Source organism: Molossus molossus, unplaced genomic scaffold (assembly GCF_014108415.1).
Source record: "Molossus molossus isolate mMolMol1 unplaced genomic scaffold, mMolMol1.p scaffold_m16_p_4, whole genome shotgun sequence".
NCBI lineage: Eukaryota > Metazoa > Chordata > Mammalia > Chiroptera > Molossidae > Molossus > Molossus molossus.
Genome location: NW_023425377.1, coordinates 74,351,584 through 74,411,350, shown reverse-complemented (window position 1 = coordinate 74,411,350; position 59,767 = coordinate 74,351,584). Strand labels below are relative to the sequence as shown.

Sequence of the window (59,767 nt, the reverse complement as noted above, 5' to 3'; positions counted from 1 at the left end):
CAACCCCTGTGCTGGGGCTGGACACATAGCAATAAGACAGACCATTACCTCCCATACTGCCTCGAGAATAAGGCAAGTAGGCAAGCTCCACAACAAATGAGGTGATTTTTAAGAGTGAAAAATGCTACAAATAATTAAAACAGAGAATTGGGATAAGTGACTGAACCTTGCTTTGTTCCTGTCCATATTTTATGTTTATTTATTTATTTATTTTAATCCTCATCCGAGGACACTTTTCCATTTTTTGTACAGACAGAGTGGGAGGGAGAGAGAGGAAGAGAGAGAAACATCGACGTGAAAGGGACACATCGAGTGGCTGCCACCCGCACGACCAATCAGGGCCGGGGACAAACTGCAACCGAGGTACATGCCCTCAGCGGGAACCGAACCCGGGCCTCTCCGGACCGCAGGCAGACGCTCTAACCGCTGAGCCAAACTGGCCAGGGCCATATTTTATGTTTAAAGTGCACAGATCTTGTATGTGCAGCTGGATTCTTTTTACATGTATATTTGCCTATGTCACCAACCATCAAAATCAAGATGTAGCAAATTCCTGTCACCCTGGAAGGATGCCTAGTGCCCTTCCCAAACCCATGCTATCCCCACTAAGAGATCATCACAATTCTGATTTCTGTTACTATAGATTAGTTTTGCTTGTTTGAGAATTTCACACAAATGAAACCTATGGCATCTAGCCTTTTGTGTCTGTGACATTCATCTATGTCATTGTGTGTATCAGTTATTTTCCCTTCTTTATTGCTATATAATACTCCACCACACAGATGGACCAAAGTTTATTTTTGTTTGTCGCTTCATCTGTTGATGGACTATTGAGTTCTGTTATGGGCTGATTGTGTCCCCTCAAAATTCATATGTTAAAGAACTAACCCCAGTACCTTAAAATGTGAGTATATTTGAAGAAAGGGTCTTTAAAGAACTGATTGAGGCCCGGCCGGTGTGGTTCAGTGATTGAGCATGGACCCACACATTAAGAGGTCGATTCTCGGTCAGGGCACATGCCCAGGTTGTGGGCCCAATCCCCAGTTTGGGGGCATGCAGGATGCAGCTAATCGATGTTCTCTCTCATTGATGTTTCTTTCTTTCTTTCTTTCTTTTTTATCCTCACCCGAGGACATTTTTGCATTTATCTGGAGATAGAGCAGGAGGGAGAGAGGGAGGAAGAGAGAGAGAGAAACATTAATGTGAGAAAGACACACTGAGTGGTTGCCACCCACATGACCCCAACTGGGGCCGGAGACAAACTGCAACCGAGGTATGCGCCCTTAGAAGAAACCAAACCCAGGCCTCTCTAGTTCGCGGGCCAATGCTCTAACTGCTGAGCCAAACAGGCCAGATTTTGCTCAGTGGTTAGAGCTTCAGCCCACAGACCAGAGAGGCCCGGGTTCAGTTCCCACTAAGGACACGTACCTCAGTTGCAGTTTGTCCCCAGCCCCAGCTGGGGTTGTATGGGTGGCAACCACTTGATGTGTTTCTCTCTCTCTCTCTCTTCCTCCTGCTGTATCTGAAGATAAATGCAAAAATGTCCTTGGTGAGGATAAAAAAACAACAGAGCCTAGCTCTGGCCAGGTGGCTCAACTGGTTGGAGTGTCATCCTGTATACCAAAAGATTCCCAGTCAGGGCACATACCTAGGTTGTGGGTTCAATGCCTAGTCAGGTGTGTATGGGAGGCGACTAATCAATATTTCATATTGATGTTTCTCTCTTTCTCTCTCCCTCTCGTCCCTTCTCTTTCTAAAAATCAATAGAAACATATCATCTGCTGAGGATTAAAAAAAACACAGAGTCTAGCAGTCATTTCTACGTGGGCCTCTCATGCAAACTGCACTTCAGGGAGAAGCCTACACTGAATTCCCTGCCTCTACACTGACTTGCCTGCTTGCACTGTGTTCCTGCCACCTGAACCTACTCTTACAAAGCAGTTCCTGGAATTCTATTTCAACCAACAGGACTGAGGCTTTCCCCATCCAGTTGGAGCTATGCAGCTATATTCCCCATCATCATCTTCACCAATTAATCAGAGCAGTTCATTTCTGAGTCATTTGGACCAATCAAACTTTGAGGATTTGGAGTCCTCATTTGCATGAGGATGGACCAATCAAGGACCAGGAGCAGGGGACTTCTGTTTTATAAGCCACTTCCCCTCTGGCTCTGGGAGCACACTTCTCCCTTTTTTCTCAATCCTCACCCAAGGATACCTTTTCCATTCATTTTTAGAGAGAGTGGAAAGGAGGGGGAGGGGGAGAGAAACATCAATGTGAGAGACCCACACTGACTGATAGCTTCCTGTATGTGCCCCAACTGGGGCCGGGGATCAAACTTGCAACCCAGGAATGTGCCCTTGACCGGGAATCCAACCTGAGATCCCTGTTTGATGGTTGATGCTCTCATTACTGAGCCACACTGGCTCTGCTCCCCGCCGGTCTACTTTGCGCTGCACTGGTCTGCTCTGCTCGTTAGTGTTTCAGCTCAGCCAGGGAAACTCAGTCTTCAGTCTTAGGTTAAAAAGGGAAAGTTCGGTTCCCACTATGGGCAGTTTGTCCCCAGCCCTGGTTGGTCGTGTGGGTGGCAGCCACTCGATGTGTCCCTTTCATGTCGATGTTTCTCTCTGTCTCTCTCCCTCCCACTCTGTCTGAACAAAATATGGAAAAGTGTCCTCAGGTGAGGATAAAAAAAAAGAGAGAAAGAACAATATCCTCAGGTGAGGATTAAAAATAATAATAATAAAGTACAATTGTTTAAAAAAAACAACCTGCTTAATACGTGCATTACCAATGGACACAGACAATAATGTGGGGAAGGCAGGAGAGTGGTGGGGGTAGGGAGGAGGGGGTTAAGGGGGGAAAAAAGGAATGACATCTGTAATACATTCAACAATGAAGATAAGTTTAAAAAGGAAAAAAAAACCTGTTTAAAAAACAAAACAAAAAAAACAACTGCTGCTGCCTTGGACGGTGTGGTTTAGTGGTTAGAGTGTCAGTCCCCACGCTAATGGGTTGCAGGTTCAATTCCGAGTCAAGGGGGCATGTACCTGGGTTGCAGGTTCGATCCCTGGCCCTCGTCAGGGTCATGTGGGAGGCAACCGATCGATGTGTTTCTCATATCAGTTTCTTTCTCTCTTCCTCCCTCTCTCTCCCTCTCTCCCTCGCTTCCACTCTCTAAAATTCAATGGAAAATATATCCTCAGGTGAGGATTAAAAAAAAAAAGAACTGAAAGCAGGGACATGAACAGGTATCTGTACCAGTGTTCATAGCAGCATGCTTCACAAGAGCCAAAAGGTGAAGCAACTCGTGTCTACTGAAGAATGACAGAATAGGCAAAATTGCAGTCCATTCATATGATGGAATCTTCCTTAGCTTAAAAAGAAAATTCTGACACATGTACAAAATAGATGACCCTTGAGGTCATTATGCTCATGAAATAAGCCAGTCACAAAAGGATAAATACTACATGACTCCAGTTGCATGAGGTTCCTAGAGGAGTCAGATTCATAGAGACAAAGTAGAATGGTGGCTGCCAGGGGCGAGGGAGAGGAATGGAGAGTTAGTGTTTAGTGGGAACAGAGTTTCAGTTTTATAAGATGAAAAGAGTTCTGGAAATGGATGGTGGAGACAGTTCCACAACAATGTGAATGTACTTAATTCCACTGAATTGTACACTTACAAATGGTTAAGATGGTATATTTTGTTATGCGTAATTATACTACAATTTTCAAAAATAAAAAATAGGCTCTGAAAAACAAAAGCAGACAAATACAAATCCAACCCCTAAAAATAAAATTTCAATATGGCAAAGATATGACTCAAGATGAAAGGAACACAAGAAGAGGTAAAAAAATCTAATGTCAGAATAGCTCATGTGTCACCAGAGAGAAGGAATTCCAGTGGTCACCAGACACATGGAAGTATTGAATCACTCCCAAAAAAAAGGCTAACAAGACTTTCACTACTCCCCTGACAAGGACTAAAGGGGTAAGAGTCAGGACGGGCTAAAGGAAAGTTTGCATTGTTGGAGAGGCAGCTCTTAAAGTCTCTCCAGAGGGGTAGGTCAGCCACATGTTCTGAAATGGAAATAAAAAAAAGTTATACTCCATCTCAGAACCTCTTGAGACATTTCCCTAAAATGATGGAAGAGAATATACAGGATGTTCAGCGCAGTGCTGTTTGCAGCAAAAAGAAGCAAACAACTCATTACTTACTATAAGGAACCTAGTAAATTTTGCATTTCAATTACATTTAGTCCTTTAGTCTTTTTCCTTTATTGATTTTTAGAGAGAGAAATAGAAACATCGATTGGCCGCCTCCCGCATGCCCCACGCTGGGGATTTGGCCCACAACCTGGGCATCTGCCCTGACCAGGAACCAAACCGGCGACCACTTGGTGCATGGGTCCACGCTCAACCACTGAGCCACACCGCCGGGCTAGTCCTTTAGTCTTATGACTAAAATATCTGGGACTCAGTGGAAAGTTACAGTTGAAGTGCCTCCAAGGACACCATTTATGAAAGTACATGTACAGGTGGTGGAGCAGGTGCCACTTAACATACTAAAGTGGCCCTCTGGGTCGTGAGGGCTGGTGGCTGATGCTTCTTTGTCTGCTTCTGCTTTGTTGGCATTTCATAGCAAGTCTTTTCCTAAAGACAAACCAAGAAATTTCGTTTGCCTTAGAATTCAGGATTGAGTTAGGCTGACGGCACAAAAAGCCCACCTAGTTGATTCTTAAGCAAATAAGGGGTTTATCTGGAAGTGGCAGGCCAGGGTTCCACTAACTCCTCTCTTCTTGCTCCACCATTCACTGCAAGGGGCTTCTGTCCTCATGGTTACAAGATGGCTGCTGCACTGCCAGGCATCACAGCCCACTCCAAAAGAGGCCTGCAAGGCCATGGGTTAGGCCAACTAAGACTATTCCTTTGAAAGGCCCTCCTGGAAGCCACACTAGCAAGCTCCACTTGCATCTCATTGGCCAAAGGTAAGTCTCACAAGTTCAATCCCCACCCCAAATATACACATGGGAAACAAGAATTGATCTAACTTCATAGAAACGTCTCTGTGGGATCCCCTTCAGCACTAAGGAGCCCATTCTCGTCCAGCCTCAGCTGAGAGACAGCCAAACGCCCCTTGTAAATCATGAGTCATTACCCAAGGTGATTTATAGAGAGAAATTTATTTGAAGAAATATTACAACATATAAAAACTACATAAAGTCTTAATTTCCACTCATACAGTGGTAGATTTGATATAATGCATAATAAAAAACTTTTTAAAATTCAGAATGCACAAAGTACTGCACAATTTGATCACTAAGTCATTAGTTGATAAGCAAACCTTACAGAACAGCTTCATGTCAGCCAAGGCCACAAACACCGTGTACAACACATTTGAACTGACAGATTTCAACATGTTAAAAATACAACATCAGTGCACAATGGGGATCCCTGGTGCCAGAAACAAGGGCGACGGGAGGGTGAAACTAGTCCTTGGTAGTTTTCTCCTCCTTTATTTTAACTGAAGAGAAAGAAAAAGGCAAGTCACTGCAGGGAATATATACATCATACTACAATAAGCAAGTACCACAAACACATGAAGTCAGGAACTACCTTAATGCCCGAGCATCGGTGTTAATGGCTGACTGTAAAAACCTGTAGCAGCTCTGAATGAACATTTGGGGAGACTGAGTGCTGCTCAAAGGTGTTCCCTAGAAGTTTCCAGACTGCCTGGATTAGAGACTGAGGCAAGCCCCCCACCCTGACCCAGGCTCACCAGGCAGGACAGGGGAAAGGGCCCTGAGACCCAACTGCTCATTATGTGCCAGGTACTGATCTGAGCAGTTAACATATGTGAATCATTCCATCTCATGGCAGCCCAGAGAAATGAGGCCACTAGGAAGGGTGTGTGAGTCTCCCAAGTCCCAGAGTTATACCCTGGCTGTCTCAGCCCACTCATCCCCATCATACCTGAGGCACTCTCTCGAGCTTTGGCCAACATACAGCACTTGATCTCTAAGCCAATGGCTTTGGCCAGGGGCGGTGGCACGGCATTACCCACCTGCAGGAGGGAAGAGGGCGATGTCTAGTTTGGCAAGGCTAGGGTCAGCTCCAGGCTCCACTCAACACAATGAGGAGGATGCTGGGCCCCTGGTCTCATGCTCACATGGGTCCCCAAAGCCCTTGCACCATGATGACCCTTCAGACCTGCCAATCAGTTCATCCTCCCACCCCAAACACCAACTTGTCTAGAACCACCCACAGAGAAGAAGGCCTTTAGAAAAACACAAAGAACCAAACACGGAAGCCACCATGTTTTAATTCTAGCTGAGTGGCTGCTTTCAGAGAACAGAACTGGGGATAACGCGGGTGGGGGGGGAGGGGTAAAAATGGGAGTTTCCTACTATAACTCCCAGGCACTGTTGGCTTTTTTTATTTATCCTCACCCAAGGACATTTTTGCATTTATCTTCAGATAGAGCAGAAGGGTGGGAAGGAGGGAGGGAGAGGGAGAGAGAAATATCGATGTGAGAGAGACATCGAGTGGCTGCCACCCACACAACCCCAACCAAGGCCTGGGACAAACCACAACCAAGGTACCTGCCCTTAGTGGGAACCAAACCCGGGACTCTCTGGTCTGCGGGCTGACACTCTAACCACTGAGCCAAACCGGCCAGGGCACCGTTGGCTTTTTTTAAAATTAATTTATTTTTGTTACAGATGTCCCCCCCGCCCCCCACTGATCCTCCCCACCCTGTCCCCGGTTTTGTTGTCCATGTCCATTGTTCATGCACACATGCATATAAGTTCTGTGGTTTATCTCTCCCCGACCACCCCCTCTTCTGGGGATTGTCAGTCTGTACCCCACTTCCACGTCTTTGGGACTACCCCATTCCTCAGACTGTTATGTTCATTATATTCCACAAATAAGTGAGATCATATGATACTTGTCTTTCTCTGTTTGGCTTGTTTCACTTAGGATGATACTTTCAAGGTCCCTCCATGTAGTTTCAAAGGATAAGAGATCTTTCTTTTTTACAGCTGCGTAGTACTCCATTGTGTATATGTACCACTGCTTTTTTATCCATTCGTCTACTGATGGACATTTGGGCTGTTTCCAGATCTTAGCTATTGTAAATAATGCTGCTACGAACATGGGGGTACATATATTCTTTCTGATTGGTATTTCAGGCTTCTTAGGGTATATGCCTAGAAATGGGCATTGTTGGCTTTTTAAGCCACGTATGTGCATTATTTGGATGGAAATTTATCCAAGAAGTCAACCTAACACCTAAAAATCACTGAGGAATTGTTGGTTCATTTCAACCCTTAGCAATAGTGAATTTTCACCACCATGCATTTAGTCTGCTCCACCTCTAAGTTCATTGCACCAAAACTTCCATTCAGGGTCAGTCTGCCACAGAGCTGTGACCAGCAACCAATATGCTTAGTGACTCAACCTGACCCGTGAGCACTCTGGACCCAGGGACAGGAATCCCCCTGCTGGGAGTGCTGAGGCCAATCAGCATCCCTGAGTTGTGCTCCCCCCTATACCTCTCTCTACCCTGTGCAAGGGCAAAAGGGGCCCCCTCCCATCAGCCCTTCCTCAAGACTACTCCACTGACCTGACGGTGCTTGTCCAGGATATTGCCGAACAGCCTGTAGGTGTCCGGGAAACCCTGGGAACGGGCACACTCCCGTACGCTCACAACACGGTGCTGTTCAGGGTGAAGCACGCGACCCTGGGGGCAAGAGGCATAGTGGGACAAGGGAACAAGATCCGCCATCGCAGGCAGGGTAGAAAACTCTACCATGGAGAAATCCAGCCAAGGTAGGAGGTGAGGAGTGCTGACTCCTGACAGGCCACACTCCCATTTGCTAAACCTGTGACTTTGTCCCCTCCCCAGGCCTGACCAGAGTCCTCCATCCTACCTGCTTGCCCATGGGCTCGGGGTTGGTGACAGTTGTGCTGAAGAAGCCATCCCACTCTAGCCGTCCGTAGAGGCCAGCCCAGTGGTTGTGCCTGTTCCCGGTGTGGGGCAAACACCAGGGGATGAGGGTGTTGAACTGTCTGGCTGTGGTGTCACAGGCTTTGCCCGCTGGAAGAGAGAGGGCTGCAATGAGGCTAAGGTTCTAGAACTGGAGAAAGGCCCAGGAAAGTATCTACAGTGTTCCCAGCGCATCCAGGGAGACAGCAGCCAATAGTCTCCGTTCCCAGAGCACAGCTTTTACCATGGGGACACCCAGGCTTGGCATGTGTGCCCTGCCCAGGGCCACTGGGTAGTAAGCAGCAGTACCCAGTATCTCTTGCTGGGAAACCCCATATAACACTGCTCCTTCTCCACACTAACTGGCTGCTGTTGGGAGGATCAGAACCTGAGGGGCTGGGGCTTCACAATAAACTCGAGGGAAGCCACACCCAGGGCACAAACAGGGGTCCCACCTTCCACACAGGAGCAGACCCCTCGGAGGGCCCCAGTGCTGCTGCAGCCATTCTTCTTGTCATGGTAGGTATATCGCAGCTTCCTGGCCATGGTGCCATCAGAGAGCCGCACCTCTATGTTCGGCAGGTCACGCCAGTCTGAGCCCGGTGCCAGAGGGATATGCCGCATGCGGGCAGCCACCAACGCGCTCATGTCCTAAAAGAATGTGGCAAAGCCCAGCTCTCACCCAGCTCAGGGAGAATCTGAGCATCTGGCTGGCAGTACTGCTCTAGGCACTGGGATCACCACTGTAACCTGGAACCCTAAGGGGCTTATATTCCACGAGGGCAGACAGTTACCCAGAGACAGCTTGGGGATCACACATCTGCCATGAGTCAGAGGAGGGGTGTGGAACAAAGTGGGGGAACAGGTGAAGGGATAGCTTAGGGCAAGTGTGGAGAAGATGCCTGAGCTGAGCCCTGCAGTATGACAAAGAGCCAGCAGCTAGGGACACAAAAGGCCAAGTTTGGCATATTTGGGACAACATGCTGAGAACAAGAGTGGCGGCAGAGGTCAGTCAGACAGAGGCAGTGACCAGACACACCATTCTGGGTCTATTCCTGGAAAAGCAAAAGCTCTGATTGATGCTTTACATGACTATGAGCTGCTGTAGGAGGCACTGGCGGTGTGGCAAGAGGAGCAGCAGAAGGAAGGCTGGGAGCCAGTCAAGATGACAGTGATTTAGGTTAGGGGCCAAGAGCAGAGAACAAACTGGACGGAGGGCTGGGTTCCCCACGGGTCTGTGAGGCAGCTGGAAGGAGGACCCCTTTGTTGGGCTATGTTACCTTACAGATGTGGTCCCTGAGGATGGGCTGGTACTGTGAGCCCCGGAGCTGTCTCTGGAACCAGGACTGAGGCTCCCCGTTGTAGGAGATCTCTAGTGCTGAAGCTCCATTCCGGATCTCAGGAAGGTCAGACATCGTGTCACGCACAGTGATGGTTCGGAATGGCCCTGAGCTCAGCCTGAAACACAGCATGGCACTTCTGGGGAAACATACTGCTGCTAATCCTCGAAACATAGTTGCCATTCCCTGACTGCTGGCACTGCCCTCTCTAGAGAGGACAACCCAGCTCAGAGGTCAAATGGCTGCCTGAAGTCACACAGGCAACATTCTTCTTAGATTCTGCTTGGGAAGGAGACAGCCTAATGTTGGGCTTTGCTAATGACTGCAGTCAGGTACCTGGCCACTGCTCTGTATGTAATGCTTACTCAGAGGCCAGCACTTGAGACTGGAGGTGGCAGAGTGCCAATGCCAAACTTCCCCAGGTAATGTCCACAAACACAGTGACACAGCAGGGTGAGCAGGGGCTCCTACCTGGTTATGTTGCTGACAAACTTCTTATCATCCACCACGACACTAAGCTGGCAGGCCCGGGGCGCAAACACGTGCAATGGCTCCGGGAATAGGGGGAGCTTCTCTCCAGGGGCCGCAGCCAGGATAATGGCTCGCCTTCGTGTCTGGGCCACACCATACTGACCAGCCTGTGCACAGGAGAGCCACACAGACAGAGTCAATTGGTACCTCCAACTGGCTGAACCAAGGTCTGGGGTCAGCGACAACCCTTTCTGGAGTGACTGGCTGGTACACAGCTCACCAGAAAAATCCCTAATTAACCCAGCAGGGTTACTCACGGCAAGAAGAAATGAGACCAGTCCTGGCTAGGTAGCTCAGTTGGTTAGAGTGTCATCCCAATACCCCAAGGTTGCAGGTTTGATCCCCAGTCAGGACACATAAGAAATCAACCAATGAGTGCATAAATAAGTGGAAAAACTAATCGATGTTTCTCTTTCTCTCCCTAAAATTAATAAAAGAAAAAAAAAAAAAAAAGAAGTGAGACTAGATGCAAGGACCTAAGATTCCAAGTGGTGGCCACTGGAGAAGATGGAGTGAACCCCACTGGGGATCCAGCCAGGTCTTTATAGAGGACTGCAAGGAACCCCATGGTCTCAGCACTGGTGAAGAAAGGCCAGAAGAGACTGCACAAAGCCCAGCCATCTACCTGGCAGCCCATGGTCACAGGGACAGAGAACACGACTGCTAACCAGTGAGCCTGGAGACCACAGAGGCTGAACTGGGGGGAGTCGTGCAGCCCTGGCACTTGCTTCCTCATGGCTTTTCAACCAACCTTCCCTGCCATTTTGATACTCGTCCCAGTGTTAGCTATGCCAACAATAACGGAATGGATATATACAGAGTGGCTGCTTCCAAATCGCTATCCCTGCAGACACAGCCACTGGTAGCCACCTGGCCTGTGACCCTTTGCCCTCTCTAGGTGTTTGTACCCACATGTGTTCACTCAGAGGAAAAACCCATTTTTTTTTACCCTGTGACAGTTTGGTCTATGTGTGGGTCTGCCAACCTGGCCTCACCCACACCTCTGTGGAGATCTAAGTGCTGCCTGGAGCATGATATGTGGCCACCCCCATTCCCTATCAAGGAAAAGGAGCTGGAAACAAAGCACCCGAGAGCCCCCTTGCATGCAGTCCCTACTCAGGCACATGAGAGGGTGCAGCTCTCCAGAAGACTCTAAGAGGTGGACTTGCTGGGACACCAGCTCCGAGCTTCCAGATCTGAATGCCATGGGCTTCAGTGGTGGGTACGGGCCTCAGCAGCTGTCTCCTTGCTCTTGCTAGCACAGCAGGTTACCACTCTAAAGCCTGACCCTTTGAGTCTTATTATCAGTTGAAGATACTTTGCTGCAACCTAGGGACCGCTGACTCTCCTGCTGTCTACATTCATCCGCCCATCTTCACCCCATTCCCTGGGAGCCCCACCTGCAACACGCCAAAGGTGCACTGATAGCCCATGCGGACCAGGCAGCGGAGAGTGAGCTTTAAAACCATGGAGCGCTTGAAGGAGACAAAGTTCCTGACGTTCTCCAGGAGGAAGTACCGTGGCCGGTAGTAGTCACAGTAGCTGTGGGACACAGGAGAGACCATGAATCACCATTCAGATCAATTTAAAAAAGACCTGCTCTACCAAAAGCTGTTCCTGAAAGGTCAATGTTTGGCTGTCGAGAAACTAAACCTCCCAACTTTTGAGGTCTCTCCCCAGCCAGAGCGAGCTGTGAATTTCCTGAAGGCAAAGGCCAGCCTGTTTCACCTCAGCACATGGCCTTTAGCAACTGCAAAAGCTGCAGCAGTTACTATTCACCTGGCACTCCCAGCATCGCAGCCCCAGGGCAGGCTGTCTAGTTACCTATAGGCAGCATTGAATACAAAGGGGCCTCTGCTCCATTTACCTGAGGAAAGAGACCACCAGAGAGTTCTTGAACTTGGAGTAGGTACGAGAATTGAAGCGGTTCATGCCACTGAAGCCTTGGCAGGGTGGCCCGCCACACAGCATCTCCACGTCTCCCTTCTGAGGCAGCTTCTGGCCGCGGGAGTTGGTCACCTCCCCAGCCATGACCAGCTTTAACAGGACATTGCAGTCCTCCGTGAACACTGTGGACCCAGGGTTGTTTAGCCGGAATGCTTGGGCCGCAGGGTCCCACATCTCAATGGCCCACAGTGTTTCTGAGATGCCTGGCAAATAAAGGGACAAAGATAGGCTCTGAACTCCCTGGAATGAGACTCTTGAGTCAGAAAAGTGACCAGAGACAGAAAGCTTTTCCAGGTAGAATGTGCTTGGTCCAATTTTACTAGTTGTGCAGAGAAAGAACCTCCTTGGCCTGTACCTGCTTGGTGGAATCCTTCTGACAATCCCCCACAGCCAGAAAACACATCCAGGGTCCGCAGTTTTGGCAGCTGAATCTCCGTCTTGGGTTCGCTTGGCTCACATGTCTGAGATTTTGCCTTGCCTTTCCCTGGAGGAGACAGGCCACAATTAAATCATAGCCTTGATTTGCTCTCTTCAAACACCTTATTGATTCTGAGACAACCTCATTTTGAGTTGTTACCAGAGAATGAGGTAACATCAGAGGCTGTTCTTTTACACTGATCTTAAGTATCTGAGTTATAGAAGATAGACTTAAGAATCCTATGGAATAATGACATACCTTTTCCCTTCCCTTTCCCTTTGTTTCCAGGGCTACGGGCATGGTTGGGAGGATCTTCAAAGCTTTTGCTCTTGGCATTATAGGCCTAGGAAGGGAAGAACCACAATAGTCTGGCAGAGAAACACATTGGTGCTCTCTCTAACAAGTTAATTAGATAAAGATCTACTTAATTTCTCCCTGAATATAGCCATAAGCAATTAGCCACTAATAACAGTAATTTGATTGTACTATAATGGAAATAAATTGTACTAATACAAATTTTTTATGTGGTCAAAGATTCTTGCTTGAACTACTCATTCTAAAAATAGGCAAAAGTGGCCTGGCCTGTTTGGCTCAGCAGTTAGAGCATCGGCCCTTGGATCAAGGGGTCTCAGGTTCGATTTCTAGTCAAGGGCATGTACCTGGGTTGAAGGTTCAATCCCTGGCCCTGGTCAGGGTCATATGGGAGGCAACCAATAGATGTTTTTCTCTCCCCAAGCCTCTTCCTCCCTTCCTTTCTTTTCACTCTAAGAAAATGAATAGAAAACGATCCTCAGTGAGGATTAACAAAAAATACGTAAATAAATAAAAATAAAAATAGGCAAAAGTGTTACACCAAGCGACTTTAGTCTGATGAGGTATCTACACTGGAAACTGGAAACACAGGCATGTGTCATTTTAAGCGTGCCAACACAGAAAAACCACATTCAGACAACTTAAAAGTGATTAGCATACTCAACAGACTCCTGGATCTTCTCTAAATAACCAGAGCCAGCTGCACAGTGTGTGGCTCTGGTCTGGACGCAGACACCTAGGTGAAGAGACTGAGGGGCAGGGCTGTGTCTCCCTGGGCAAGGGGCCCCTTTCCCTAATGCACACTAAGCACTGGTCAAGCTAGAAGAGGCTGCCCAATAGTCTTCAAATAAATGTTAGTTGCATCAGGACACTCAAATATACTTCTTATTGTACTTTAACAAAAGTATTTTTTATTGGTTTTTAGAGAGATGAAAGAACAGACGTGAGAGTGAAACATCAATCAGCTGCTTCCTGCATGTCCCCGACTGGGGATCAAGCCCAAAACCAGGACATGTGCCCTTACCAGGAATCGAACCAGCGACCTTTCGGTGCACAGGATGACACCCAACCAACTGAGCCATGCCAGCCAGGGCTCATTTTACTTTTTAAAGGGCCAAACTTAGGAGCATTGGAGAACTTTGCTTTCCAGCAATCACTGTCAGTTTGGTTCAAATAAACTCTTACTAAGAAAATAAATAAATAAATAATTAAAAAAAACAAAAGTATTACGTTTCATTAATGTATAAGTGAATGTATAATTAAATGTATAATTAAATGCTTTCTCAGGAGCTATGAATTTGACCCGAAGCCGCTCCCCTCCACTAAGCCTAGAATATCACCTCCAGGAAGTAGAAGCGGTCTGGGCCGCCAGCTGAGAAGTCCTGCGGGCACTCGGGCAGGTCCTCCCCATATTCCACAGTGCATCGGCCCTGAACGGCATTGAAGTCCACAACGGCCTCCTCATCGCTCCAGTAAAGCAGGTTGATGTCTGCATGGTAACTTGCTGGAGTGGACTTGTGTGTGTTCTCTGGCCTGTAAGCAGAAGAGTCTTTCTTAGCAATTCTCTTTTGCTGTAAGCTGACAATGAGTTAAATTGTACCACATTCCTAGGGATGCTCAGAGAATCCATAAGTAAAGACCACACCCCCCAGTCAGGTCAACTTGATTATATCCTCCTTAGTTGGCACTAGACACTACGAACAGTGGAATTCTTCGTAACAGACACCGCTTCTGTGGGCATTTTATAGGACTAGAAAACTTGATGCTGTAGAGAAGCAACCATTATGAATAAACATTAAACCTTAAGGAGATTTGGTTTGTTGAATCGCTTGCTCTTTGTGGTGCCACAGCAGCTGAAACAGACTGGCTCAGTGTCAAGACTGTGATTGCACCCTGGCTGGGAAGCTCAGTTGGTTGGGTATCATGTGCACCAAAGGTTGCAGGTTCGATTCCCAGTAGAGGGTGTGCAGGAGGCAGCAATCAATGTTCTGCTTGCACATCAATGTTTCTCTATCCCTCTCCCTCCCTTTCTCAAAAAAAATAAATAAATAAATCAAAATATATAAGAAAAACACTGACTGCCTGCCTCCTGTTAAGAAGTATGTCTAGAACTTCTCACCTATACTAAATGGACTTCTTTCTTACTGTTACAAGTGATTGTTGTAAGGCCTTCAAAAAGTCTTTAATATAGCCCTGGCTGGTTTGGCTCAGCAGTTAGAGCGTCAGCCTATGGTCCAGAGACCCGGGTTCGGTTCCCGCTAAGGGTATGTATCTCAGTTGCAGTTTGTCCCCGGCCCTCGTTGGGTTGTATGGGAGGCAGCCACTCAATGTGCACCTTTCACATCAATGTGTCTGTCTGTCTGTCTGTCTGTCTCTCTCCCCCCCTGCCCCAATCTCTCTCCCTCCCTCCCTCCCACTCTATCAGAACAAAAAATGGAAAAATGTCCTTGAGTGAGGATAAAAAAAAAAAAGTCTTTACATTAGTCAAGAAATGAAGCAATGTTAACTATCTGTATGGCTCAATTTTGGGTTAGTTCCTAACCACGACCAGTTACTAGGGTCCCAGAAAAAGACTTGGTGCAGCCTACACCTTGGGAAAAGTACAGATGGAGAGAAACCCCAGAAACAGGGAGGAGGCCTGGGAAAAACAGGAAGAGGAGAAACAAAGTGGAACACAGATAGTCATAAATAGAACTCTAGGTTCTCTGGGGGTGCCTCAGGCAGAGCCCAGGACATTCCACCTTGGCCTTTGTCACACCCTGGACTGAGGCTTAAGTATTTCTTTGGAGAGAGAACTCAGCAGCTTTAAAATAAGGTCTAAAAGCAAGGCTATGAAATGTAATTTGAGTCGCTGTCAGCACTCATCAAAAACACTTGGAAAATACCACCTCTACATCTAACTCTTAAAACATCACTGTGTGCACATGTTATAACCCTATTTAAGGCAGAACTTTCTGGAAGAGTCTGCTGCCTCCTGGAAGAGCAGAGGGCATCAATGACCTGTAGAACTTGTTTAGTCTGATCTTGATGTCTGTCTCATTGGGCTTGCCATTGTTCTTCTTGACACAGAAGATCTCTTTGATGCGGCCAATTCGGTATGGCTCAGGGGCATCCAGGTTGCTGCCTTTGATGTAATCTGAGTATTTCCGGTAGTGTTCTGGATATAGGTCTTCATCCACAGGCTCCTTCCGTGGGCGTTTAACAGGACTAGATAGCTTGATGCTGCAGAGAAGGAAACATTACACATAATTGAACATTAAACTTTAAAAAGTAGGTAGGCCCTGGCTGGTTTTGCTCAGTGGTTAGAGCGTAGGCCCACAGACCAAAGAGTCGTGGGGTCGATTCTGGTCAAGGCCACATATCTCGGTTGTGGGTTCAGTCCCCTGCCCTGGCTGAGTCCTATGGGAGGCAGCCAATTGATGTGTCTCTCTCACATCGATGTTTCTCTTCCCCGCCCCCCCGCCCATCTGAAGAAAAACAAACAAAAATAAATAAAATAAAAAATAGGTAGTTCAGCCTGACCAGTGTGGCTCAGTGGACTGAGCATCGTCCTGTGGACTGAGAGGTCCTAGTATGATTCCCGGTCAGGACACATGCCCTGGATGTGGGCTTGATCCCCAGTAGGGGGCATGCAGGAGGCAGATGGATGTTTCTCACTCAAATCGATGTTTCTATCTCTCCCTTCCTCTCTCTCACTCTCTCAAAAAAAGAAAAAAAAAATCAATAAAAACATATTTTTAAAAATTAATTTAATTTAAAAAAGTAGGGCCCTGGCCAGTTTGGCTCAGCAGTAGAGTGTTGGCCCACGGACGAATGAGTCTTGGGTCCAATTCCAGCCAAGGGCACGTACCTCAGTTATAGTTCGTCCCCAGCCCTGGTTAGGGTAGTGTAGGAGGCAACCAGACAATGTGTCTCTCTCACATCGATGTCTCTCTCCCTCCTTCCCACTCTATCTGAAGATAAATATAAAACTATCCTCGGGTGAGGATTAGAGAAGAAGGACAAAAAAAAGTACATAAGATTTCCAGTCCAGATGGCAGTGTAGGTAAACGTGGTATCGCGTCCTCCCACAACTACATCAAAGTTACAACTAAACTACAGAACAATCATCATTCAAAACCACCTGAAATCAAGCTGAATGGAAGTCCTACAACTACGGAATTAAAGAAGCAACCAAATGGAGACTGGCAGGAGGAGTGGAGGCAGACAGGCTGGTCCCACACCCACATGTAGCAGATAAAAATCAGGATTCCTCAGCTGGGAAGGTCCTCTCTGAGGACTGAGGGGTCCTATTTATACACTAGGCACCCCGCTCAGGGTTCAAGTGCCAGGAAGAGAAGTCCCATAACTTCTGGCTGGAAAAAACAGCAGGAACTGAGGCTCAGGGAGGCTGAGGCAGCTGGAGCCTCAGGCAGCTCCTCATAAAGGGCCCACGCACGGACTTATAGAACTCACTCCCTCTAAGCTTGGAGGGGAGGCAGCTCGAGGGGCACCAGAGACATACAGGGAAGAACTGAGCTGTTTGGCACTGGAGCGAAGGCTGGAGAGGGGGCTTTCTCTGGGACAAATGTGCTGTCAGAGGCCTTTGTTCCTTTGGTGAACCCTTCACTGGGGCAGCAGACAGCCGCCATATCTGGGACTCCAGCAAACTGGCTCACACTGTTTGCCCCGCCCTGGTGATTCCCTGAGGACCTGCCCCACCCAACTTTCAGGCCCACCCAAGTTGTTGCCATTTGCTTTACCATAGGATTGGCCTGTCTTGGATCCTGCTTCAGGTTTTCCTAAATTCTTTCAAATGAGCAGCATCTGGTCTCAGCCAGCCCCATACCTCTAGTTAAGTAATACATAGAAACAAACACAGGGAGGCGGCCATAATGAGGAGACAAAGAAACAGGTCCCAAATGAAAGAACAGAAAAAATCTCCAGGAAAAGAATTAAGTGAAATGGAGATAAGCAACTTAACAGGTGCTAAGTTCAAAATACTGCTTATAAGGATGCTCAATGAACTTAGTGAGAACCCCAGGAAATTTAGTGAGGGCCTCAAGAGCGTAAAAAAGGACCAGTCAGAAATGAAGGATGCACAGTCAGAAATGAAGGAGGCACTAACTGAAATAAAGAATAATTCATACAGATTCAATAGTAGAGTAGGTAAAGCCAAGAAGCAAACCATTGACTTGGAATATAAGGAAGCAAAAAACACCCAATCAGGATAGCAAAAAAAGAAAAGAATCCAAAAAAATGAGAATAGTGTAAGGAGCCTCTGGGACAACTTCAAGCATGCCAACATTCGCATCTTGGGGGTGCCAGGAGAAGAGAGAACAAGAAATGGAAAACCTATTTGAAACAATAATGGCAGAAAACTTCCCTAATTTGGTGAAGGAAACAGACACACAAGTCCAGGAAGCACAGAGAATCCCAAACAAAAGGAACCCAAGAGGCCCACACCAAGACACATCATCAAAATGCAAAACGTTCAAGACAAAGAGAGAATCTTAAAAGCAGCAAGAGAAAAGCAGTTACCTACAAGGGAGTTCCCATAAGACTGTCAGTTGAATTCTCAAAAGAAACTTTGCAGGCCAGAAAGGAGTGGCAAGAAATATTCAGAGTGATGAAAAGCAAGAACCTACAACCAAGATTACTCTATTCTACAAAGCTGTCATTTAGAATCGATGGCCATATAAAGACTTTCCCAGACAAGAAAAAGCTAAAGGAGTTCATCACCACCAAACTGTTATTATATGAAATGTTGAAGGGTCTTTTTGAAGAAAAAGATAAAATATATGAACAAACAAAATGGCAATGAATACATATCTATTAACAATGGAATCTACAAACAAAATGAACAGGCAGAACAGAAACATTCTCATAGATACAGAGAACATTTTGTTGGTTGCCAGATGGGAGGGGGGTTGGGGGAATGGGTGAAAAAGGTGAAGGGATTAAGAAGAACAAATTGGTTGCTAGACTGACAAACCTCAAAGAGAAGGGGGTTGAGGGAGAGAAATAAACCAAAGAACTTACATGCATAACCAATGGACACAAACAACAGTGTGGGAAAAGGCAGGAGGGAGGTAGGAGTGGGGAAGAAGGGGTCAATGGGGGAAAAATGAGGAACATCTGTAATGCATTCAACAATAAAGATTAAAAAAATTTAAAAAAAAAGTAGATAGTTTAGCCCTGGCTAGTTTGGCTCAGTGGTTAGACCATTGGCCTGCAGACCGTAGTTGCAGGATCGATCCCCAGACCCGGTTGGGGTCATATGGGAGGCAACCAGTAAATATGTCTCCCTCCCTCCTTCCCACTCTCCCTCCCTCCCTCCCACTCTCCCTCTCACTCTCCCTCCCTCCCTCCCACTCTCCCTCCCTCCCTCCCACTCTCTCCCTCCCTCCCTCTCACTCTCCTTCCCTCCCTCCCTTCTACTCTCTCCAAAAATCAATGGAAAAAGATCCTCAATTGAGGATTAAGAAACAAACAAAAGAACAGGTAATTCAGCATGACTGACCAGTGACAATGGCTCTGGCAACAGCTGGTACAAGGGGTGTAAGGTGGAAGACATTCAAGGACAACCCTGTACTGGCCCAGGGATCCTGGCCCTGGCCCTGGCCTGGGCAAAAGAAACACTCACTTGAACGTGAAGGCCTCAGGGAGAAGGTACACGCCATCACCCACTCGATACTGGACGCCATCCTTAGTGGCTGAGCTGTAGAAAACCCTGCCATCTATGTCCTCAAGCTGCTCCAGGACCCTGGGAATTTCCTTTTGCCTCATTTCAGCCAGACGGGCACAGCTTGTACAGAATCTGAAGGAGTCAAGGACAAAAAATAAAAGGCCCTGAGGTGGCAGGTAATGACTGCAACAGAGCTGCTGGCTTAACCCAGAGACTCTGGTGACCAAGAGAAAATATCTGCAGATGTTTGAAGGAACTGGCTTTCCTGTACTTCATGTCCATACCTTTAAAACACTTATTTGGGACTGAAGCCCAAAGACATATACAAGAAAATGTCAAGCCTATCTCACTTTTGAGTATTTGCTAAACAAAACCCTAAGACATTACCCTATATGGCTCAGTAAATTGCGCTTCGTCCCATGGAGGTCCCAGTTCGATTTCTGGTTGGGGCACATGCCGAGTTGTGGGCTCGATCCCCAGTAGGGGGCATGCAGGAGGCAGCCGATCAATGTTTCTCTCTCACATCGATGTTTCTATCTCTCCCTTCCTCTCTCTCTCAAAAAAAAAGAAAGAAACAACAAAACAAAAATCAACAAAAACATATTTAAAAAATAAAAACAAAAACCCTAAAACATTAACAAAATCAGGAATATGGTGAAAAATACACCAGGAGCAAGAATACAAAGAGTAGTTCAGTTATGAACTCAAAATATCAGAGCAGGCTCATACTATTATCTCTATAAAGACTAAAGAGGTATTTGGTGAAGCTCAATATTATTCCTTAAAGGAGAGTTGGAGACAGCCTTTAAAATGGAGATCAAGTCAAAAGGCAGCAGCAGGCCAACTGGGAAAACACCAGAAGCATGTAAGTGAACCCTCGTTGACTTTGTCCCATCAGGCTCACTGCTGCTCTAGAGGTGCTGGTGCCACTTTTAGTCAAAGCCAAGTGAGGTATGGAAGTTAGAACGGAAGGCATGGGGGCATTGAACATGAAATCTGTGGTACACATTGAAGAACATACAAAAAGGCTGAAAATGTAAAGATAAAGCCTGATTCTGGACACGAGAACTTCTCATAAAGGTAACTGTGTGTCCAGGCTGTCCATACACCTAAAGCCACTGCAATAGAGCCAGGCTGGTCTTAGCTTAATGAGGAAAACAATCAGTTAGTGTCCAGGAAACAAACCCAGCTGATGGAAGCACGTGAAAAGCTAGAGTGATTCACAGAGCAGCATGATGTCCTCAAGAAGGTGACAACACCAGGGACCAGAACTGGCAACTCACTTGTACTTGTTGTCCTCTGTCGGCTGAGTTTTTGGGGGGGACTCAAATCTTGCATAGTCTTGATCGTACCACAGCTGGTAGAAATAGGTCTTCCCGTTGTCCTCTGTCATCAGGGCCTCAGGATCCATGCCTCCCTTTAGGGACAAGGATGTTGTGTTAGGCATTGACTCCACACAGCGAGAGAGGGGCACACAAGGGGCACTGGGCACTCACCTCCATGGCCCAGTTTTCTGATGGAGCTTTATAGACGACTGTCACCTTGCTATGAATGTATGACAGCTGCATGTCCTCACACTCGTCTACCAGGAACAGCTCCAGGGGGTCCGATGTGGCCCCAAGGACTGTGTCTGTGCCAGCACAGAACCAGTGGGCATGAAACATCTGCCCTTGGCTGCTGTCCTCCCACAATGCTGTGACCCTGGAGTCAGAAGAGTAGAAGGGAAGAAAGTTCTAACTTCATTGGCAGATTTACTTTGAGTTTACTTAGGGGACCTTGTATTTTTTGTTTGTTTGTTTCACTCTAGAGAAAAGAGCTGCCATTACTATTCTTGCAAATAGGTATCTCCTACCTGTTCAAGAGAAAGTGTGTGCTGAAGTCAAGCAAAGAGAAAGATACAAACCTTGCTAAGTACAGTGGTTTTGAGGAGTCATCTGGAATAACAGAGACACAGTCCCCCACTTCCAGGGTTTCCGAGTCAATGCACACCTTCTTATAGTAAGTCTTCTTGCCATCAGTCTGAAAACAAAGAGCTTATTTCAGATGAAGATGGGTTTGAAGGTCTGTGCTAGGCTTGATCTGCTGGGTGTTCTTGTTATTTAACAAAAAGGCATAACCCATGATTTCATTACGAAGTTATGGGTTCACCCGGCTGGTATGGCTCAGTGGACTGAGCGTCATCCCATGGACTGAGAAGTCCCAGTTCGATTCCCGGTCAGGGCACACGCCCAGGTTATGGGCTCAATCCCCAGTGGGGGGCGTGCAGGAGGCAGCTGATCCATGTTTCTCACATGGATGTTTCTCTCTCTCTCTCCATTCCTCTCTCTAAAAATAAATAAATAAAAACATGTGTGTGTGTATATATATAAATATATATAAATATATATATATATATATATATATATATATATATAAAAAAGAAGTTACGGGCTTGCCCTGGCTGGTTTGGCTCAGCAGTTAGAGCATCCGCCTGCAGACCAGAGAGTCCCAGGTTCAGTTCCTGCTAAGGGCATGTACCTTGGTTGCAGTTTGTCCCAGGCCCCGGTGGTGTCGTGTGGGTGGCAACCACTCGGTGTGTCTCTCTCACGTTGATGTTTCTCTTTCTCTCCCCCCCTTTCTCCCTCCCACTATGTCTGAAGATAAATGCAAAAATGTCCTTAGGTGAGGATTAGAAAAATATATATATGCCCGGCCAGTGTGGCTCAGAGGTTGAGCACTGACCCAATGCACCAAGAGGCCACTGGTTTGATTCTTGGTCAGGGCACATGCCCAGGTTGTGGGCCTGATCCCCAGTAGGGGATCCCCAGTAGGGGGTATGCAGGAGGCGGCCAATCAATGTTCTCTCTCATCGATGTTTCTCTCTCTCTCTCCCCCCATCTCCCTTCCTCTCTCTAAAATAAAACAAAAAAATTAAAATAAAAAGTTATGGGCTGTACTGGCCTGGCTCCTATAGAGAACATCCACCTCCCTAGGCTGGAAGCATGCCTCTATTGTCAGCTCTCCCCTTGCCAGTCAGCCTCAAACCAGATTCCAGTATTTGATGTTAACAGCACCAGTCCCAACTCTTCGCCATGCTCCTAAAGCCACATCCCATCCCCAACTCCTCTCTCAGGCACCGGCCTCTTTCCTTTTCTCCCACAACAACTGGATCCCACCTAAGGACCTCTGCCCTGGTTCTTCCTCTCCAACCTTCTGGGTCTCAGCTCAGATGTCACCTCCTCAGGGAAAGTCTCACATCCCCACCCCCTTTTTAGCTCTCCACCCACCCACCAGCACGTGTCTGTCCTCCACCCTGGAGAATACACTACAGAGCAGGGGCTGAGCCACACCCAGGCCTGAAGCAGCATCCAGGAGAGGGAAACCTCATGCTTACTGAATGAACCAACTGTACCTTTGGCTTATGGGCATCAAGGAAGCAGTGCTGAGGACATTCGCTGTGCGGCTTTGGTAAAGGAACCAATCCTTAGATAGGGAGGTAACCACAGAATGACCAGGAGGCAATCTGCCAGTGCCCCAAAGACACATACTCCTGGGTCAGAGATATTAACTATCTTCAAAATAAGCTTTGAAGAGGAAGCAGCCTGATACCCTTAAATTGTGTCAAATACCCATTTTGGAACTGTAGTCTTTGGAACCAAGTCTTTGGGAAGACAAAAACAGATTTCTGGTGTGTGGCCATGGGCCTGAGCCTCGCAGCTGGCCCTGCTCCTCTCATGAGGCAAGAGAGCAGGATTTAGGCTGCGTAAGAGGCCTGGCAGCGAGACACCAAGAGACAACTTGCTTCTCAGGAGGTGGCAGTAAGAAGAAGGAGAGCCTGCTCCAGGATTACCTTAACGGCTTCTCCAATCCAAGAAATCCGGTTCTTGTTCTGTTTCTTTTTCTTCCCCTGATGCATTTTTTTGGGTGAAGGCATCTCTGGGATATTGTCATCCACTTCTTCGTCATCATCTGCCTCTTTCATAGCCATATTGGGACACCTACAAAGTCACTTGTATGAGCAAGTACCTTTTATAAGTAAAACCGCCAAGGGCTGTCTTAGCCAAAAAACAAATAGCCTGTTCCCTATAAGAACAGGCCTGGGGACAATGCGAGATAAAGCACTGCTGCCTGCTCTGCAGGTTTCAACCCAGCCGTCCACACAGTGCACCAGCTATCACCTGGCATTGTCCCTTGCTACCAGAACAAGTGTCGGCCAAGCCTACCTCCTTTCTTGGCAGGCCTGTTTGCTCCGTCCGCTGCCACCAAATTTAACCATGTCCTTACAGGCTTTACACTTTCCACACTCGGGCTGCTGACAAACCTGAAAGATATTTAAAAAGTAAATCAGCCCGGCCGACGTGGCTCAGTGGTTGAGCATGGCTGTGGTTCAGCATCGACCCATGCACCAAGAGGTCACCGGTTTGATTCCCAGTCAGGGCACATGCCCAGGTTGTGGGCCTGGTCCCCAGTGGGGGGCATGCAGGAGGCAGCCAATCAATGTTCTTTCTCATCGATATTTCTCTTTCTCCCTCTCCCTGAAATCAATAAAAAATAAAATTAATAAAAGTAAATCAGCCCTGGCCGGTTTGGCTCAGCGGTTAAAGCATAGGCCTGCGGTCCAGAGAGACCCGAGTTCGGTTCCCGCTAAGGGCATGTACCTCGGTTGCGGTTTGTCCCCGGCCCTGGTTGGGTTGTGCGGGTGGCAACCACTCGATGTGTCCCTTTCACGTCGATGTTTCTCTCTCTCGCTCGCTCTCTTCTTCTCTCTCTCTCCCACTCTATATGAACGAAAAATGGAAAAATGTCCTTGGGTGAGGATTAAAAAAAAAAAAAGTAAATCAAATGGCCATTAGAAACTATTGGTAACTAGATTTTTGGTAAATTATAATTCTAAAAATTGTATATCTAGCCTCATTAGAGGTATGGAAACGAGTCAGAAACAAGGTACTAATCATACCCCCCAGATTAGCAAAGATTAAGAAGCTGGGCATGTGGTGGTAAAACATGTAGGGAAACTGGCAGTGCACACAGGGTGTAAGTTGGTAGCACCACTTTGGAGAGCAGTTTTATAGACTAAAGTTAAGCATATAACCCACACCCCAGCAATTCCACTTCTAAATAGAGGCAATTACAAAAGTCTCGTTCAAGGCTGCTGACGTATAACTTATAATATCGAAAGCTGCCCATCACTGAGGGATAAATTGAGATGGCCATTTAATGGAGTACAATGAAATAGTCAAAATGAATGAACTAGATCTACCTATATCAACATAACATGATTACAAAAAATACCAGTTATGTATGTATTTTTTAAAATGTTAAAGCTTAGATACACATGTGTTAAGTGAAAGAAAGTAAAACTAGAACAAGAATGGTGAGGACATGCAAATTCCTGAGGGGCTGCCATGGAATACAGAAGGAAAAGCTCTGAATCCGGTGGACAGTATGAACACAAGGCAGTTCTGAAAGCAGCTACTATATTTTTTGTTTTGTTTTGTTGTTAATCCTCACCTGAGATTCTTTTTCATTGATTTTTGGAGAGAGTGGAAGGGAGGGAGAAAGAAAAAGAAAGAGAGACACACTGATTTGAGAGAGACACATTGATTGGTTGCCTCCTGCACATACCCTGACCAAAGCCCAGGACAGGAATTGATCCTCCAACCCAGGTATGTTCCCTTGACTAGGAATCAAACCTGTGATGCTCTAACAACTGAGCCATACCAGTCAGGGCAGCTGTTGCTATATTTTCGCATCTGAGTTTTCATCCAAAATAAGTCAAATAACAGAGCTCAAAATATACCCGATCTCTAGGTCATAGAAGATTAGGGGGATTCCTCCAGAGTAAAATAAAAAATAATAAAAATTCACAGAAAAAGGTCTTTTAAGGCCTCAAATCTAAATTGGAAAGAGTCCCCTCTTTTCTGGGAAAGTTATAGAATAAGACAAGGCAGGCTCCTGGGAGGAAGTCACTCCCTCTGCCCTCATCACACTAGAGCCTTCAGATACAATGAGATGTAGGCAGAGCAAACGCCACCCAGGAGGCTAGGCTCCTTAGTGACAGTGGCATTAACAGCAAAGCATCTAAGCACACTGATTTCAACAGCTGTCTTATCAATCTGTTTGTCCTGTGAGGCATGCAGTTCTTCCCAGATCACTAACTTTCTCCCAGCTTATGTTTCAGGGGTCACATCTGCATCTCAAGCCAGAAAAGAGAAAAAATGAATTGTTCAGATTACATGGGGAGCCCAGCCTAGGTGAGGTACCTCACAGACGCCACAGCGCCGGCGTTTGAAGGCATTCTCCTTGTCTTCTCTGTCATCCTTTTCAATTTGCTCTGCAAAGAAAGTGTCGAAGATCTGGTAGACCAGCTTGGTGGTGGTAGCTTTAGTAGGGCCTCTGTCCTTTTCTTTGGTGGAATGACTGATGGTCTGACGTCTTTCAGCTCGCCTGGGAGAGAGGTTCCCATCATGTTAACAGGCTGGGGAAGAGTGCATGGGACACTTTGCCTTCTCTGCTCTCAGGTCTTCAATTTTACTCCTGCTGTGTCCTTACCTTCTTCCCAGGGTGACCCCAGCCAACTTGATCAGATCCCTCATGCAGGGGGTCAGGAAGATGGGCTGCTCATCACTGTCCCCAGCTGCATCGTAACTCTCTACTTGTTCCACCACAAACTGAGCATGTCGAAGGAGAGAATCCTCAGTGAATCGATTCAGGTTGAGCACCGAAGGAGGAACAGTGGTCTTTAAAAAAAATCAAAGTTTCTTAGGCTTAAGCAAAACTGTTCTAATTGAACTAAAAGAGTTTCTGCTAATTTCAGACATGAGTTTTTCAGCAATATCTATATTGCATGTAAACAGGTGTGAATCCCAGATTACAAAGAACCTAACCTCATACCTCAATCTTATTGATTAGGTCTTCATAGGTTGAGTCAGGGTTGCTCTGCAGGAACTCGACTACTATCTTACTTATGTAGATCTTCTCCTGCATTACGCTGAACACCGGTGCGTACTCTGGGCTGGGATCCATCAGAATGTATTCAGCAAAGGCTGGAGTGAACAGATGTTTTTGGTTTTTTTTAAAATCTTTATTATTGAATGTATTACAGATGTTCCTCATTTTCCCCCACTGATCCCCTCCTCCCAACTCCCGCCCCACTCCTGCCTTTTCCCACACTGTTGTCTGTGTCCATTGGTTATGCACATAAGTTCTTTGGTTTATTTCTTCCCACCCCTAACCCCCTTCCCTTTGAGGTTTGTCAGTCTAGCAACCAATTTGTACTTAATCCCTTCACCTTTTTCACCCATTCCTCCAACCCCCCTCCCATCTGGCAACCAACAAAATGTTGTCTGTATCTATGAGAATGTCAGAATATGTTTTTAAAAAGCAGTTTGAACCTGATGGCAACTATGATGGCCAAAGGGCAGAGATGAGTCTATGAAGCTTATGAGAGGTCTAAGTCATTCCATACCCAATTGTCAAAACAGAGTGCAATCAATCATTAGCTCATTCAGAAGTGGCCTATTTGAGCTGACTAGAGAACTGGACGAGAGGTTTTCATTTAGCTCATCTTTGGTTCTTGAGATTTGGTCTGGGTTTGAGTTGCAAGAATATGACCTACTCATATAACTGGAAGGTTAGTTCCAGTGCCAGTTGTAACTAATATCAGAGGCCATCCCAGAACCCCAAGTGGTTACCACATGGTTAGTGGTGTTCACATGAACCTGCTGAGATATCCAAAGCCCAACAAGCCCCAGGGAGGACAGAAGCAAAGGCTCCTTTCATACCAGAACAGTCCACAGTGGCCACATACTTACAGGTGCTAAAGCCAATGAGAGCCTTTTCACCTCCATCAAAGCCAGTGATCCACCATTCATTGATGGGGCCAAGGTTTTTGCCATTAACACCACCTAAGAGAAAAGAAGAAACAGTTTCTTGGAAGGAAATGGACTCAGCTATGGCTCACTTCAAAATCTTAGCAGGGCCGCCCTGGCTGGTTTGGCTCAGCAGTTAGAGCATTGGCCTGCGAACCAAAAAGTCACAGGTTCAATTCCGGTCAAGGGCACATACCTTGGTTGTGGTTTATCCCCAGTCCTGGTTGGGTCATGCAGAAGGCAACCAGTTGATGTCTCTCTCATATCGATGTTTCTCTCCCCCTCCCTCTCTGATAAATAGAAAAATATCCTCAGGTGAGGATTTAAAAAAAAAATCTTAGCAGGGCCAAGTGGCATCTAAGTGCCCTCATGAGCTGACATCCCTTATCAGCCAAGCCAGGTAGGCCTCATCAGAGAGCATTTCCTTAGAGCTGTTCACAGTAGTATCAAGCCCTAACTTTAAGAGGCAGGAGGAAAACTGCTTTGTAAACGAGTCATTTTTAAAATATCTGTCCCAAACATAATCTGGGACATTCTACTCACCTTCAAGAGATGGGTCATCATCATATATAGGTTTTGCTGAACCAGAAAAGAAGAGCTCAACATTCTTCTCAATGAGGCCAGTGTCGATTGGGCACAGGTGACCACGTTTACAGTACACGCTAGATGGGTGACAAAGAGTATGTTAACCAGCTGACCAGTAAAGGCAAGTAGCAGAACAGAGTCAAATTCAGACACAAGGTAACAGAACTATGTGTAATTCCTAGACTCTTATCTTTCTGGTTGCCAGACCACCAGATGAATAGTGTTTTCTCACTCAAATGGCTTCTACCTGATCCTCCCACCTGTGCATCAAGAGTACAAGGGTCTGCAAAGGCAACACCAAGAGATCAATGAGACAGTGGGCTGATGAGAAATCTCAGAGGGCAACTTGCTGCATCTGCCCTTGGCATGTTGCTCTTAAACACATTCTACTCACAGTTGTGCAACTATCACCACTACCTAACTCCAAAACATTTTCATTGCACAAAACAAAACAAAACCTCATACCCATTAAGCAGTCATCACCTATTTCCTCCCCACCCCCAGCAACCACAGATCTGCTTTCTGTTCCTATAGATTTATCTCTTTAGTTTTGTTACATAAGTTTCACCTCAACAAAATATTTAATAAAATAAAGCATACTGTATAATGGCATAAAAAGCGAAATATAGCAGGAATATAGAAAGGAAGAGTTTCTGCCTCCTCCTAGGGGTAAAACTCAGGTTTAAGGGCTCACCATCCACAGACACTCCTTGACAGCTGAAAGGATGTTTCTCATCAAGCAGAATGCCAAACTTAAGAACAACATAAATCAGGGGTTGTGCTTACGGACTGCTCATACTGGCCTCAAGGATTACTCTCCTGCACTAGAGATGCCATGCCATCCCTGAGTCCCAAGGTGGGCCATGTGAGATCTGTGCAGGTCTGAGACCATCTCCCATGACACTCCCACAGCCTAGGGCCTTGGAATCCAGAAATCTTCATCTTGGAATCTCACAAAATTTTTTTTAAATGGAAATGAACACCTTGAAATAAGCTCCCCTAGGACATGCCAGGCATGGGAGACTGACATAAATCACAGCCCTGCTCTCGAGACTTGAAGTCCAGTGGGAAAGATGGATACATATTGAGGAAAGGGCACATACTACAAATACAAACCCAGAGAGGAGGATCCAGAGCCCAGCCCACTGGGCTATTCCTGGGCTGTCTCAGTAGAGGTGACATCAAGGAGAGTTCCAAGTCCCAGGCAGGGGCAGGACCCACTGGTTCACAGGATGAACCTGCCTAAGACTTGTTTCCACCCACCACATTCAGCCCAAGTACTAGAAGTAAACAAAGTCCCTTAATACCCAGACGGTCTGATGCTTAAAAAAAAAAAAAAAAAGCACATTATTTCACATTATTCCTGGACGTCTGTCCTTACTGCTACCTTCCTATCCTATAGAAGTGAGTCTACAGCAGACCTTGTCTTGAGGAGTAAGTCAAGGGACTCCAGCCCTGATATTACTGACAGCAGCAGCCCTGACTCCTGCTCCTGGTCCTCTCCCAAGCCTCTGGACTGAGGAATGCTACAGGGAGGCACAAGGGCATGAATGCTGGCTACGTCAACACAGCATATTTGGTTGTACCATCAGTCAACAGCAGTTTGGGCCAGGCCCTGCTGGTCTCGGGTAGATGAAAGCATCCCAAAACAGATCAGAATCCGAGTTGTGTTGGAGAAGGGGACACAACCAACCACCACAGAGAGTGTGAAAGGTACCGCAGAAAAAACACACTGGGCACAAGAACCCCCTCGACCTGCTGTGATGCAAGGGTGTCAGAAAGGGCTTCCTAGAACTACTGTCCATATCAGGTATTACTGAGGTGATCCATTTTCCCTTATGACTCCTTTCTAGGAAAAGAAACAGCAAGTGCTTAGGACTGAAAGGAGACGTGGGCTGGTCCTACAACCAAGCCACTTACCACAGAGAAACAATGTGAAGCTGTTCTTTCTGCACAAATCAACTACATTTCCAGCAAGAGGAAACGGACTAAACAAAAGGTGCTGAAGAGCTCTGTTCACTCAAGGGTTCATTTAAGCCATGCCAAAGATATAGTCCACACATCAAGGACCATCACTCAGAGAAAATTCTGGAGTCAATGACAGAGCCTGCAATGCCCTGTATGGTCTAGCTCTCTCCCTGGTCCCCTGCTCCCTGACTACATCCCCTACCACTCACCCGGCCCCCTGTTCTACCCCAGCCCAACCAGCCTCATTCAGTCTTCCACAGCCAACACATACCCACCTCTGAGCCTCTGTACCTGCTTTTCCTTCCTCCTGAGATGTCTTCCCCTAGCTATCCCCTCAGCCTGTTCTCTTATGCCACCGAGTCTTTGCTCAAGTCATTTCCCCACCATTCTAAACACAACTTCTTTCTTCTACTACTCTCTTTCCATGCGTTTTACATGTGTCATACTCGTTTCTATCTAACAGGCATAACTTTTGTTCTGCCTCCGTGAAAGTAGGGACCTGAAGCTATATCCACACCACCTAGTGCAGTACTAGTACAAGATTGGCCCCTCATTTGAATGGATGACCTCCAGGATGTCTACAAACTGAAGATTTAACATGTATGGTTTTGCCCAGCTGGTGTGTCTCAGTGGATTGAGCACTGTCCCATGGACTGAGAAGTCTTGGTTAGATTCCCTGTCAGGGCACATGCCCATGGCTCTACTGGGCTTAATCCCCAGTAGAGGGCGTGCAGGAGGCAGCCGATTGATGTTTCTCACACCCATTTTTCTGTCTCTCTCTCCCTTCTCTCTCTAAACAAACAAAAATCAATAAGACATTTTTTAAATGTGCAGTTGTTTTTATTGGTTTTTCAGAGAAAGAGGAAGGGAGAGAGAGATAAAAACATCTATGTGAGAGAGAAACATTGACCCGCTGCCTCCTGCACAGTCCCTACTGTGGGATTGAGCCCGTAACCCAAGCCATGGGCCCTGACTGGGAATTGAACTGGGACCTCTCAGTCCATGGCACGACACTTAATCCACTGAGCCACACTGGCTGGGATAATATATATGGTTTTAATACCCCCACCCCCACACACACAAAAAAAACCACCCCCAGGAAAGATCTACTATACTTCCACCGGCTTTATGGCATTTATCATGTATTAGCAGCATGAGAAATGTTGCAGGTAAGGTGCTAGAGATATTAAGAACTTACAAATCTTTAGGGAAGTGCTCTGTCACAATGAGAAGTGCATCATTACCTGAAGCATGTCAGTTTGTGTTGAGGAAGAGCCTCATAGCTCTCAAAGCCAGATTCATTAGCATCAAAGATGGACAGTCTCTCGTTTGTCAACAACTGTGGCTCATCCACCTGAGAGACAATGGACCATTAAGCAGAGGCACAAGAGACAGGAAATAAAAGGTTGAAGCTAGAACTGGAACTTACTGCATCAGTGGGATGGTGTTCATACTTTAGTTCGGGGTCATCCAGGTACTGTCCACACTGAAGGCACCTTTGAAGATGAGTCTGTGGGGGCACAACAAAAATAGTGTTCAGAGAGCCAGCTTCCAGCAATCCCATTAGTGTTACACCACTGGTTTTATCCCCAGATGCATGTTTACCTTGGAAGACATTACTGTTTTGGTTCGAGCCACTTTTTTCTCAGTCCTGAGAACAAAACACAAGATATGCTCTGAAATGACTGAAAAAAGAAACGATCAGAACCCACTGTCAAAGTCATACCTACACTAAGCGACACTGATGAGTACCAGGTGCTGCCTAAGGGAAAGGTGCTAAGTCACAAGTGTCTCTATACCACATGTAGGGGACCTGCCTCCCTGGGAAGAATTGGAGCATCTTGGTCCTGGGCTCAGTCAGGACCCAGTCAGACCCAGTCAGATTCTAAGGTTAGTCTAGCAATTCACTAAAAACCCCTTTCTCTTTCTAGAACAATGATTTATTATTATCTTCTATGTATAAAGACAAAAAGTTCTTACGGTTCTTTAGATGTAGTTTTGCGTCTCTTCTCCTCCTAAATGGAGAAACAAGATTGGAGAAAAGGGTAAAAAAGTATTTTACACCTGAATAATGCTTCAGAGTTAAGAACTTTACATATGTGGTTATCACAAAACCTAGTCAGAGGTAGGGAAAAAGGCAAAGAACTGTAGAGGCCAGAGCCACCTCCAGTGTATAAAGCCTTATAATCAAAATTTCTTAAAAGGAGTCTTCCTTAAAAGATTCCTAAGAGACCAATTTAAAAAAACAAAAACAAAAAAACAACCTTAGCTTTCCTATACAAGTGGTATCTCAAGTAAATAACTGATGAGGGATGCTATGGACTGAATTGTGACCCCCTAATTCATAAACTGAAGCCCTAACCCCAAATGTGACTATTTGGAGATGGGGTTTTAAGAAAGTGACTAAAGCCCTGGCCAGTTTCGCTCAGCAGTAAACCAAAGAGTCATGGGTTCAATTTTGGTCAAGGCCATGTATCTTGGTTGTGGTTCAGTACCAGGCCTTGGTCATGGTCATGAGGGAGGTGACCAATTGATGTGTCTCTCACATCGATGTTTTTCTCTCTTTCTCCCACCTTCCCTCTCATTCTATCTGAAAATAAATGGGAAAATATCCTCAGGTAAGGATTAAAAAAGAAAAAGAAAGTGACTAAGGTTAAATGAGGTCATATAGGTGGGGTACTAATCCAATAGGAATGATGGTTTTTTTTATCCTCACTTGAGGATTTTTTCCATTTATCTTCAGATAGAATGTGAGAGACATTGATTGGTCGCCTCCTGCATGACCGTAACCAGGGCCGGGGATCAAACTGCAACTGAGGTACGTGCCCTTCACTGAAATCAAACCTGCAGACTCTTTGGTCTGTGACTGACAATAACCACTGAGCCAAACCAGCCAGGGCAAAGAATGGTGTCCTTATAAGGGGAAGAGACACCAGAGCTCACACTCCCCCAAGCTCACACAGGGAAAGGCCACATGAGGGCCCAATGAGGCAACTCGGCAAGCCAGGAAAAAAGGCTTCAACAGACACTAACCCTGCCAGCATTTGATCTTAGACTTCCAGTCTCCAGAAATGAAAATATGTCTTGTTTATACCAACCAGATTGTGGTATTTTGTTGTTTTTTAACTCACTGTTATTGTTGAATGTATTACAGATGTCCCTTTTTTTTCCCCCATTGACCCCCTCTTCTCCAAACCCACCCCCCTCCTCCCTTCCCCACACTATTGCCGGTGTCCATTGGTTATTCATATATGCATAGTTCTTTGGTTTATCTCAGCCCACCCTCCCTTCCCCCTTCCCTTTGAGGTTCAGTCTAACAACCAATTTGTACTTAATTCCTTCATCTTTTTCACCCATCTCCCAAGCCCCCTCCCATCTTGCAAGCAACAAAGTTATCTGTATACGTATATGAATGTTTCAGTTCTGCTTGCTCATTCTGTTTATGAATTCGATTGTTGATAGATATGTATTAATTGCCATTTTATTGTTCATTTTTGTTGTTCTTCAAAATTTCATGTAATACTGGTTTGGTGGTGAACTCCTTTAGCTTTTTCTCATCTGGGAAACTCGTGATATGTCCATCAATTCTAAATGACAGCTTTGCAGGATAGAGTAATCTTGGTTGTTGGTCATTGCTTTTCATCACTTTGAATATTTCTTGCCACTCCTTTCTGGCCTGCAAAGTTTCTTTTGAGAAATCGGCTGACAGTCTTATGGGAACTCCTTTGTAGGTTATAAAGTGCTTTTCTATTGCTGCTTTTAAGATTCTCTTTGTATTTAACCTTTGGCATTTTGATGTGTCTTGGTGTGGACCTCTTTGGGTTCATCTTGTTTGGAACTCTCTGCTTCTGGACTTATGTGTTTCCTTCACCAAGTTGGGGAAGTTTTCTGTCATTGTTTCAAATACATTTTCAATTTCTTGTTCTCTCTCTTCTGGCACCCCCCAGGATGCAAACATTGGTACGCTTGAAGTTGTCCCAGAGACTCCTTACACTATCCTTTTTGGATTTTTCTTTTTGCTGTTCTGATTGGGTGTTTGCTTCCTTATATTCCAAATCGATGGTTTGCTCCTTGGCTTTACCTACTCTACTATTGATTCCCTATAAATTATTCTTTATTTCAGTTAGAATATCAACAACATAAATGAAGGATGCACTAAGTTCCTTGAAGGTCTCACCAAGTTCCTTGAGCAACCTTATAACCTGTGTTTTGAACTCTGCATCTCACTGATAGCTTATCTCCATTTTGTTTAATTCTTTTCCTAGAGTTTTGTTCTTTTCTTTCATTTCTTTCACGTTTGTCTCCTCATTTTGGCTGCTTCCTTGTGATTGTTTCTATGTATTAGGTAGAGTTGCTATGTCTCCTAGGCTTCAAAGGGTGGCCTTTTGTTGTAGGTGTCCTGCATGATCCAGTGGCACAGCTTTCCTGATCACTTCAGTTAGGCTCTCGAGGTGCACCCCTAGTGTAGACTGTACACTCTTCTGTTGTAATTGAGTCTTGATTGCTATTGGCACATTAACGGGAAAGATTTACTCAGGCTAACCAGCTGCAAGGACTGGCTGTGCCCACTGCCCACTGGCTACCTTGGAGGATCAGCTGTTTAGTGTGTCACTTATGGAGGTGGTTGGGTGGTGGTGTTTCGATGTGGTCTGGAGCTGTCCACTGGGTGTGCTGGCTCTGGGACAAGGTCAACCACTGCCTGTGTTCTATCTGGGGCCACCAGCATAAGCCACAAAGTGATATGCAGATGGCTGCTTGTTGTGCTGGGCTTGGAGGTGCCCACGAAAAACCAAATTGGGAACCAAGGCTGACTGCTTCTAGTGCCAGGCCTGGGGCCATTTAATGAGATGTATGGGGCTCACTGAGACCAGATGCTGCTCTTTTGAGAGATTTTAGGAAACTCAAGCAGGATCCAAGACAGGCCAATCCTATGGTAAAGATTTTGTAAACAGCTTGGGTGGGGCAGGGCCTCAGGGAATCACTGGGGCGGGGCAAACAGTGTGAGCCAGGTTGCTGGAGTCACAGATATGGTGGCGGGGGGAAGGGCTCACCAAAGCATATCAGCCTCCATCAGCAGGTCTGTCCAGGAGAAAGCTGCCTCTCCAGTCCTCATCCCAAGGTCAAACAGCTCAGTTCTTCCCTGTATGTCTCTGGCACCCCTCAAGCTGCCTCCCCTCCAAGCTCAGAGGGAGCAAGTCCGAGTAAGTTGTGCGCGGGCCCTTTAAGAGAACGGCCTGGGGCTACGGCAGCCGCAGCCTCAGTTCAGGCTGGTTTTTCCAGCCAGAAGTTTTGGGGACTTCTCTTTCTGGCACTGGAACCCTGAGCTGGGCACCTGGTGTGGGACAGGGACCCCCTCACTCCTCAGGGAGGACCTTCCCAGCCAAAGTATCCCTCCTGATTTTTATCCGCCACACATGGGTGTGGGACCAGCCCTTCCCCCCTCCACCCCTCCTACCAGTCTCGATGGGGCTTCTTTAATTTCGTAGTTGTAGAACTTCCATTCTGTTCAATTTCAGGCAGTTCTGAATGGTGGTTGTGTTGTAGTTTAGTGGTAATTTTAATTTGGTTGTAGGAAGAGGCGAGTACTGCGCTTACCTACGCCGCCATCTTGACCGGAAGTCCAGATTGTGGTATTTTATTATGGCAAGCTGAGCTGACTAATACAAGGGGAATTTATTTCCAGAATTATTTTGGATAAATGAAGGAATAATGGAACTAGACTATCACCATTTTGCAACTCCTGGTAAAATAATGGAATTAAGCAAACACTTAAAAACATTAGGTGAGAAATTGAGGGGGACTTTATAATGGATGGATTAGGTAGACGGCACCTGAGCCTAGTAATCAATCTGAATACCATAAAAAGACAACAGTGCCTTCTGGTGTGATGCAACACCTCAGAAGTCCTCTGGAAAACAACAAAAGACCTGTATCTGGTTAAGTCTCTTGACCTAACTATCAGTCTGCAGGGTGATAGGGAGATGTTAAATGCAAGAAGAGTACAAATGGCAAAATCCAGAATCCAGAAACTACAGATAAACAGGTTCCTTCTACATATTGCAAGTAAAAGTAAAGGGGAAAACTGGTGAGACCTTTAGGACAAATATCAACCAAATAAACTGTATAGACCTTGTTTGGGTCCTGATTCAAATAAGCAAACAAACTGTAAAAACACAATGGAGATAATCGGAGAAGTTTGAACAAAGACTAGATCTTGATATTGTTATAAGATTGTGCTGATGTTTAAAAAGAGTCCTTTCCTTTTACAAGTCATTTTTCTGTAAATATTTTAGTAATCTATCTATGATTTGTTCATCACTGGGATAAAGAGAGGGTAAGGAAAATGAGTGGGGCTTGGCTAAAACATGCTTGGTCACAAGTCGGTAATTGTTGAAGGTTGAGAATGTGAGGGTTTCCTAACCTGTTTTGCCTACTTTTGGGTATGTTTGAATATTTATAACAAAAAAGCAATTTAAAAAAATGTTTTTGCCCAGCCAGGGTAGCTCAGTGGATTGAGCGTCGTCTCATAGACTGAGAGGTCCCAGTTCAATTCCCAGTCAGGGCACATGCTCAGGTTTAGAGTTCCGTCCCCAGTGGCGGACATGCAGGAAGCAGCCAATTGATGTTGCTCTCTCATCGGTGTTTCTATCTCTCTCTCCTAAAAATGATCTTCCTTTCTCTAAAAAAAAAAAAAAAAAAAATCTATAAAAAAATACATATATTATTTTAAATGTTTTTATTGACTTTGGTGTTTCTCTTGTAAATGTTTCTTTCTCTCTCTAATCAGTTGCCTCCTGCACATCCCCTACTGGGGATCGAGCATGCAACCCAGGCATGTGCCCTGCCTGATTCTGAACCAGTGACCTTTTGGTGTGTGGGATGATGCTCAACCAATTGAGCCACACTGGCCATGGCACAAAAAAAGCAATTTTTAAAGTCACTTTATGCCCGGCTGGTGTGGCTCAGTGATTGAACATCGACCTATACACCAAGACATGGAAAGTTCAATTTCTGGTCAGGGAACATGCCGGAGCTGTGGGCCCAATCCCTAGTAGGGGGTATGCAAGAGGCAGCCAATCGATGTTCTCTCTCATCAATGTTGCTCTCTCTCTCTCCCTTCCTCTCTCTAAAACCAATTAAAAAAAATTATTAAAAAAAATAAAAAAGCCCGGCCCATGAGCATCGACCCATGAACCAAGAGGTCACCAGTTTGATTCCCGGTCAGGGCACATGCCCAGGTTGTGGGCCAGATCCCCAGTAGGGGGCATGCAGGAGGTGGCCAATCAGTGTTCTCTCTCATCAATGTTTCTATCTCTCTCTCCCTCCCCTTTCTCTCTCTAAAATCAATAAAGAAAATAAAAAGTCACTTTAACATCCCAGCTGATGGGATGTATAAAATAAGGTAAAATTGAAAAAAACAAGGCCTGACCTTTTCATCCTCATCTTTTTCATCAGAAACTTGTAGTTTTACTCTCTCAGGTTCTTTTTCTTCAGGTCTCCTTTTGGCGGCTCTGTTGGGTAAACAAATACATGCCAAATATTAGCTCAAAAAAACTAACCATATCGCCAGCTTGCATAAAGAACAACAAACTAATGCCTCCCTATCAAAAAACAAAATATTCAGAATACATCTGGGAAATAGGTTCTTCCCGTCCAAAAGAGAGCCCCATGTCACAGTGGCTCTAAAGGCACATTGCTAACACATAATCCTGAAACAAGGCTGTCAGAAGCCCCATTTGATCCCCTCAGATGTGGGGGTCCTGATGAGAGGTGCTAAAAGTTAAGAGACACACATGACTGTGCAGTGACAGGAGTGCCACAGAAGTGGCAGAAAGTAAGACGTAAGAGGGCCCCAGTGTAGTTTCTTAGACAACCCTGCCCCAACTAATCTAATCTTCCAGTAGCATCAGCAACTCCATGTAAACTTCTACATAGTCACAGGTCTCTAGACCAGTTATTTTAGCAATTAAAATTACACAAAGCACAGCACAAAAGTGCAAGCATTTAACCACTTACAGATCTTTGGGTTGACTTCTGTGCCTCTTTTCATCCTGAGAGGGGGAAGCAGAGATAGAGAGATAAAGGGGGAAAAATTAGCCTCTGAGAAAGAGTTAGACCAAACCCGAAGTATCAGTTAGTGACTGCAGCACTATGGAACTAGACAATAGGAGAATCTGGGCAGATATACAGGGTAGAGATGAGACTTCAATTTTTTTTTTTTAATTTTTTTCTTTATTGATTTTAGAGAGTGAAGAAAGGAGAGGGAGAGATAGAAACATCGATGAGAGAGACCATTGATTGGCTGCCTCCTGCATGCCCCCCACAACGTGTGCATGTGCCCTGACCGGGAATCAAACTGGCGACCTCTTGGTGCATGGGTTGATGTTCAACCACTGAGCCATGCCAGTAGGGCGAGGCTTCAAAAATTTTTTTTTTAATCCTCACCCAAGGACATTTTTCATTTTTTGTTCAGATAGAGTGGGAGGGAGAGAGAGGAAGAGAGAGAGAGAAACATCAATGTGAAAGGGACACATCGAGCCCTGACCGGTTTGGCTCAGCGGTTAGAGCATCAGCCTGCGGTCCTGAGAGACCCGGGTTCGGTTCCCGCTAAGGGCGCGTACCTCGGTTGCAGTTTGTCCCCGGCCCTGGTCGGTCGTGCTGGTGGCAGCCACTCGATGTATTCCTTTCACATCGATGTTTCTCTCTCTCTCTCTGTTCCTCTCTCTCCCTCCCACTCTACCTGAACAAAAAATGGAAAAATGTCCTCGGGTGAGGATTAAAAAAAAAAAAGAAAGGGACACATCGAGTGGTTGCCACCCACACAACTAACCAGGGCCGGGGACAAACTGCAACCGAGGTACGTGCCCTTAGCGGGAACTGAACCCGGTCTCTCTGGACCGCAGGCCAATGTTCTAACTGCTGAGCCAAACCAGCCAGGGCGAGGCTTCAAATTTTTAACTCCGTTCCCTAACCCCTACAAACAAGAGTTGATTAGGGAGTTGGCAAAATAGGCCTGAAAACAAACATTTCAGATATGCAAACCTCATGGCCTGATCACACTATTCAACTCTGCCTCCATAGGCACAAAAGCAATTAGAGACAATATTGATATGAAAAGTCATGGCTGTGTTTCAGTAAAGCTCTATTTACAAAAACAGACAGAGGGCCAGATTTGAACTGTGGGCCATAGTGTGCCAATCTGTCCCAAGAAAATTTAGTGTAGAAGGAAACATTATAGCAATTTTGCTTATGTTAGCCAAAATGACAAAGCTCCATCTGTCATCTAGTTAGAGGTGAAAACATGCATTGGGATAGTAGAGGTGGAGGGTAGGACAGCACATGACTTAGAATCTACTATAGAAGAAATAAAAAATTAAGAAATAAAAATAAAAATTCCCAACTCTGTTACCAACTCCTTGTTCTATATGGACAATCTAGTATCTTCTGAACTTGCAGATGAAAAAATACCTTTCTGATAATATAGCTCATCTTCGTAAAGAAACAAACCTATGAATGGATCTATTAAAATATAAGCATCAACAATATAAAAAAGGCAAAATGCTAGCTTATAATCAGTATCTCCTGCCAGTTTCTGTCTGAGGAGAATGGGTGGTCTGACACCACCACTAAGATCTCTCTAGATCTGAAGGGCAAGTCCTGACAGGAAGATAGCCAATATCTGGACAGAAAAGGTGAAAGACAATAAGATGTTAGAGCAAGCTGGCAGGAACACCAAGTCAGTCATCTGCCACAGGACAACAGACACCCATGGCCAACCAGGTTGAAAATGAGAGTGCTTATGACCCAGCAGCATATGATCTCAGGCTCCACTCTCTGGATGTCAACAGACAGAAGATCACAGAGACAATCTGGGATTCTCCTAGTTCAGCCTCTCTCAGTCAGACAGGGACAAAACTGCTTAAAGAACCTGAGATTCCCATCTGTGGTCCCCAGCAGATTTACCTCCTTCTTCCAGAATTCAGGTAGCAGGACAACTATATGGATAACCTTACTATCCTGTAGTTTTATGCAGGCCAGCCTTGTCTCAATGTATAATATTCAAACCTTAGAACATATTTACTTAGCTGAAGTAGAGGTGAGGAGGCTGGTGGGAGTGAGGGAACTAGACTCAGAACTTAGGAGACTGACTTAAAGCAGCAGAGGCATGGCTGACACACATGTCTGGGTTGAAATGCATCAGGACTTCTCAGAGAGGATCTTAAGAGCAGCTGGTTCCAAAGACATCTTAGGCAAGGCAAACAGGCCCTGCTCTCCTTTATGAATAAACAGACAACTGAACTGATTGTCAGGCACTCACTACATATCAGGCACTAACATACAGTGACAACCACTACCAGCCCCTGCAAGTGAGATTAAGTAATTTGCCCAGTTACCCCACAGGTAGATAGGGCTGGATCTAAACCCAGAGCCCTGCCCCGTATCATTTCTCCCAACCAAATGAAACACAGAATGAGTTAAGTAACAAAGATTGTCATTACTTTCTCGTCTCTTTCATCCACTTCAGCTTGAACTCCTGGTCTTGCTTCTCTGTCAGCCTCATCCTTAGGTTTCTGTTTAAGTGTTCTGTCACAAAACAAGACACATCCGTCAGCTCAGGGAGCTTGGCACCATTGCAAGGAGTCCAATGAGGGCCTATACATGGTCTCCTCCCCGAGTTATAGCATGGATCGCTTTTCCCATCTGGAAGGTAAGTCTTCACTGCAGGAAACCTGAAGGGCATTGATCACCTCAGAACTTATGATCTCAGAAATGCCATCAACACTTTATACAGATGTTGATGAGAGATGTCAGTAGTTTAAAACAAAAAACAAACAGGATTCTACCGATTTCTTGTGACCTGACAGGAATGCTACCTGCAGTGCAAGTGTCTAGTCCCTGAGGCCAACCCTGTGTAGATATGCAAAGAGCTGGTGCCACCTGCATCAATGACTGTGGAAAGCCAACTGCACACATGAGATCCACACCTCTCCCTCTGCCAGGGCCCTGCCACTCAGGTCAGATATTCTGCCCACCTCCATCCAGGTTTAGGCTCAGTCTCAACATTTGCTTCAGTCAACTCCATGTCAACAGAAGCTTGATGAAGTATTGCTTTTCACTTCTGCTCTCATGGTCTGCCACTGCCACGAGATTGCACCCAGGATGACCAAATCATGGGGCAGAAGCAGGTCATCCCTGGCCAAGATCACCCAATAGCCACTGAGATGTAGACTCGTAAGCTCAATAAATGCTTATTGGCTTAAGCCACTGAGCTTTGGGGCTATTTGTTACATAGCATTTTCATAACATTGGGTAATAGACAAAGCTGTGCATTCAGTGCTCTTTAACCACCACTGGACTACTGCTTGCTGTATGACTACTGCTGAGGAAGGGCCTGGGGTCAAGGTCAGCTGAATCTCTGCTGATCCCAGCCTTCACTGGTGGTCTGGCTTTCCACCCATAGAAATCACCCACATACTACATGAGTCATTAATGTACTTAGTGATCTATATAATCCATTATTTTTACCAAAACACTTATTTTAACAATAAGTTTCACAATACAAAGTACAAAGTCATGTTAACTATACTTACAGTTCTTTGGTTTGACTTCTGAGCCTCTTTTCCTAAGTGCAGGGGGGGAAAAAAAGACTAGTTAATTTCCCCCCATTTGGTCCTGATCTTTCTATTAAAATGTTCTGTGAAAACAAAATATATAACCTGGTCCTATAGTCTAGTTGGTGGGAGTAAAAATTATCTACCTTCAAGGAAGATATTTTTGGTGGAGTAAACAGGAAATTAAAGAAACAGGACAGATCCTGCAGTTGAAGTATTTACCCCAAATCTGTCACCTGTCATGAGTATTAATAACCTCAGATAATTTTATATTAAAACTAGTAATCTATAATAAAGGAATCAAGTAGAATGACCTAATCTGGACAAGAGTTCTATCTCAAACATGGACCACACATCATTTTGAGCCCAAGTTTAAAGAACTAAACACACCTCTCCAGAGAACTGCTCAACCCCAATTCAGCCTCAGAAACTCCACATTTTATTAGAGACCACAAAGTGGTGTGAAAAGAAGCACGTTGTGCCCGGCCAATGTCACTTAGTGGTTGAGCATCAACCCACACACCAAGAGGTCACTGGTTCAATTCCCGGTCAGGGCACATGCGCCCAGGTTGTGGGCCAAATCCCCAGTTGGGGAGCATGCAGGAGGCAGCCAATCGATGTTCTCTCTTATCAATGTTTCTATCTCTCTCTCCCCCTCTCCCTCAAAATCAATAACGAAAACAAAAAACAAAACACATTATAAACCTTCCTACTGCAAGAGATCCTGGGAGTCTGACCATCAGCAAGTAACTTCAGTCTTGCCCAAAATTCCTTCTTTGGAGGATGGTTGAGCTAGCCCACTAAAGGAAATCTGACATGTGCCCCAACTATAACTGCTGTCTAATTTGAACTAATCTCAGGGTAGGGAACGTAATTAAAGATTGGCTCCAATAACCAAATGGTTCAAGAACTGCCCTGGCTAGAGGTTAGAGCTTTGGCCTGCAGACCAAAAGGTCATAGATTCGATTCCTGGTCAAGGGCACGTACTTGGGTTGCAAGTTCAATCCCTAGTCCGGGTCAGGGTTGTGTGGGAGGCAACCAATCAATGTGTCTTTTCATATTAATGTTTCTTTCTCTCTCTCCCCCCTCCCTCCCTCCTACTCTATCTAAAAAAAATAAAATAAAAAAGCCCTGGCCAGTTTGGCTCAGCAGTTATAGTATCGGCCCACCGACCAATGAGTCTCGGGTTCGATTTCGGCCAAGGGCACATATCTGTTGCAGTTTGTCCCCGGCCCTGGCCGGGGTCATACAGGAGGCAACCAGTCAATGTGTCCCTCTCATGTCGATGTTTCTCTTTCTCCCTTTGTCTTCCTCTCTCCCTGCCACTCTATCTGAAGATAAATAGAAAAATATCCTCAGGTAAGGATTAAAAAAATAGAATTAGTGTACCTCTAAGTTGATCCTTCATTAGAGCAAAATATCAGACATCCATCCTTTAATAAAGTTACTTACCACCCATCCAAGTTTGTAAGAAACTTCAATCGATGTCTTAACATGAAAACCAAAATGATGGACCCCATGTTGCTCCATCACCTGTGACCACCCAATGTCGGCCTTTGTCATATGGTAAACTTTCTAGTATTGGACCCCAATTCTCTCACCCCCTCCCTCAATGGAGTTCAGGTGGTATATCTGTGCTTCATAGAATCTTTAACTCTAATTTTACCAAGGAACTGGATATCTACTAGTCTAATCTGAGTTAAGAATACAACTTTATATCTAAATAATGCTATAAAATTTTAGTACCTCACATGTTTGAAAATGTGATCTTCACAAAGACCTCTCTTTTGGGTAAGACAAAGAGATGTGGTTTTCACAAAGACCTCTCATTTTTCTTTCTTTCTTGGGTAAGAGGCAGGTAGGTGAGGGGGCAGATTGAAGCTCTGATAGACTGATGAGATAGCCAAGGTCCAGCTGACCCAGGCCTACCACTACTTACTATCACAACAACAGCATAACCTACTTTCCATGTAGAGAATCAGAAAAATGAGTGTGAAAAGCATTTTAGCCAAAGTCAGTCATTTTGATCTTAGCAAAAGTCATTCTGTTCCCATATACTTCCCACCCCCTTCCTAGAACAGAGTGAGGAATCTGAGATTAACGCAGAAGTGACAAACTTGAAGGTGACTCCACTTTACTTTTTCATCTCTTTCTCCTTCCTCTTCCATGTGTGTTCCTGGTTTTACTCTTTCCGGTTCTTCTGTAGGCAGTGGTCTGACAACTCTGTCAAGCAAAATAACACATCCCAAGGGTGATTTTTCAGACACCTCCCCTGGAAGCAGTCTTCATAAAGTCCTCCTTACTACCCCAAAAAGCTATCTTCATCTCAGGAGCCCTGAAAGGAACACGCTACTTTAACATTTAATATTTAAATGACCTTTAGATCTAGTTCTGATAACAACTACCAGTTGTCCTCAATTCATTCTCTGCGATGAGAATTCTACCTGAATCAAAGGTTAATCTGACCCCAAACTCAGCATCCTTAAACTATCTAAAGATTTTTTTTTTTAATTCTGGCCCAGACAGTGTGGTTCAGTGAACTGAGTGTCACCCCATTGACTGAGAGGTCCCGGTTGATTCCTGGTCAGGGCACACGCCAGGGTTGCGGGCTTAATCCCCAGTAGCGGGCAATCAATTGATGTTTCTCTCTCATATGGATGTTTCTCTCTCTCTCTCCCTAAACAAACAAACAAACAAAAGAATCAATAAAAACATTTTTTAAAAAAAACAAACAGCCCTGGCTGATTTGGCTCAGCAGTAGAGCGTCAGCCCGAGGACCAATGAGTCACGGGTTGGATTCCAGTCAAGGGCACGCACCTCGGTTGTGGTTCATCCCCGGCCCTGGTCAGGGTGGTATGTGAGGCAACAAGTCAATGCATCTCTCTCACATCGATGTTTCTCTCTCTCTCTTCCTCCCACTCTAAATAGAAAAATATCCTCAGGTGAGGATTTTAAAAAAAGTAATAAAGAAAAAAAAAAATTCTGGTCCTGGCCAGTGTGGCTCAGTGGTTAGAATGTCAGCCCGAATGCCAAAGGGTCAAGAATTCAATTCCTGATCAAGGGCAGTACGTGGGTTGCAGGTTCAATCCCTGGCCCCGGTTAAGGCATGTGCCAGGGCACATTCATGTCCCCCTCCCTCCCTTCCACTCTCTTTAAAAAATCCTCAGGTGATTAACCAAAAATAATTCTTAAAAGTCATTACAATAATCAAGATTACACACTGCACAGAACAAAAAGGTATAGTAATTATTCTTACAATTCTCTGGATGTAACTCGACGTCTCTTTTCCTCCTACGTGAAGAGAAGGATAAAAAGAAAAAGACAAGAATATTCATTTCAAAGATCAAAACTAAACACAAGTCAAAGTATTAAGTAAATGCATTTGATATCATTAAAAAGAGGGTGGGAAAGGGGGATCTGGGTTTGGGGAAGAAGATCTGGGCAGCCATCAGTCTGGTACTGATGTCCTACCTACCTCAACACAAAAAGACAGGCCCAGGAATCAACCCAGCACATGCCTGCATACTAGATATTGTCCAGTGTGGCTATGTAGAAGATCAGAGATCTTTCACTTTGTGTCAAGAATTCTTTAGTATTAGAAAAAACCAATGTGGTAATTCAAGAGTCACATCAGGAAGTGATAATGACAACCTAAACCAGACACCAGCACTTCTTAGATGAATACCCCAGTATATCAGTCCTCTAAGTTGACAACATTTGCCATCTGCAAGATAGCTGTATTTATGTATTTGAAAGAGTAAAGCCCTGGCCGGTTTGGCTCAGCAGTTAGAGCGTCCACCTGCGGTCCCGAGAGACCCGGGTTCGGTTCCTGCTAAGGGCACGTACCTCGGTTGCAGTTTGTCCCCGGCCCTGGTTGGTCGTGCGGGTGGCAGCCACTCGATGTGTCCCTTTCACATCGATGTTTCCCTCTTTCTCTCTCTTCCTCTCTCTCCCTCCCACTCTGTCTGTACAAAAAATGGGGAAAAATAAATAAATAAATAAAGAAAGAGTAAAATATGTGGTGATGAAACAGAATTGATTGTTTGAGATGGAGTATACAAAAATTCATACATGTATACATGTGACTATATATACACATATATATATATGAAAGCTAGTAAAATCTGAATAAAGTCCATAGATTGATATTGGTACAATTTCCTGGTTTGGCTATTGTATTACAGTTATGAGATGTTACCACTGGGGAAAAGTTGGGTAAATTATATAGAACTTCTCTGTATTATATGAAACATATTAAGAAGTTAGAATGTATATGTACATACATATATAAAATTCTACCTCCAGACTCAAGCTATAACATCAACTCTTCCCTGGGTCTCCAGCCTGTAGGCCTATTCTGAGTATTTCAGACCTGCCAGCCTCATAACCATGTGAACCAGTTACTTAAAATTAATCATATATATGTATATACACAGACACTCTACTGGTTGTTTCTCTGGAGAATCCAGAATTAAAATTAATATCATATATACATATATACACAGATATCCATCCTATTAGTTGTTTCTCTGGAGAATCTGAAGATAGACTTTATATTGAAATACTGCCCTGGCCGGTTTGGTTCAGCAGTTAGAGCATCAGCGTGCAGTCCGGAGAGACCCTGGGTTCGGTTCCCGCTAGGGGCACGTACCTCGGTTGCAGTTTGTCCCCGGCCCTGGTTGGGTCATGTGGGTGGCGACCACTCGATGTGTCCCTTTCATGTCGATGTTTCTCTCTCTCCCTCCCACTCTATCTGAACAAAATATCAAAAAATGTCCTCAGGTGAGGATAAAAAAAAAAAGAATAAATTGAAATATTATATAACCTAAAACAGTATAGAAGAAACTGAGTAATGCTTGTCTCTAAGAAAGAGAAACTGAGGTTCAAGGGGAAAGAGTAGGAGGGAGATCTATGTACTAGGATCTAATGTAAAGGATCCAAACATCCTTTAGTACTGTTTAGAAATTTTGTCAGTGAAGTTTTACCAGATGCATGTAATGCCTATAATGCCTGTTTGCAAAACATAATAAATTCTCAAGACTCTAAATTGACTAACGTAAGATTCTCTATATTACAACTTATTTGACCAATGCCATCGGATAACACTGGTTTGGTACACTACATCTTACTCTACATATTGGAATAAACACTATTTTTACATGTGTTCATCCATGAAGCCCCCAAGAACCTGCACACTCTGCCAATGAATTGGCTTCTCGGGTGTTTCTTTAGAAGCCAGACAAACAGGCTATGTAAGCCCTCCAAAAGGTTGGAGTACAAGAAATTCTAAAACTGGTGCATTTGTAAAAACCAGGTTACCAATATTACAAGAGCCAACTTACTTTCACCTGTAAAAATTCCCCCTAGGAGGCAAGAAACTAGGCCACATGATTGCACAAGCTATTTCCCCTCTGTGCCTATTTCCCAGTTGAGTGAGTAGTCCAACTAAACTTACAAATAAATGAATAAAGATCATGAATAGTGACATCTAATTTCCAAGAATAAAGTGTATGAGAATTAGTGTGTCCTACAACTGAATGTCAAGCCTATCGCAATGATACTGGTTAGCTAGTGACCCCTTAGTCCAGTGTTTCTTACCCAGGGCAATTTGCCCCCAGAGACACTCGGCAATATATAAAGATGATTTTGTTGTCCCAGCGGGGAGAGGAAAGGGGCAATGCTACTGGCATCTAATGGGTAGAGGTCCAGAATGCTGCTAAACATTCTCCAGTGCATAGGAGTGCCCCCCACAGCAAAGGATTACCAAGCCCCAAAATCAATAATGCTATGGTTGAGAACCCTGCCTTAGTAAAGATGAGTCTCCATGGTTTGTTCTAAGTAGCATTTAGGCATTTACTACCCACATGTAAACCTATATAAATTTCCCTTCAACTTCCATAGCTAATCCTGTGGCAAAACTGAAACGAAAATCAATAGTGTGTGATTGGTATTACATAGGTCTGGCCCTCCCTAAGTCACATAGGACGGTACCAAAGATTGACTTTTTTTAAAATATGTTTTTATTAATTTTTTTAAGAGAGGGAGAGATAGAAACATTGATGTGAGAGACATACATCGATCAGCTGCCTCCTGCACACCCCCTACTGGGGATCGAGTCCACAACCCAGGTATGTGCCCTGACCAGGAATAGAACCAGAACCTCTCAGTCCATGAGACAATGCTCAATCCACTGAGCCACACCAGCCAGAGGATTTACATTCTCTATAGGAAAGGTCTTCAGCAAGCCATCAGTTTTCTAAACTAAGAAGTCTAAGCACTATTACACTACATATAACAACTGTAGAATTCTCTGCTCTTACAGAGAAATTAGATTTGGGAAAGGCGCTTATCTGACATCATAAGCAAATGCTTTAAACATGTCACATATGCTGGTTTGAGTGCCATAACTCTTATCAGCTAGAGGTAGGAAGACAGGAGAAACAGAGTGATGTTATGGGGCTGCCTTATTTGTGGTAGGGCCTGCTGAGCTCTCAGATCTAACCGTGATCAACTATGCACTGCCCTGGATCCAGGGACACATTCTAACACCTTCTCAGTCACCTTAAGTCTATTTGGATAGACAAGTATCAAGTCACGATTATCAGCAAATATACCCAAAAAAGGCAGAGTGAAGAAATATTAAAGAGCCAGCCCTACCTGGTCTTTTTCTTCTTCATCGACAGAATCATCCAATTTGGCTCTTTCAGGGTCTTCCTCAGGTTTCCGTTTGGCAGGGCTATCAAACACAGTAAAGCCAACCATTAACTTGGCCAGACCCCAGACCTCCAGTGGGTATGGAATGACTTACAAGCCTCCCACCCTCTTTAGGGCAGATTCAGGGCATAGATGCCCTCTTCTCTCCAAGGAGCCCTCATTGTCAGGTGTTAAAAGAGGCTCCAAGCTTAATATTTGTTTGAGTGATAGGTTCAGAATATCTCCATTTTGCAAACCCTAATAAATCATGAATCTAGACATTGATCACTGGCTATTGGTATCACAGAAGAGACATTACATGCCTCTGATGGAAGTCTACAGAGCCATCTATGAAGAAGTCTCTAAAAACAAAGCTGGAATCTGATCAAGCCTCTAGTTCTAGCTACCAGATCATAAGAAATGGAGATAAGGGAACACATTAATCACCATAAGGATATAGTCAGCCAGATCTAGAAACCCGAACAAACAAATGACCCAATTTTTTTCAAATAAATGGCAAGAATGTAAGAAGGAATCTATAACCTGAAAGGCTTAAGGAACAAATCAACCAAACACACTGTTTGCCACACACTGGAAAATGTGAACACTGGCTATGTATGATAGTAAGGAATTGTTACACTTTATAAGGCATGAAAATAATGTTTTGCCTTTTAAACTAAATGTTAGCAATTATAGTAAAATATGAATTAAAATGTGTCATAAAGAAAGACCTCATTGCCTAGACATCTACCAAAATATTTATGGATAGATGACATATCTGGGATTTGTTTCAAAGTAATCCAGTTGGGGGACATAGATATATATGGAGTTGTAATTCACTTGGGAGTAATCCAGTTGGAGTGTATGGGGGTATACATGAAATGATGGCCAGGAGCTGTTAACCAGTGACACTAGGTGATGGGATACTTGGGGGTTCATTTTACTATCCTAATTTTTTGAAGTTTCCTATAGTAAGAGTAAAAGTAGATGAGGTATTCAGAAATGCTGTTCACAGATATAAAATACAGCATAGAGAATATAGTCAATAATAAATGTAATATTACCAGGTGGCTACCAGAAATTATCAGGGGGAACACTTTATAAAGTTTGACTGTCTAACCACCATGCTGTATACCTGAAACTAAAATAAAATATTGAATGTAAAAAAAGTGCTGTTCGTAAATGTCTAATGAACAAAACCACACAATGAAAACCTATGCAATGTGTACATCTGAAGTACCATATTACATCCTAATAATTCTATATATGTTTTACCCAAAACAGTTGGCCCGTAGAAAAGGCAGCTGTCAATTCATTGTATACTGACCCCCTTGTGAAATGAGAAGTGATGGTGGTCTGCCTGGTAGTTTGCCTTGTAATCCTGGGGCTAGGTGAGACTTCAGCTGTTTAAAGAAAAAATGAAACAAGATAAAAAGCCACTATGAATAAAAAAGGTTTACAGCAAAGGTGCAGTTCTTCAGCATCACCAAGTTAATGCAGAGGATTAAGTGTCCTTCCCCTCTTGTTCTAATCAACAACTATCTTGATAAAATGGACAATTAGCATCTACCAGCCAGTCTGCTGAATCATTTTACAAGCTCTTATTTGAGGGGCTGACCCCTGAAACAGACAAGGAGCCACCAAAAAGTGAAGTGGCTAGGAGCTGGACCTGAGCTCAAGTCCATGCTCTCTAGTTTGTAAAGATTCCAGAAGAGTTGCTTTGACTACAAACTGGGAAAGAGTCTAAGAATAAATGTTTAGCTTAAATAGGCATATTAACAGAAGTAATAAGTATCATTAGTTCCTATTATCTCATACCTCATAAACTCAGCCATGTTTTGGGATCTAATGTTCTAGATTTGGTCAAAGACAAAATTTAGATTCGTATATACCTAAGCTAGTTAGGAAGTATACTGTCTAGTTAGAGGTATACACAAGAAATAAACCAGGAAGCATTGCCCAGGAGGACCTATGATTCCAAGTCTGACTATCCCCTTCCTTTTGTGGTAACAGTCTCCGTCAAGGTCAAATGAGTTAAGGGCTCTTACACTTTGTCTCTCCATCAGACTTGCTTCTCCTGGGTGTGCAAGGTTTGGATGTGGGTTTGGATGACTTGTTTTCCTCTGCCATTCCAACTCTTCGGTCCTCACCACTTGAATGGCTCCCGTTTTCTAAACATCCATTCACTTCTCGACTGAAAACATGAGCTCCGTTCTCCAAGGACAAATCTTTATTTAAAAGGGATTTGACTTTAGCCAGGTAGCCCTCCTACAGCAGGAAAGGATAATTTAAGTAGCAGTGAATGTAAACAAGTGGCAGAGAATAGGGAAACACACGCATTTCCTTTATAACTATCAGGTAAACAAGGAGAGCTGGGGATTGTTCTGCCTCCCTGGTCACAGAAACACTACATGAAAGGAGACGTTTTCTAGATGACGGGATACTGAAAACTGACTTACCTCTGATAATTCTTCTTTATGTAATTTAGTTTCCAAATCACATAACTGATTCTTTATTTCTGTTTGCAGAAATTCATGCAAGAGATTCAATTTCTCCTTCACACACTCCTAAGGGAAAGATATAGGATTAGAAGTCCCCAAATTCCCAAACTACTAACTAATGTACATTATAATACACACAATTATGCTGCCTGGTCACATAATAACAGAATGGCAGGCAACACTGACTGCCAAAAAGCTTAAGTATTTACCAAGACACTTTGGTGATGTTTCCATCAAGATCATATCACACCATCTCCAGAGTGGGAAAAAATGGAAAAATCAGAGGCAAGGCAGAGACATTTGATGTATTAGAAGAAAACTACTTTTGAAAACAGTGTGACCAGGACAAGCTATAGTTCAGAATTGATGGTTTGGAACCTAGATTGGGGAACTTGTCAAGTTACAAAGTCAACTAATATTAGCAGTACGTTAACACAGCACATTAAATAAAAAAAAATTTCCAAGTTATCACAAAACTTCATGGAAAAAAGCCGCTTCCACTTAAATTTTTCTTCCAAGGGATAGTGCAAACGCAGTTCCCCACTTCCATAAATTATGCAGTCGAGTTTCCCACATTCGGGAAACTGCAGGAATTAGCACATCCAGAGTGTAACAGATAAATAAGCCTCGCCCACCCTCAGAAAATCACCTTCCTGATCCCGTAAGTATTTCCTCTGCTAGGTAGGTATTTGTTTAAACGTTTTACAAGCTACAATGTTATCTGTCAATCACATTTGGTAATAAAAATTTTTTAAGGTACAGATTACCTTTTCTGTTAAGCTATCTCTTTCCAAATCTTTGAGCCTAGAGGAAGAAAATAAAGGAAAACGAAAAACATTTGTTAAGCAACTTTATTTACCTGTAAGAATTAGTACCATAATTTTAAAGAACTTTGAAAGTAAATTTAACCTACATGAGTGTTAGAACCCCCTCCATGTCTAGAATGCCTACTGTAATGCCTACACATTAAGAAATCATCTGTGGCCCTGGCCAGTTTAGCTCAGTGGTTAGAATATCAGCCCACAGACTGAAGAGTCAGCAGTTCAATCTCCAGGCAACCAATCAATGTGTCTCTCACATTGATGTATGTTTCTCTCTCTCTCTCTCTCTCCCCCTCCCTCCCTTCTACTCTATCTAAAAATCAATGAAAAAGATATCTTCGGGTGAGGATTAACAACAACAAAATAGAAATCATTTGTGATTGAAATGAGTCCCTTTCTGGGGGGTAGTTTTTCTGATGATGGTTAAGAGATGATACAGGAGTTCTATAACAATACAGTAAGTGTACAGCTATAATACAAATAAATACAATAATAAATACAAGAATAAACTGTTTCACATACTCATAATGGCAAACTTACTTTTGCCCACCCATATATATAATTTTAAAAGGTATTGGGAAAGGAAGCAGGTCAGAGTTGGGTCCTTCTGTAAATTAAGTGACCTATAGGTGGTCTTCCTCCAGGTAGATTTGAGAAGAGCCAATAAGAAGGCAAACCGCAATGTGGCTGGTGTCAGAATGAGCGGACCAAGGCCACAGGATGCTGCGGGGAATAGGTGGCTAACATTCCTAAAGGCTGGGGTGGAGCAATGCAGCATTCTAATGAGGAATGTATGAAATATGGGAATTCAGGCAGCAGGAGTACCCACACACAGGGGAGATGCATGAAGTTAGAGGACTTGGCTGGCACCTGCCCCAAAAGCTCACCCTTTGGAATGCTTAGAACCTAATCATTCAGAAATGTAGAACTGTCATGAGTCTGGCTGGAAAATCATGGTCTGATTTAATTACTGAACATTACTATCTTGCCTTTTTTGGGGGAAAGAGAGAAAAGAATAAAGGCACAAGAATAGACATCAAGGAAAGAGGTGAATGGAGAGGCTATTCCCAGCCTGGGTGCTGACTGTGGGCAATGAGTGGGGCTACAACAGGTCTAACGAGCTGGGCGAGCAACAGTCAGTGGAGTAGGAGCACACTGGGCAGGGACTAGGCCTCCATGTTTCTGGATCCTCCCACCCAGCACCCACACAGACTAGGTACTCAGTTGTCACTAGCCCTAAGGGAAGGAACAGAGCTTTTCCAGGGGGCAAGTGTTAGCAGCAAGGCCAGAAATGCTGGCAACAGGCTTTGCTGGACCAATATTATACAGTGGCTGCTCCAAGTGCCTGTGGACCCTGCTTCTAGCTTTAATTGCCACTCACATCTGTGGGTACCTACTGTATGCCAGGCCCTGTTCCATTCCAGGCAACAACTTAGTAGTTAAGTTTGGGGGAGTCAAAAGTTATATGTGAATTTTCTACTGTGCAGAGGGTCAGTGCCCCTAAGCCTCATGTTGTTCAAGGGTAAACTATATATATATATATATATATATATATATATATATATATATATATATATACACACATATATATCACCTCTAGAAGCTGAGAAAGACCTTCAGCTTAGAGCCAGCAAGAGAAGAGAAACTGAATTCTACCCGGAAGAGTAGAAAACAGATTCTCCCCTAAAGGCTCTAGAAAGGAATGCAGACTAACACTTTGATTTTAATCTAGTGAGAACCATACCAGATTTCTGACATACAGAACTAAGATAATACATTTGTTTTATTTAAGCCACTAAAATATGGTAATTTGTTGTGATAGCAATCGAAAAGGAGTACAGTATGCAGGGGAGGTAGTGGAAGAGGGGTTGGGGGATAAATGGTGATGGGGGAAAAAATAAATAGTTTCAAAAATTCAGACCTTTTTGGTGGGGGGAAAAAGTAAATAGGCCATGAATTTTAGAATTGATGTTTCAATGAACAGCAGCTATCCAGAGGGCTATTTAGCAGCTAGAAATCAGAGCCTCCAGAGACATCAGAACTAGAGGAATCTATCTCCAGTGGGCACCTCAATTGCTGAAAGTAGAAGCCCCACGACCGGAAGAGATAAGGGTTCAAGAATGAAAGGGGATGAGGAAGTGGGGAAATCAAGGAAGAAAGAGGCTCCCTGGTAGTAGACAGCAACACAAAAGCCAAGGATAAAAAGAAATAAGGAGCAATATAGTAAGTTGAAAGAAGATAGAATGCCATCACAACCTTAAAAAAATAATGCCTAGCCCTGGCCAGTTTGGCTCAGTGGTTGGAGCGTCAGCCTGCGGACCAGAGAGGCCAGGGTTCGGTTCCCGCTAAGGACAAGTACCTCAGTTGCAGTTTGTCCGCGGCCCCGATTGGGTCGGGTGGGTGGCAACCACTCAATGTGTCTCTCCTTCCTCCCTCCCTATCTCAAGATAAATGCAAAAATGTCCTCGGGTGAGGATAAAAAAAAAGAACAAAACTAATGCCTAAACAAGAGGAGTGGGTGGACAGCTAGCACAAAAGCTAAAGTGGCAATAAAAAGAGCAAGTCCAGACCATTCTACAAGAAGCCAGGCAAAGACATCATTTGGAATAAGCAGGCATATACCTTATCTCTATACCATATACAATGCTACTGCCTGCCTCAGTGTAAGATCTGTACGTTAGTACTTTAAATTACGCTCCCCTACCCAGCCAGTGTGGCTCAGTGGATTGAGTGTTGTCCCATAAACTGAGAGTTCCCAGTTTGATTCCCAGTCAGGACATATGCCGGGGTTTTGGGCTCAATCTCCAGTGGGGGGGTGCAGGAAGGGGCTGATTAATGTTTCTCTCACATGGATGTTTCTATCGCTCTCCCTTCCTCTCTCTAAATATATATATATATATATATATATATATATATATATGAAAAATAAATAAATAGCCCTGGTCGGTTTGGCTCCGTGGTTAGAGCGTCAGCCTGCGGAACAGAGTCATGGGTTCGATTCCAGTCAAGGGCACGTACCTCGGTTGCAGTTTGGTCCCTGGCGCTGGTCAGGGTCCTGCAGGAGGCAACCAATTGATGTGTTTCTTTCACGCTGTTTCTCTTTTCTTCCTCCCTCTCCCTCCTTCCCTCCCTCCCACTCTATCTGAAGATAAATGGAAAAATATCCTCGGGTGAGCGTTTAAAATAAAAGTATGCTTTCCTAGTGAAAATGAAATATACAGCTGACCATGTGATAAGCACTGCAGGTTTCTGTGCAGGTGCCCCTCTATCACATTTACACCTATCAGCTCAGTTGGTCTGCATAATGCCCTGGTAGAACAAGCACCTCCACCCCATTTTACAGATAAAGCACCAAGAGGTTAGCCACACAGCTGGCAAGTGGCAGGGTGGGATTTGAAACTCAGTGGTCAGCACCTCTAGAATCCTACTGCAGGGGAGAACTAGAAAAGTCAGTTTTTCCTTATTCAATACATACACTCAGCAGGAGCCATGAAACTGGTTGAGAACTTCAAGATCCGGCTTAATCTAATCACAAAATGACTAGCACATAAGAAAGCTGATATAGCCCTGGCAAGTTTGGTTCAGCGGTTAGAGCATCTGCTCGTGGATCAGAGTCCCAGGTTCAGTTCCCGCTAAGGGCACGTACCTCAGTTGCAGTTTGTCCCCAGCCCCGGTTGGGGTCATGTGGGTGGCAACCACTTGATGTGTCTTTCTCACATCGATAAATGCAAAAATGTCCTCGGGTGAGGAAAAAATAAAAAAAGAACGAAAGCTGATATAATTACAAAGGCTAATCAGAGTTGTGTGAAGGTTGCTAGAATCATTTGTAAACACAGGCTTTGTGTGTTTGTGTAAACACAGGCTTCATTAAAGGAGCAATTTTGGCATGCAAGCCTTTGAGAGTTTACTGTACATCAAGCTGCGGATACAATGAATAAGGAAAACATGCACTGACAACACATCAACTCCAGGGTTGCAAGGCAGCATGTGAGGTGCACTAACAGAATTCAACACCCTTCTCCAATGTAGGAGGAAAGAATGCTGTCTTTCTCAGCACAATCTTAAGGATGAAGGGACAGAGCCCCTTTGGGGAAGGGGTAGGTAGAGCCCAGCCTCACATCGGTCACTCTGCATGGTCTCAGGCCCTGAGAACCTAAAAGAAGACCTGTGTGGCTTGTGAGAAGAACACAAGATGACTCATGCAAATGGACAGAAATTCTAGACTTCAGGCCAAGTGCAACTAGGCAGTGGGGGGCAGGGAAAAGAAGCAGGAAAACCACTGGATCCACCTAATGTTGTAAGACCAGTTTCCACCCTGGCTGGTTTGGCTCAGCAGCTGGAGCGTCAGCCCGTGGACCAAAGAGTCTTGGGTTTGAGTCTAGTCAAGGCCACATATCTCAGTTGCCGTTCTGTCCCCAGCCCTGGTCAGGGTCCTCAGGGAGGCAACCAATCAACGTGTCTCTCTCACATTAATTTCTCTAACCTGCACCTCCATCTTAAGATAAATGGGAAAATATCCTTGGTGAGGATTTAAAAAAAAAAGAAAGAAAGAAAGAAAAGATCGGCCCTGGTCGGTTTGGCTCAGCAGTTAGAGCGTCGGCCTGCGGTCCAGAGAGACCCAGGTTCGGTTCCCGCTAAGGGCACGTACCTTGGTTGCAGTTTGTCCCCGGCCCTGGTTGGTCGTGCGGGTGGCAACCACTCGATGTGTCCCTTTCACGTTGATGTTTCTCTCTCTCTTCCTCTCTCTCCCTCCCACTCTACCTGAACAAAGAATGGAAAAATGTCCTCGGGTAAGGATAAAAAAAAAAAAAAATATATCGGTTTCCACTTACAGAAAACAAACCTGAGGGGCAATAGGAAGACAAGTGGAAGACTGCCACTTTTCAGTACAAATGATGGCAGCTTGGGCCGAGTAAGAAAAATCAAGTGGAAAAATGTGGCTTGTCCTGAAAGGCATGATTTTTAGAAGACTTAGAGTAAATAATACTTCAGTAAAGAGTTAAAGACCAAACTCTGAAAATACTTTGAAGTATCATTACATATGTAATGGAACTAACTATATATGCACATTTAAAAAGAAGCTGCCAGCCCTGGCCGGTTTGGCTCAGCAGTTAGAGCGTCGGTCCACGGACCAGAGAGTCCTGTGTTCAGTTCCTGCTAAGGGCATGTACCTCGGTTGCAGTTTGTTCCCGGCCCCAGCTGAGGTCCTGTGGGTGGCAGCCAGTCAATGTGTCTCTCTCACATCGATGTTTCTCTCTTCCTCCCTCTCTCCTTCCTGCTCTATCTGAAGATAAATGGAAAAAAAAAAAAGAGTCCTCGGGTGAGGATAAAAATAAAAAGAAGCTGCCATATAAACATGTTAGCAAAAGTGACAGAAATGCCTGAATAAGGACCAGGCCTAAACTTTGCTCCTAGAGTATTCTAATGGACTTAAACTCCTGTCATATTATAGATTACTTGTGTCTAATTTTTGTTAATCAAGAAGAGCTTTACCTGCTTTTACAAATCTAGAGCTTTACCTGCTTTTACAAATCTAAGTTTAAGAGAGTGTTGAATGTCATGTTTGTGTATTTTGCACACTAAAATTCAAAATGTGGGCCCTGGCCAGTCTGGCTCAGCAGTTAGAGCTTCAGCCCACTGACCAGAGAGTCCCGGGTTCAGTTCCCGCTAAGGGCATATACCTCGGTTGCAGTTTGTCCCCGGCTCCGGTTGGGGTCATGTGGGAGGCAGCCACTCAGTGTGTCTCTGTCACATCAATGTTTCTCTCTCTCTCTTCCTCCCTTTCTCCCTCCCACTGTCTGAAGATAGATGCATAAACATCCTCAGGTAAGGACAAAAAAATAATAGAAATTCAAAATGTAAGAAAAACTTTTGAGAAGATCTCATAAGCTGACAATTTCAATGTCTATCACATGGTCTAAAGCAGAAATCTAAAACTCCATACCTACAGTAGGCAATTCTAGTTCAAAGTAATATGGAACCTAGAGTAAATGAGATTGTAACACTCACCTAACATTCAAATTCAGCCAAACAAAACAGTGATCTGGTCCAATGAAACCCCTGAGCCAGTGAGATCAGCCAATACAATGCTAACACATGGGTCTTTTGTGTCAGGCTTACTCTCATTTATTCCAGTACCACTTTACAATGCATAGTAATAACCTCAGTCTACAGATGTAGGTTGTTTATGACATTTGCCCAAGGTCATAAATAAATCAATGGAGGTCGAGTTCTCACCATCAGAGTAAAGAAGGCGGGGCTGTACCCCAAAGTCTCTGTATTGGGTCTAACATCATGAAGCCAGAGATTTTCATAATTCCATTTCCATTTTAAGTCATGATATACCTTGGGGGGAGGGGAATAGAGATACAGATTCCTCAAAATCACACCCCTTCTAACTGTGCTTAAAAAGTGGCTGGAGCCCTGGCCAGTTTGGCTCAGCAGTTAGGGCATCCGCCTGCGGTCCAGAGAGACCCCGTTGGGTTCCCGCTAACGGCGCGTTCCTCGGTTGCAGTCTGTCCCCAGCCCTGGTTGGTCGTGTGGGTGGCAGCCACTCGATGTGTCCCTTTCACATCGATGTTTCTCTCTTTCTCTCTCTTCCTCTCTCTCCCTCCCACTCTGAACAAAAAAATGGAAAATTGTCCTCGGGTGGCTGAACTTTTTTTTTATCCTCACCGGAGGACACTTTTGCATTTATCTTCAGATAAAGCGGGAGGGAGAGAGGAAGAGAGAGAAAAACATAGATGTGACAGACACATCGAGTGGTTGCCACCCACACGACCCAATCGGGGCTGGGGGCACACTGCAACCGAGGTACCGAGGTACGTGTCCTTAGCGGAACCGAACCCGGGACTCTGGTCCGCAGGCCAAAGTTCTAACCGCTAAGCCAAACCGTCCAGGGCTGGAACTTTTGTTTCATCCTCACTTGAGGATGTCTTCTTAATTGATTTTTAGAGAGAAGAGAAACACCGATGTGAGAGAAATATCCATAGGTTGCCTCCTGGATGTGCCCTGACCGATCTAACCATGAAACCTAGGAATATGCCCTGATGGGGAATGGAGCCCACAGCCTTTTGGTGTGGACTATGCTCCAACCAACTGAGACACTTGGCCAGGGCAAAGTGGTAGAAACTTTAAACACCTGGCAAGAAGACCCAAATACCCCTAACACACACATTCTCCACCCTCAAATCCCCAAATCAGAACTGGCCAGGCACAACCATAGGAAACAAACACAAGGGAAATAGGAAAATGGCAAAGTCGGATTCGCTTCCGATTGGAAGTGTTCTGGCCTGGGCAAGGGTTCTGTGACTAGTATTCCAATTGAGGTGTGCCAAGTTTTCAGGTGTGAAATCGGTGTCCTTCACGAACAAAATGCACTGGTCTTGCCACCCACTAATGCGCACAGAATTTCTATAGCTGTCCCTGACATTAGCCGCCGCACTTCACTCCCTTTCCCCACCCCACCCCCACCCCAGACACATGCTAGAAACTGCAACCAGTTCTCCCAGCAAGATCTCCTTGGTGCCCACCCAGGAGCAGATCTACTAGAAAAACCCATTCAGTCTTCATGCTACCTAAGCCCTGACCCTTGCTGCGTGGTAAGTTTCTTCCAGAATACGACTTCCCCGGCAGTTGGGAGATGCAGGGTGCCCCCCCCCCCAAAAAAGATGGGACTCGCAAACCTGAGACGGCCGCGCCCGGGCCCCGACCGACGACGTCTGTCTCTGGTGGTCGCCATCGGGATGTTGGTGGGGGAACGCCAAGAGTGTCCCCTGGAACACCCCCAGAGACCAGGCTGGCCAGGCCCCTCGAACCCCGCAGCGTGCACCGGAAGTGGAGGCCAAAGTGCCCGGCCAAGTGGTGTCCTAAGGCCGTGGGCAGTCCACTTCCTGTGCGACCAAGCCGGAGGCAGGAGCCGGGCCTGCAGCTGTTCTGGGAAAGGGATTCCCGAAGCCAACTTGTAGTTTGCTCTACTCTGAGGTCAGAGGAGACCCCAAGTTTCTAGTGACGAGGGAACTACGAGGGGCCTTGGCCCATTTTGGCGCCAAACTGCCCAAGACGCGCGCGACAGGAAGTCCCACCCTGCGCGCGCCAACCGCCGCTGCGCCACCCCACGCATGCGCGCCCCGGCTGTCAGCGGCAGCTAGGGGCTACCCAGAGGGGAAGCAACCCCTCCACTCCCAGCGCCATGCCATCCCACGGAGTTCGCGGCCCCCTGCAGCACCTACCGCCTGCGGACATCGTCCGGCAGTGAGATGGCCCGGGAGGCCAGCGTGGGCACCCGGGCCGGGGCGGTGCGGGCAGGCATCTCGGAAGCTGTAGCAGAGGTGTCGGCAGCACAGGCAGCTCTGGCTTTTCGCGCGGAAATCAAAAGGGAGGGGCTGTGAGCACTGGTGGCGCGTACCACCCCAGCCCGGGCACAGGGGAAGGCGGGACGTACCATGCTCAGAGAGCCTGTACCAGTTGCGAGCAGCAGGAGTGGAGCCTGCCCTGAGCGGGTTGGGGAGTTGGGGGGGTGGGGGTGGGGTG

General features: G+C 45.1%; 1 protein-coding gene and 1 pseudogene across 5 annotated transcripts; both read right to left on the bottom strand.

Annotated features, from left to right (window-relative positions):
• Positions 1–5,298: 5,298 nt before the first annotated feature.
• On the bottom strand, positions 5,299–59,561 carry DNMT1 (DNA methyltransferase 1). Of its 5 annotated transcripts, none has more exons than XM_036281803.1 (40): positions 59,467–59,561; positions 51,182–51,218; positions 50,373–50,480; positions 49,962–50,181; positions 49,241–49,316; positions 47,878–47,956; positions 44,477–44,511; positions 43,338–43,443; positions 41,200–41,231; positions 40,108–40,192; positions 37,625–37,659; positions 37,038–37,119; positions 31,589–31,623; positions 31,214–31,259; positions 31,038–31,118; positions 30,853–30,962; positions 27,599–27,717; positions 26,999–27,091; positions 26,079–26,230; positions 25,737–25,924; positions 25,448–25,631; positions 23,408–23,505; positions 23,035–23,182; positions 21,109–21,224; positions 20,702–20,906; positions 20,489–20,622; positions 19,164–19,337; positions 15,539–15,760; positions 13,879–14,071; positions 12,485–12,569; positions 12,164–12,292; positions 11,729–12,011; positions 11,262–11,403; positions 9,802–9,968; positions 9,271–9,448; positions 8,446–8,641; positions 7,935–8,101; positions 7,628–7,744; positions 5,974–6,064; positions 5,324–5,524 (listed from the first exon to the last, which is right to left on the bottom strand). In XM_036281803.1, exons 1-40 carry the CDS (start codon positions 59,544–59,546, stop codon positions 5,490–5,492), a joined length of 4,863 nt encoding a protein of 1,620 aa, XP_036137696.1. In that variant the 5' UTR covers positions 59,547–59,561; the 3' UTR covers positions 5,324–5,489. The 5 variants fall into 5 exon arrangements, with proteins under 5 accessions (XP_036137699.1, XP_036137700.1, XP_036137698.1 ...); XM_036281804.1 differs by having other exon boundaries at positions 5,326–5,524; positions 43,359–43,443; XM_036281805.1 differs by lacking the exons at positions 51,182–51,218; positions 59,467–59,561 and having other exon boundaries at positions 5,309–5,524; positions 49,962–50,141.
• LOC118616727 lies at positions 50,931–51,103 on the bottom strand (annotated as a pseudogene).
• Positions 59,562–59,767: the final 206 nt, after the last annotated feature.

Excerpts from the sequence above, each read along its gene's own strand:
- DNMT1 (XM_036281803.1), bottom strand. The coding sequence starts at position 59,546 with ATGCCTGCCCGCACCGCCCCGGCCCGGGTGCCCACGCTGGCCTCCCGG. Across the intron at positions 51,219-59,466 it reads CCGGACGATGTCCGCAGGCG|GCTCAAAGATTTGGAAAGAG; the intron begins GTAGGTGCTGCA and ends TTCTTCCTCTAG. Across the intron at positions 47,957-49,240 it reads ACTTCTCATTTCACAAGGGG|CCCTGCCAAACGGAAACCTG; the intron begins GTCAGTATACAA and ends TGTGTTTGATAG.